General features: G+C 37.1%; 1 non-coding gene across 1 annotated transcript; it reads left to right on the top strand.

The window, feature by feature from the left end:
• Nucleotides 1-53,213: 53,213 nt before the first annotated feature.
• LOC138446354 (U6 spliceosomal RNA) lies at nucleotides 53,214-53,317 on the top strand. Its single transcript, XR_011259291.1, has one exon. It is a non-coding gene; the product is annotated as a U6 spliceosomal RNA (small nuclear RNA).
• Nucleotides 53,318-72,089: the final 18,772 nt, after the last annotated feature.

The raw sequence follows: 72,089 nt of genomic DNA, 5'->3' as shown, positions 1-72,089 counted from the left end.
TCTGTCCATGGGGTTCTCCAGGCAGGAATATGGAGTGGGTGGCCCTGTACTTCTCCAGGATATCTTTCCAACCCAGGAATTGAATAGCGATTGACCCCAGCTGGCCCACAGACATGTGAACAATATTAGACGATTGTTCCTTTAATTCACTGGATTTTGAGATATTTTGTATTTGTTATGCAACAATGTCTGTGACTAAATCCTCATGTGTAGAGAGAGAATTATATTGAGTTAGTGTTAGTTTAATGCTATTCTTGGTGAATGAAATATAGTATTGTATTGGTCAGTAAGACATTGCCAGCATGAGAGTTTGATTTCTATTATTTCTAAACATTATCTTGATAAGCAGGATAAAGTCACTGAGCTCATGATAACTAGAAAAATGCTTTAATGATCAGATTTAATCTTCTACTTCTGACGTAATAAACTTCAAGGAGTTATATCAATAAAGACTGGCTGGGCTCTTGTGGGTGTAATGTGATGGGAAGGTCTGAGGAAAGTGGTGCCCTAATGGATTACTGTGTCAGTGTGTAACATTCTTCCTTTAACGGTGATAGGTGTGTGCTAAGTTGCTTCTGTCATGTCCGCCTCTTTGTGACCCTATGGACTGTAGCCCACAGGCTCCTCTGTCCATAGGACTCTCCAGGCAGGAATACAGAGTGGGTGGCCATTCACTTCTCCAGGGAATCTTCCCAACCCAGTGATCAAATCCAAGTCTCCTGTATTGCAGGCAGATTCTTTACCATCTGAGCCATCAGGGAAGCCAACAGGATGATATACTGAGACTAAACCCAACATGTTCCTTTATAAGAAATCAATATTGTGAATTTACATGGCCCAAAAGGGACACTAACATGGCCATTGTTCTCTGTATCTTCTAGCTACATCATGAATCTAACTCAAAGAATTTCCACTAAATAACTCTCAAGAAATGGAACAGATAGGTTCCAGCACGTAAAGCTCTCACGATAGATTCCCATATGACCATAGACTACAGTCAAAATAAGACAACGGAGGTAAAAGCGCTTTGGCCCAAGAGGTGCCTCTTAAATTTGAGATGCTGTGGTAACAGATAACATCTGCCTGATGTTTGGCTTGCCTTTCAAAACAGCCCAGCTGCTGCTGCTAAGTTGCTTCAGTCATGTCCGACTCTGTGCGACCCCATAGATGGCAGCCCACCAGGCTCTCCCATCCCTGGAATTCTCCAGGCAAGAACACTGGAGTGGGTTGCCATTTCCTTCTCCAATGCAGGAAAGTGAAAAGTGAAAGTGAAGTTGCTCAGTCATCCCCAACTGGTAGCGACCCCATGGACTGCAGCCCACCAGGCTCTTCCATCCATGGGATTTTCCAAGCAAAACAGCCCAGAAATCCTGCTAAATGTCTCTGGCCAGCTTCCTCTATAATCATCCCAGCATTTATTCTAAAGCTTCATTATTATTCTGAGACTTCTTTGGTTTCCCACTCCTCTCCTACTCAAAACAATGACTATTATTTTTATTTCACATAGAAAATGGAGGCTACGTGAACTACCTCAATTTTCTCCCTTCCATTTGTATACCTATTAGCATTGGCACCGATCTCAGGAATTCTTCCTATACAAAGCTTCTCCTCTAATGCAATGCTAATTTATTCCCATGAGCTCTTGATTCCTGAGTCCTCGACCTCTCATTGCCCACTGAATCTTTTAGTACACAAGCATGCTGACATGTCGTCCACCTTCACACACATTCCAACTCACTCTCCTCTCTAGCTATCTTTATACAACTCTGTTTTTTAATCAAACTTATAGAAAGATTAGTTTTCAGTTTAAGCCTTAATAGTATTATTCATTTTGACTAATTTTCACTAGACACACCACGAAAGTCAAACAAAATACATAAACTGTTTAGAAACATTATAGTACTAATGCAAGGAGGATTTGAGGAACCATAATTTTGAAAGGAAGAGGGCACACAGAATTCAGTTTTTCACTAACATCTGCTTTTTACCAGGGGTAATTCACCACTTTTTGTTATAGAAGAATAAAATTACTCTGAAGGGAGGCAGATTCTCTGTGCTGAGGAGAAAAATGTTAGTTAGGGGCTGCCAAAGTAGCTAGTACTGGAGGAGAAAAACCCTACTGAGGAGGGAACTGCAGAAATGAAACATTATTTGGTAATAAAAAGTAATAGAGCATTCACATGATACACACCATGCATGCTGTAACTCATCCAGTACCTGCTAAGATAATATTTAATAAAATTTCAACAAGAAACTGGAAAAAGAAAAATAAAACAAAAGATACTGGAATAATCCTAAAGTAATAAATAAAGGAGAAATGATAAAGGACAAAATAACAAGAGAAGAAAAGGAAAATAAGAAAGAAAAGATTTTTAAATCACTGTTAGTACTTACATGAAATATAAATTGAATAAATATCAATAATACAGTTAAACGCTAAAGACTGTCAGACAGAATAAAAAAGCAAAATCCAAATATATGTTGTTGAGAAGAAACATATGTTAAATATAAGGGCAAATAAAGATTTAAGAAGAATATTAAGCATAAAAACCCTAACAGAAAAAAGCTAGGACAGCTATCTTAACTGTAGAAAAAAGTGTACTTTAAGGCAAAATTATTACAAGATACAATGATAAGCATTTGATTTTGAGAAAGGTAATTCAATGGAAAGAGTAATTCTAAATTTACATATATCTACCATAATCATAGAGTTCATAGAATAGAAATTTATAACAACAAAAATAGAATTAGACAAATTGACAATTCTATTTAGACAGTTAAATTCACTTGTCTCAGTAATTGAGAATGAAGAGCAGAAAATAAGATAGTAAGATTAAAGATGACTTAAGAAACACAAATAATCAATTTGAACTAATTATCATATATCAAACACTATATCCAACAGTGACAGATTGCTTATTCTTTTTAAGTATGCAAAACACATTTATATGGTTTGCTATAGTAAGCGAATGTATATCAAACTGATAAATGAAGATAATGGGATTAAAATATGTTAATAATCAAAGAAAGTAATAAAAGAGAAATTATAGAAAAAATATAAAATAAATATAAAACAAAAAGATGTAAAAGGATCTGGTAATTTCATAAAATTATATAGTAATTATATAAAATGTAAATTGGATAAAGGATTCAATGTTCACAAGTAGGAGTATTTATTGCTTTTAATATGTCAGTTCTATCTCAACTGTGTTAAAGAATCTATACACCCCCCCACAGAAATTATATGTGCAGACCAACAAATTGTTCTATTATTTATACAGAAAAGCAAAGGGCCAAGCATAGCTAATACGATATTGAAAAGCCATCAGTAAAGGAAGACTCTGCTACCTGATTTAAAGAATTACCAGTATAGTTACAGCAGTTAAGATATATTGTACTGATGCAAGAATAGACAAAAAGACAAAGAAATCAACATATACAATGTGAAACAGATATATTCACATACTGCCATCTGCAAAACAGCTGTGAAGGACTTTTCTATAAATGGTGTTGGTTCCTTGAGATTTCTACATGAGAAAAACACTTAATCCATATATGATATTATGAACAGAAATCAATCACAGATGGATTGTAGACTTCTATGTAGAAAGCAAAACAATGAAGCTTCTAGAAAAAAAATGGCAAATATCTCCATAATCTTGAACTGGGCAAAATATAGTAAATATTACACAAGAGCATTAATAATTCGAACTTTGTTAAAAGTAAAATTAAAATTTCTCCTCTTAAAAACACCATTAAGTGATAGACAAGTCATGCTATGGAAAAATATATTTGTGCTACTCATGTTGAAAAAGATACTCAGAACACATACAGAACTTGAACAAACCAACAAAAAGACAGAAAACCAAGTTAAAAAAATCATCAAAAGATATGAATGTGTATTTCACAAAAGAATGCTAAAATAATTAGGCTTCAGAAAGATGCAAATTAAAATTACAGTGAATTAGAATATATAACTGCCAGATTGGCTAAAATGGAAAAGATGGAAAACAGTAAATGCTGGCAAAGACACAGAGCAACTGTTTTGTTGACAGAATGTAAATTAGTACAACTTTAGAAAACTTTATGCTTTTTTATTAATGTCAAATGTGTGTCTACAGGACGATTTAACAATTTCTTTTTTAGAATAAGCCGTCCCTGGTGGCTCAGAGGGTAGAGTATCTGCCCAAAATGTGGGAAACCCAGGTTCAATCCCTGGGTTGGGAAGATTGCCTGGAGAAGGAAATGGCAACCCACTCCGATACTGTTGCCTGGAAAACCCCATGGATGGAGAAGCCTGGTAGGCTACAGTTCATGGGGTCACAAAGAGTTGGACTCGACTTCACTTTCATTTTTTAGATACATACCCAAGAGAAATAGGCACACGACTCCCAAAATATATGCACAAGAATGTTAATAGTAGCAAAGGTTATAATAACTGAAAACTGACCGTCACTTTAACAATGAAGAACTTTTCACCAACAGGACTAAAAAAGTGGTTATACATTTTCAAGTATATTCATACAATTGAATACAATGAAATGCAAAACAGCAAATTATAGTTACATGCAACAACAGGGGTGAATTTTGCACTCAATGCTTGAGAGAAAGAAGCTAGATACAAAATAGTATGTTTCATATGATACCATTTGTACGAGGCTGAAAAACAAGCAAATATAACCCATGACGATAGAGGTCAGTATAGTGGTTGTCTTCTTGAGGTGGGTGGTTATGACTGAATAGAGACACAATAGAACCTTCTGAGGAGCTGGAAATTTTTTATGTCTTGAACTGAGTGACTGTCACACAAGTGTATCTGAACATAAGTATTCACTGAGACTTTCCCCTGAAGCACTCTCTCTCTCTTTCTCCCTCTCTCTCTTTCTCTTTGTATTTACTGTCTCTTAATTCCTCACTATGACCACTTTACTACATGCTGCAACCAGCTTTACCCCTCACCATTCTACTAGTTACATCCATCAATCACAACCCTTTGCCAAATACAATGAATATTTTATTTTTGTGCTTTTCCATTTTTAAGTTTATCTTTAATTGGAGGATAATGCTTTACAACGTGAATCAGTCATAAGTATACATACATCCCTTCCCTCATGAATCTCCTTCCCAGTCTGCTCCCCATCCTACGTCTCTAGGTCATCACAGGGCACTGGACTGAGCTCCTTGTGTTATACAGCAACTTCCCACTTAGCTGTCTATTTTACACATGGCAATGTATGTGTTTCAATGCTATTCCGTCAATTCATCACATCCTCTCCTTCCTTCACTGTGTCCACAACTCCATTCTCTACATCTGTGTCTCTAATCCTGTCCTGAATGGATATTTTTAAATTCCAGCATTTCTTTACACCTTTGCTGCTGCATTTCATATCATTTATTGTCCTTCTGTCCCTTACTATTTCTCATTCACCAAACTACCAGTCTCTGCTGTCTCCGTACCCTTCCATGTTCTTTCAAAGAGTTGACTATGGTTTCCAGTAGCACAGAGGTTGCCTTGGTACACATGATTTCAAAATGCCTGCTCTGGGCAAATGGTTTAGAAGAAGGCATTTGCTCTGAACAAATGAATTAGCAAGAGGACCTCTGTTGGATTCAGCCAGTTGTGCTGCAGGGAAGAATGCCTTTCCAATGAATAGACAGCCACCTTTCAGCCTAATTTTCCCCCTTCCTTGGTGAGGAGCCCTTATGTAGAACTTCACCTGGATAACTCTTCCTTGTGATAGCTTGCCTTGAATAAGTTTGTTAAAATCCTCCTCATCGTGTGTCTCAGTTCAGGTGTGGACTTCTCTATGATACATTCCCAGCCTTAAGCAGCCTGGCACAGGCATCCACTGGCTCACTGCGTCCTGCCATCCTCCAGTAGAGCAGTGAACACATTATCGTTATCTGCATGTCCGATTCCAACCAGAACAGTCATATCTAAGGGCAGAAAATGTATCTTTCCAAATTTGTAAATTTAGTAACATAATGGGCTTCCCAAGGAGCGCTAGTGGAAAAGGACCTGCCTCCCAATGCAGGAAATGTCAGATGCAGGTTCGATCCCTGGGTCAGGAAGATTCCTAGGAGGAGGGTGCAGCAATCCACCCCAGTATTATTGCCTGGAGAATCCCACTGGAGAGAGGAAAGTGGCAGGCTACAGTCCACAGGGTCACAAAAGTTTGGACACGACTGAAGAGACTTAGCAAAAATGCATGCACACCCAATGTGGCCTATACAAAAAAAGAAAAAACAGTAAAAAAATATGTGCTGAATAAATGATTGAATAAACCCAGTAGCAAATGAAGTCAAAATAATAATATCAACATGAAATACATGGTAATTGAAATGACACATTCAGAGCCACATTTGGAAAACTGAAAAGTTCAGAGGTTTTGAAAGTTAATGGATTTACACAGAATGTGTGCTATGTTGTGTGTGTCTGACTCTTTTTTCCTCATGGACAGTAGCCTGCCAGGCTCCTCTGTCCACGGGATTCTCCAGGCAAGAATATTGGAGTGGGTTGCTATGCCCTCCTCCAAGGGAGCTTCCTGAGCCAGAGATCATACCCGCATCTCTTAATCTCTTGCATTGGCAGGTGAGTCTTTACCACTAGCGCCACCTAGAAAGCCCTTACATAGAATAAAAAAGTTAAGGCCTCTATAAATCATTTATATTTATTCAGTGTATATTTATATAGTCTTCTCCTAAATGGCTATATTTTATAAACTAAATAATGTTGAGTTCTACTTATCTGTACTTGTTTTAGGATGAGTCCCTTGGACTACAAGGGAATCAAATTAGTTAGTTAGTCTTAAAGGAAATCAACCCTGAATATTCATTGGAAGGACCAATGCTGAGGGTGAAGTTCCAACACTTGGGCCACCTGATGCAAAAAAACAACTCGTTGGAAAAGACCCTGATGCTGGGAAAGATTGAGGGAGGAGGAAAAAGGGGTAACAGAGGATGAGGTGGTTGGTAAGCATAACTGACTCAATGGACATAAGTTTGAGCAAACTCCAGGAGATAGTGAAGGGCAGGGAAGCCTGCCATGCTGCAGTCCATAGGATCACAGAGTTAGACATGACTTAGTGACTGAACAACAAAACTGAAAATTTAAAGAACTTGTTGGGTATATAAAAGTAAGGCAGTATAATTATCTCTCTTCAGATACCGCAGCAACAAAATGCCATATAAAATTTACTAACCCACCCCCAAGCATTCCTATCTAAAGTCTCAACACTACACACAGTGACATAGAAATATACAATGCCATATAAAGTGAGATTTTGAAGATATTTTGCAATATTTCAAGAATTTACATTTTGAATTTCATTTCTGCAGTGATTATTATAAATAAATTCATCTTTAGAATTTTGAAAACATCAAATAATTAGGTGAAATAATTTTGTATGAGCTCATTTGTTATCTAAGACAGTGTGCCAGACACTGTGGGTGACATATAAGAATAAATAAGATATTAAAGCATTTTCCATTTTCAGTGTGAGAAAGAAAAACAGCTAGACCAATGATTTGAGATGCAGACATTACTTAGTTTGCCCTCTGTGACATCCCCTACCAGCAGTGGAAGTCTGGCAGACTGTACCACCACCAGGTTTTAAGAAGTATAAAAAAATAACTTTTTAAAAGAAGATGACCATTTAACTATCATTTTGTAGGGAAAAACCTAGTCATTGGTTGCTTTTATTGGATACTTGAATTCTTGGTCAAAAGGGTTCTGAAGAATGACTTATTAGTAATAGAGTTTTTCTATTAATGACATTCTCGTATCTAGCTCTTTTCCCCCAGTATAGATCAAACAGAGAAATTTCCTTTCTGAATCATTACTGCCGTTCACACTCCTAAGTTTATATATCATGTGATATCTCGGGGGGAGTTCAGCTCTCAGTATCACTGCTGCAGCTCTTCACTTATATTGGCTCTTCCATTTGTACTTATGATGGGACATGTGCGTGACATCTTTTCAGTGAGAAATGATTATTTTGCTCTCACTGGCTCTTATTCTGCTTCTACTTTTACCTCTCAGGTTCAAAATTCTTACCCTTCTTGAGCAGATGAACTACAGCAATTTCTCCTCCTCTAAAAGTTCTACATTTTGAGGTGCTCTCAGCCTCAGAATTGCAATGGGACACAGATGTGAAAGTTGAGGATGTAGAGGGGTTTGAGACTTCTCCTCGCCCATCCTGCTGTCTCAGGAAAACAACCCACGTGTCTGCTCACAAAATTCAATCTTTCTTCTCTCACTAGAAGTGCAGCTTACTAAAAATATATGCTTTCTTTTTAACTCCAGATGAAGGGAAAGAGAAAGAAAGAAGAAGAAAGTAGGAGCTGAAAGACCTATTTTTGTCAACTTATATAAAGAAAATTAAGTTTTAGGAAGAGATTTTCCTTGGGAAAGAAACAAGAAGATGTTTATTAGGCTGCTTTGTGTTGTCTGCCATTTAAAAAATAATGTCATTATGATTGTATTTAAGTAGCTGACCTGTATTTTATATAGGAAAATAAATTAAGAGTCATAATTAGGTTGCTTTCCAGTTTCTCTGAAATAGTGAGCATGTTAATAATTTGAAGTTTAGGAATGAAGTGAGATTCCCAGTTGAAATAATGACATTTTGCTTAAATTATTTTTTTTAACTTCTATCCTGTTTTGGTCTTGTCTTGTTTTTAGCATATCATTTAAGGTTTTAGCTGAAGAATAGACATAACACTATTTGCAAGTGATAATAAGGACCTAACACATACTACTGAAAAACTGAGGGATAGATTCAAAGATAGTGTAAAAACAGAACAATGGTTTCAAGGAATTAATTGCATGAATAAAGAAAGAATGGTTGTCGTCTTGTCTGAGAATTGGAAACAGGGAAGAGGAACAGTTTTGAAGGAAAGACATGTAGAGCTTGAAAGCTCTCCAGATCTCCTATAAGAAACATTTCATAATGTTGCCAAAACACCAGTCAGAGAATTAGGAAGTGAGACACATCTAGAGATAGAGTTTTAATAATCTTTGGCACAAAAGTGAAAATTGAAATAGTGGCAACTGTTTGAATTTGCCAAACTGAAATGTGTAAGGCGAGAGAACATAGTGGAGTTAAAAATGAGAGGGTAAATTAAAGAAAAAGATCAGAGTTAGAAAGACAGTACAGATATTTCAGATTTGTAGAAGGCAAGTGAGAGGAGTAATTGTTCTAATGAGATGGATGAAACTGGAGCCGATTATACAGAGTGAAGTAAGCCAGAAAGAAAAACACCAATACAGTTTACTGGCACATATATACGGAATTTAGAAAGATGGTAATGATGACCCTGTATGCGAGACAGCAAAAGAGACACAGATGTATAGAACAGTCTTCTGGACTCTGTGGGAGAGGGAGAGGGTGGGATGATTTGGGAAAATGGTATTGAAACATGTATAGTATCATGTAAGAAACGAAGTGCCAGTCTATGTTCTATACAGGATACAGGATGCTTGGGGCTGGTGCATGGGGATGATCCAGAGAGATGATATGGGGTGGGATGTGGGAGGAGGATTCAGGATTGGGAGCTTGTATACACCCGTGGTGGATTCATGTCAATATATGGCAAAACCAATACAGTATTGTAAAGTAAAATAAAGTAAAAAAAAATAATAAATAAAAATAAAGTAGATTATATTTGAAAAAAAAAAAGAGAAAGGAAAAGTTTCAACCTTGTTAATTTATGCTGATAGAAATTCAGAAAATTAGACAATAGGGGATAGATTGAGGAGGAATCATGGTATACGAAGTGTTAGCATAAGGAAAAGCTGAAATTCTTGAAGACTGATGAGAAAAATTTGGGTAGAATAAACACATACGACAGACAAAGGACATAATTGTTGAAGAACTCTAGAGAATATCCTGGTATCATTAACACAAATATAAAGGCTTGTCTTAAAAAGAAGTGTGTTTTGTTGTTGTTTGTTTTGTTTTTACTTTGATATTGGAAGAAAAAGAGCAAAATTAATGGTGGCTATATACAAGGAGAATTTACGTAATAGGGGAAGACTTGAGATTAATTCTCATCCAGATTTTCAGTTCATTAGGAGTTGAAGGTAACTCTTCAAAGATACGTGATATAGTATGTAGTCCTTCAGTATCTCTCAATAAGGGATTGGTTCCATGACACCCTGAAGATACTGAAATTCAAAGACACTCAAGTCTCTGATATGTTGACACAGTGTGTAATATTTACATATAACCTACACAATCCTCTCACATACTTTGAATCATTTCGAGAGTACTTGTAATAAATACTTTGTGCTTGCTGTTGTGCTCGGTCATGTTTGACTCTCTGCGACCCCATGGTCTATAGCCTCTCAGGTTCCTCTTTCCATGAAATTCCAGGCAAGAATACTGGCGTGGGTTGTCAGTTCCTACCCCAGGGGATCTTCTGTCTCTTGCATTGCAAGGCAGCTCCTGTACCACTGTGCCACCTGGGAAGCCCCGTAATATCTGCTGCTGCTGCTGCTAAGTTGCTTCAGTCATGTCCAACTCTGTGCAACCCCATAGACAGCAGCCCACCAGGCTCCCCCGTTCCTGGGATTCTCCAGGCAAAAACACTGGAATGAGTTGCCATTTCCTTCTCCAATGCATGAAAGTGAAAAGTGAAAGTGAAGTCGCTCAGTCGTTTCCGACTCTTAGCGACCCCATGGACTGCAGCCCACCAGGCTCCTCCATCCATGGGATTTTCCAGGCAAGAGTGCTGGAGTAGGGTGCCATTGCCTTCTCCACCTGCAATATCTAACATAATGTAAATGCTATGTAAATATTGCATTCACAGTAAAATAAGCTTTGTTTTTTGGAACCTCTGAAAAGTTTTTGTTCTTTTTTTTTTTTTTTCTGAATATTTTTGATCCAAGGTTGGTTGAATCCATGGATGAGGAGCCCATGTATACAGGGCCCCGACTGTATATGTTGAGGCAAGATGACTAGAACAGCTGATGTGCAAAATGTGAGTAAAAGTATATAGAGTAGCTTTTAGAATCCAATTGAGACTGGTTAGCATGAATTTAGACTGTAACCATTTTAAATGCTTTGTGGTTATTTTTTTTCCCAGAAATACTTACAATTGCAAAGTCACGATTTTTTTTTTAAATTTGCATTTGAGTCCACTTAACATGAGCTGAAAACTTCAAAATCTGGCAGAAAAACAAATGGAGTATGGAATCATGTGAGGCAAGGATAAGAAATGCTAACCTGTGTTAATGAATAGAGTCAATAGCTTCAAAATTATAATAAAGCACGTTCAAAGGAATTGAATATTTAAGAAAAGTAAGTTTCAAATTAATATGCAATTTTTCAAATATTTGTGGGTAATGGAAATTACAAAAATGTATGTTTATAACACATTTCTGACAAAATTTTGTTTTTAGTAAAACCTGAGTGCTAAAAAGCTAACTTAGGAATGTATTGGAAATTCCTTGAAAAACAAGATAAAATGTAAAGGTGATGGGGGAATCCTTATACAGCTTCCAACATTGTCCCATAAGTAAAAGAAAATGGAAGGAATGCCATGAATGTAAATGAGATTTACATTAATCCTGCCAAAAATCAAAGTACTCTGAACTCTCCCCAAAGTTGCCCTCAGAAGTGCTTGAAAGAAAACCAGGAGAGAGAGCATATAAAGTAAGAGCAGATGCTAAAGCCAGACTGGAACAACAAACAACAAAAAAGAAACCACCTTCAGATGACACATTACTACTTGAGGGAGCAGAACTTGCAACTTCAACAAGAAGGACACTAAGCCATTTAGATAGAACAAGAAAAACAGGAAGCAGGCGCAGTAGCCGGAGTTCTCAGTCTTCCAAATGAAAGCCTCCCAACCCCTGTTTCTATCTGATCAAGTAGACAGGAAGTGGCTTCTCTATGAGAGAGATCAAATACAATATTTTCTAGTTTTCATCCAGAATAAGAATTTTCATTGGTATATGCAATGGAGGAAGATAGGGTGGAAAACTGAGGGTATTTGCAAGGAAATAATTATTTTTAAAAGTTCATTACTTTTTAATGAATGAGTTAAACTCATTCATTGAGTTAAAGAAAAGGAAAAAAAAAAAGAATGAAGCACATTGAGAAATGGAGAGAGCATAATGGAATCAATGGATTCTGCATAGACATAAAAGATTTCATGAAAGAAAAATTTGCAAAATAGGAGGGAAATAAGTTATGATTAAGAAGCAGAGTTTGAACATGAACAGTTGACTTCATTTTTTAAAAATTAAATGCTAACTTTTTTTTCTTAATAAATAATCTGTAAAAGCAAGAACAACTCTTTGTTATATATTTGTTGGCTTTCCCACAAGCTGGCTTTAAATGGCCTTACCTGGCACAGTGAATGGGTGAAAGTTACTGATATGCTATGCAGACATGTTCCCATATCACCAGAGAAATGGTTCACCAGTTGTGAAATAGTAAGAGGATGATGAATGCCATTGCTGTTATTTAATGAATATATAAGCAAAGGTGGTATAAGGGACACGACTGAGTGACTGAACTGAATGGAACTGAATATAAGGGAGAATCAAAGGCCTTTATTTATAGGAGTCATGGGGCGAGGAGGAACTATTTGTACAGTAATCTAACATTGAGAGTTTTTTGACATTCCACATTTCATCATGACACAGAATCAAATTTTGATTATTTGAGTTAAACTTTATGTCTTTATAGGGAACTCCCCTCTAGCACCTAGGACTCATGTATGCCATGTGGTTATTTATGCTAATTTTTCATCTGTCATTATTCCATCTTTCTTTTTTTTATTATTATTCTTTTTTTTTTACTTTACAATATTGTATTGGTTTTGCCACACATCAACATGAATCCGCCACGGTGTACACGTGTTCCCAATCCGGAACCCCCCTCCCACCTCCCCCCAACACCATCCCTCCGGTCATCCCAGTACACCAGCCCCAAGCATCCTGCACCCTGCATTGAACCTAGACTGGCAATTCGTTTCTTATATGATATTATACATGTTTCAATGCCATTCTCCCAAATTATCCCACCCTCTCCCTCTCCCACAGAGTCCAAAAGACTGTTCTATACATCTGTGTCTCTTTTGCTGTCTCACATACAGGGTTATCATTGCCTTGTGACCCAGCAATCCCACTGCTGGGCATACACACCAAGGAAACCAGAATTGAAAGAGACACGTGTACCCCAATGTTCATCGCAGCACTGTTTATAATAGCCAGGACATGGAAAAAATCTAGATGTCCATCAGCAGATGAATGGATGAGAAAGCTGTGGTACATATACAGATGGGCGCCGCGAGGCGTCCAGTGCAGTAACACGACTGATCCCGGAGAAGCCGGCGGGAGCCCCGGGGAGAATTCTCTTTTCTTTGTGAAGGGCAGGGCTTCCTGGAATGGGTTCGACCTGGGAGAGGGGCCCGTGCCTTGGAAAGCATCGCGGTTCTGGCGGCGTCCGTCCGGTGAGCTCTCGATGGCCCTTGAAAATCAGGGGGAGAGGGTGTAAGTCTCGCGCCGGGCGGTACCCATATCCGCAGCAGGTCTCCAAGGTGAACAGCCTCTGGCATGTTGGAACGTGGAGAAGGGTTCCGTGTGAACAGCAGTTGAATATGGATCAGTCGGTCCTGAGAGATGGGCGAGCGCCATTCCGAAGGGACGGGCCATGACCTCCGTTGCCCTCAGCCGACGGAAAGGGAGTCGGGTTCAGATCCCCGAATCCGGAGTGGCGGAGATGGGTGCCGCGAGGCGTCCAGTGCGGTAACATATACACAATGGAATATTATTCCATCTTTCTTACAGAAAGTTGATAAAACCAACCAGGTGGCCAGAAAACTGGGAGGGAAGTTGCAAAATTTAGGACTTTATAATGAAAGATTTTGAACCAAGATTTATTAGAGTTTTCAATAACTGACAGAGAGCAGCAATAAGGAGGGAGAGAGGGTGCTCCATTTGAGATTATGGGCCTCAAAGGAGGTTTTTTTTTTTTTTCATTTATTTATTTTTAGTTTTTTTATTTTTTAAATTTTAAAATCTTTAATTCTTACATGCATTCCCAAATCTGGAGCCTTGAAGAAGCCCTAGGGACTGGTGCATCTTCTGGAAATTAACTACTGAGTTGTAGTGAACAAGTTGCTCCCATTGAAAAAGGAGGTCAGGGGAGCAGTGACTTAAAAAAAACATCTTACTTCAGTTAAATCATGGAGGTGGCAAAGATGAAGCTGAAAATAGGGAAAAGTTAATTGAGAACAGAAGATGTTTGTAGGAAGCTGAGGAGGTTGACATTCAGACTAGATGTCAAGAAAAAAGGCAAAGAGAAGCCTTGTATTTCCAGCAGTGACCATGTAAAATTGGGATGGGAAGTATGATAGGAGATCCCAATAGTTGCTGAAAGAAAAGTGGGTGATTGCTTCTAATGCAAGGCTCTATGCTCTAGCAGTTTACAGGGCAGTGGCTCCCCAAATCACTCTAGGCATCACTTTTCTAAAGGTCTCTAAAAGGCACCTGGCATCTAAATATTCTCTTATTTATCAACACTGAAGAATTAGTTGTCTTCTGTTCCCATGGGATTTGGTGGTTTTCTATATATATTTTAATATATTTTCATATTTTATATATTTTTATTTTAATGCTTTATATAACAAATATATAATATGTATATTTTATACAAACATACAAAATATATATCTTATATATATTGATATATATTGATGAAGTTGTACTTTTTTCTTTGACTGGAAGTGTTACATCTTAGATTATAAAGGACAGAGTGCTTAATAAGGTACTTAGTCTTAGATCCAGGCAATAGTAAACTAGTAATTATAGGCATAATAATAATAGTACACCAGTGACTTCTCTACTAGTTGCTAGCATATACTTTTATTATGAATTATTTTATGTTAGACATTGTTTTGTTCCTTTATCAATCAATCAGTCAGAAAATCAGTCTTCTAACTAAGTAATTGGGTTCTTCATCCAAGAAATTTGGAACGATGACTGAGGCTAAGAGGTAGCAAGTCAGTTTGGGCTGGTCTCCTAGTGAGGGAAGGTCTTCATTGGGGCTACAAACAGTTACTTGTCAGAGGTCTTGAGTGATTGTTCTAAAGCCGAGATGAAATGAATCATTTTATTGGAGATTTAGGAGTACTGTCAATTCTTTTGATGACTGGGAACCAATTTAGCAAGGTAAATGGAAATGCAGATCATGTGTAGGTAAGCGGATAAGGCCACAAACAGTGATTGTAACAGCACTGAATCTCAAGGGCCTCCTACAGTTACCTTAATCGAGGCATCATAAAATCAGATTCAAGCGTTTACTGAAAATCTACCATGTGCTAGCCACAGTGCAAGGTGTCACCTCATCTCATCCTGGTAACAACTACCCTGTGAAGGATATATGATTTGCCACATTTCACAACTGTGATTCAGGCCCTATGACTCTAAGTTTAGTATTTTTTCTACTATATATGGCTATCATTCAAGATCATAGTTTTTTTTTTTTTTTTTCCACAGTAGAAAACAGATTCTTAGAGTTTAATAACGTATTTATTAGCACTATTTCTTTTCTTTCTTTCTCTCCCTCTTTCATTTCCTCCCTTCCTTTCTTTTCTTCTTTATTCCAAAATGATAGACCAGTACAAACAAATAGGTAAGCAGATTTAGACAAAGAGAGATTTATGGTACCAAATATTATCAGAATCATGAGTAAGATACATCAATTTGCTATTATTACAAGGGGAAGGGTTTTGAGCTCATGAGAAATCAAAGGAAGGAATGTGTGTATGTGTGTGTGATACTGGGGTGGGTTGCCATTCCCTATCCTACTCCATGGCATCTTTCCCACCCAGGGATAAATCTCTTGTGTCTCCTGTACTGGCAGGTGGATTCTTTATTATTGCACTACTCGGGAAGCCCCAAGGGGGAGAGAGAGAGTTTAATATGTGCCTTATAGTGTTTACATACTATACCATCATTTCCATTTCCTTTTTGAGTTACTAACCAGAGTATGATAAAACATTAATATATCTCTAGTACTTTCCACTGTTCTAATACTCACTGGAACCTCGGCAAACTTTTGTTGAGTAAATGAAAGAATAAGTGATTGGCTCAGAGTAACCATGAAATCGATTAATCATCTCATGAAAATACAAAAGGAATTGTAGGAATTAGCTCATGATTTTTTTTTTTTTTTGTAATGGTTCACTCCCACCACTACACTAAAGTGGATATAGCCCACAAAAATGTGGTTCATAAATCAGCACTGCTCTGTACCATTCTCTTTCTTAAATGCACCAGTCTCCCTCCGATTTTTCATTTACCCAATTAAGAGATCCTTTATAAGAATTTTAGTCCTCAAGTGTATACATAAGATTGAACAAAAAGAAATTACCAATATTAAACCATATTTATTAAAAATAATTATTTTACATACTGAATAACGTATTTTATAATTTTTACCTCTCCAGTAAGCTGCCACCACTGGCCCTTCAAATATGACTGTATTTGAATGCATGCCCAGGTCCTTAATTTTGGACGGCTTCATTTTCGCAAACACTTAGATTCTCTAGCATTCACAAATGTTATGCAACAAACACTTTCTGGATGGGTCCATGAACAATCATATCAATTTTTATCAACCGTTGCTTTTCCTTTTTAAAGCTTAATAATGCCAGCAGCAAGAAGAATTTGTTATTCTCAGTTTTCTTCCTTCCAAATTAGGTAGAATATTCTGATCCAATATTAAATCTGCCACTTATTTAGAAATATATTGAATTTAACACTTAGACAATAATTCTTTTCTTAGACAATATTCAAATATATATAGTCTTTGCAAGTTTTTGCAAAAGTTTAAAACTGCCTTAATTCAATCAACATTATATTCAACACTGAAACACAATAGGTCCTTATTTTTAAACTTAAGTTAGGAAGATCGACAATGTAGCTTCTTTTAGAGCTTATAAGGATCTTCCAAGACAAAATAGCATTTACTCAGGGAGACGAAAAGAAAATTCCCTTACAGCATTTTTGCCAAGGAAAGCAAGAACATGTGAAGCTAAAATATCTCGCCTTTTTTGGCTACTGTTCTAGTTTGCTTTTCCCATTTGTTTCCCAAATATTGATATGGAAATGATAAAATAAAGAATAAGCTGTTTCCTAATTTTGTACAGCCAAACCTTTCTTTAAATTTCACAAATTAAAAAAGTGTGTGTGTTCACTATTGTACAAGTTGTTCTGTGAAATAACTCTAAAAATCATAGTTTATATGCTACATTAGTGTGCGGTTGTGTGGTTTTTAAAGAAAGACTTCAGCAGCTCGTAATGTGGTAGTTATTAAGGAAGCAGAATTTTTCCATGAATAGTGAAGGAGCTTGTTTATAAAATCTGCACTACAGAAATTGCTCAGTGACTGAAGTAGAGGAGCATGGCTCTTCTTCGGAGTTGTTTTGTTTTCTTTGTTAACAATCAACAGAGATTATGATTAACTCATAAGAGTTTTTGGACTGGGGTGTGGATATGACTCTAAGATAAGACCAATGACAATTTCATTATTGCTGATTAGAATTCTCTAGTGAGGTTTAAACCTGTAACGATTTTCAATGAGTATGATTTAGAATAAGATAGATGTAGATTTTACAACTCAAATATTCAATGTCTCTTTTCAATAGTCTCCTAAAACATCACCAATTTATATTAATATATTTAAGGATACAGTTTCTCTGATGTTGATAATCTATTGGTAATGATGGTAATAGAGCTTCCATTAGTACCTTCTAAAATGCTTATATTAAAACTGTTAAAAGCTCTCAGTATAAAGATGATTTCTAGAAATGTAACAGTGATTTTCATTAATTTTCACAGTAAATGACTAACCACAAATTGTTTAAAAATTCCTTGCTTTCATTTAAGCTCTCTAGTCTCTAACCTCTAATTTTTGGGTAAGAAAAAAAAAATGCAGTAATACATGAGCCAAGGTATGTTCTGGCTTGGGTTGCAAAATTCTATGAAGAAGAATCCAAAGCAAACCAGAAAACTTTCACTTCATTACAACTGCATTAGGGTAAGAAGTCTAGTCTCCTCTCATAGTTGTTTTACGAGGTGATAATGAGGGGAAAATTCTCTGGCCTAGACAATAACACATATTTTAAAGTGGGTTACAACAGATCATTTCAACCTACCCAACTCAATGATAAAAGGGGTTTGAATGACATCTTCTGGTTGAGAATTTAAGTAGATCTTTTTTTAGATAAAAAGAAAGAAGCGCTGAAACATATCAGTGGATCAGCAAACTAAAAGGTATATTTAAAAAAAAAATAAAGACAAGCTTTTCCTTTTACCCACAATCATGGCTGTCTTGTAGGTTTCCGGTATATCACACTGGCTTTCTTAACAATTGGAGATGAGTAGGTCTGAATTCAGTATTGGTATTCCAACTCCTTCAAACTATGTACAATATTGTCCATAGTACTGTATAATATTCAGATATACTGTAAATCCCAGAGAAAAAAAGATACTGTTGTTGTAAAAAAAGGTTATTGAGCATGAAATATGAAGAATATAAAATAAGCTACTTAAATTGTAAAATATGAATTATACTTTTGCTTTAAAATAATGTTCATGTCACTCCATTAATGTTTTTATTGTAGAAATTAACAAAGAACAAACCATTAGTACCATGTCTTAGAGACACTGATCACTACCACAGTAAATTTTCTGTACTCTTCTGCCATTCTTTCTCTCTTCTCCTAATACATGCTAGACATTTTCTTTTTTTAAAAAATAGAAGCTTTGATTGGGTATATCATGGTGATATTAATAGTGATAACAATAGTAACTGAGAAACCTTTGATTGGGTATAACAATCTAATAATAATAGTAATGACAAAAATGATATTTTTCATGTTTAGTTTTAAAAAACTTAATAGCACTTTCATATTTATTAATCCATAAATCCTCACAGCAATTGCGTAAGAAAACCAAAGCTCAGTAGGTTAATTAACACATTCACTGACACACATCTATTAAGTAAAGGAATTGTGAAAGGATTCCCCCAACAAAGAATACAACTGAAAATATATTACGAAGTGTTATAAAAAGCTAACACTTTGATTTGACTATGTGCTGAAAGGAAGATCATTTCTTACATTGTATAGTGAATAGTAGGTGCTCTGCAATAGTTAAGGAATGAATAAATTAAGTAAATAAAGAATCAAACCATCCAATAATTACAGCTCTACATTTGTCGAGTTTCTAGGGATTTGATTTCCTTATACATACAAAAGCACAAGGAGATCTGGAAAAGAGAACCTTTCGTAGAATCTAAAGAACAAAAAGGGGACTTCCTTGGTGGCTCAGGCCATAAAGAATTCACCTGCAATGCAGGAGACTGTTCGATTCCTGGGTTCGGAAGATGCCCTGGGGAAGGGAATGGTTACCCACTCTAGTATTCTTGACTGGAGAATCCCACAGACAGAGGAGTCTGGTGGACTGCAGTCCACAGAGTCACAAAGAGTTGGACACAACTGAGCAACTAAGCACACACAGAGAATGAAATATCTTCACAAAAATAGTTAAATATTTATTCAAATAGGCATAAAAAAGGAGTTTGGAAATTTTTTAAAAAAATTAAGTACACCAGTATTTTTATTTTAACTCACACTGCTTAATTTGAAAAGATACCCCCCTTTTAGAAAATGCTAAATATACTTTTTACCATAAAGAATGCCTAAATCCATAAAATAAGACACAAATTGTTGCTGTTCAGTCACCCAGTCGTGTCTGACTCTTTGCGACCCCGTGGACTACAGCGACCAAGTAAAACAACTTAATTATATGGGCTTATTTTTAAAATACTACTTTACATTCATAATATTTAGAATGTTCATTTAGGAAGAAGAGTAGAAAATTTAACGACCATGTCTTTAATTCCATTGGTTGGTACTTTGAGATAATAATATTTTGTTTTATGAATTAAATATGATCACATACAAATGTTATGCTTAAAATAAGGAAATATCATTTTAAATAGGAAAAGTTGGTGCCACAGTAAAGTAAACACACTGACGATGTTGACAAAAGTGGAAAGCTGGTGTTTAGCTGCCAATTTTCTCAAGGATAGGAAATTTGAGCCCAACTTTTATTCCTAGTAGTACATACATAGATTTAATGTTGAATGAGCCATGATAGAAGGACTCCATGAATAAGGAAGGATAAATGCCAATTAACTTAAACTGATTTGATGTTCTTCATTAGTGCTAAATATTCCTGAATTGCCACTGCCTACAGATGCAAGACATAAAATCTCCCAATCTAGCTTTGCATATTTAGTAGCATATGGAGTCTTGTCAGGCAGCCAAGAACTTCCTCAGTTACTTCATTCTGAAGAACAGGGGTTGCCTCTAATATAATACCTTGAACTGATTCTATTTAGGCTGTAATCTGCCTTGGGTTGCTATTAAGATATTGAATTTTATGAAACAGCTGTTTAATACCATTTGTGAATTAATGGAATCATCATGTAGAATAGAAAAGGCATAAAAAAATTTTAAAGATTACTTTAAAGCCAATATCTTAATTAATGGTGTTTCAGAACTTTCTAGACTTTCCAAATTGAAATCCTCCAAGAAGATTTTCAATTACAAGGTAGACTATGGAAAGTTATTACCAAAATTCAGGAATAATATTCTGAAGAAAAATCTGTTATGTTAAGATTTTTTAGTTCTTTCCTTTTATCTGAAATGAGTACAGTTGGTACAAATATTAAGTTATTGAAAAAATTGTATTAATGAAATACACAGACTTATGCACAGACCAATGAAATACACAGACTAATTCATCTTGCAGGATGAATCATAGGACTACTTTGGGGTACTTCCATGGAACCAAATCTAACATCTTAAAATGCCCAGGAAAATAAGCCAGGAATGTGGGAAGAGATTCCTATAGAAGAGCTGTTCATTGTGTTGAAGTAATGAACTATTATCAAATGGCTAAGACTTTTTCTACACCAGAACCCATATAGATGTATTCAGATATTACTATTCTGGTTTAGATTGCAAAAAGTTCTTTAATGTCCCAGGAACAAATTCAATGATGTGTGTGTGTGTGTGTATTAGTTGTCAGTTGTGTCTAACTCTTTGCAACCCCATAGCCTATAGCCTGCCAGGCTCCTCTGTCCATGGAATTCTCCAGGCAAGAATACTGGAGTTGGTAGCCATTCCCTTCTCCAGGAGATCTTCCCCACACAGAGATCAAACTGAGTCTCCTGTATTACAGGCAGATTTTCTACTGTCTGAGCCTCAGTGATACAAGCATTTTATCCACAGCTGGACACTTTGAGAGAATACGGTATGTGAAAATCTCTAAGAATTAAACCTATACAGGTGTTTCTTACACCTTGGATTTAGGTTAGACTAATACAGTCCAGGGGCTTCCCAGGTGGCACTAGTGGTAAAGAACCCGCCTGCCAATGCAGGAGACATAGGAGATGTGGATTCTATCCCTGGGTCAGGAAGATCCCCTGGAAGTGGGCATGGCAACCCTCTCTAGTATTCTTGCCTGGAGAATCCCATGGACAGAGGAGATGGGCAGGCTACGTTCCACGGTGTCGCAGAGTTGGACACGACTGAAGCGACTTAGCATGCATAGCATGCAGTACAGTCTAGATTATATAGTTGGCCAGGGAAAGACAAAGTGATACAGGATTAATGGAGTGAACAGGGCAAGATGTACCTTGATCTTGGGGTGTTTGGAAATCAATCATAGTTGATAAGAACACATTCCCACAGAAAAATTTCAAAACACTTGTCTGGATTTTAGAGACTATCAAATTATCATCCAGATTGACTTTATGGAATATTGTCATGAATATGCATTTTGCTACCACATGGAGAAATTCACAATCATTTTCCATTTCATCTAGGCCAAACATGATCTTCTTTGGTAGAAATCAATTCTGATCTAAAGAGTATCCAATGACATGATCTTTAACAGAGTCCATAAGACTATTTGGAAGAAATCAAGTGTATCACTTACTGTGGGTCAGTCTTAGGCAGTTTGTTTGAGAGGTTGGAGCTGTCTGTTGGGATCTGTTTGTGTGTGTGTGTGTGTGTGTGTGATAAAAAATAGAACGGCAACAGATATAAAGTATACAATTTCAAAATATCAATTATTTATATTAAAGTAGTGCCTAAATAACATATATCTTCGAAGTTAGCCATCTTTTTGTTTGAAGTGATAGTCTCTTTATTTTAATTGACATTTTATACTGGTTATTCAGAAAGCAAATATTAATACCTAAAAATGGCAGTAGACTTTCTAAGAATGAACAAAAATGCCAAAATTATAATGGAAAAATAGGAGGATTTTAATAAAGGTAGCATACACCCAAAATCGGAGAAGGCAATGGCACCCCACTCCAGTACTCTTGCCTGGAAAATCCCATGGACAGAGGAGCCTGGTAGGCTGCAGTCCATGAGGTCGCTAAGAGTCGGACATGACTGAGAGACTTCACTTTGACTTTTCACTTTCATGTATTGGAGAAGGAAATGGCAACCCACTCCAGTGTTCTTGCCTAGAGAATCCCAGGGATGGGGGAGCCCAGTGGGCTGCCATCTATGGGGTCACACAGAGTTGGACATGACTGAAGTGACTTAGCAGCAGCAGCAGCACACCCAAAATAAAACATGTCTATTTATTCTTCAGTTCAATATTTTAAAATTATTCTACTACATTGATAAATGTAGTTTAGGATTTGTTAGGGAAAAAAAGAAATCCCTCTATAATTTACTTGTGTGTAAGATATGGATCTGACTATTGTGTTTTTTTCTTATTGGTAGCTAGAATATTACATGTAAACAAAAATGTACATAAAGATGTACATGTCACATTTTCGAAGACTTGTTTATGCCAATTTTAATTGTTCTCTTAATCCTATAGTAAATACACAAGTATTTTGGCCCTCACTCCAGTATTCTTGCCTGGAGAAATCTATGGACAGAAGAATCTGGTGGGTTACAGTCCATAGGGTCTCAAAGAGTTAGACATGACTGAAGCAACTTGGCATGCACACATGCCTCTTTTAGCAAAAAGTTAATCCAGAGTCTACCACTCACCTCATCTACCAGGCTCTTGAACTTTGGACCATTATTTTCCTACGTTAATCATCCCAAGGACAGACCCCAGACAACTAGAGAAAACTCCTGCCCTCTGCAGCCTACAGGCATTATTCAAACCAGCCTGCTTACCCTCTTCTTTCCTATGAAACTACAATAATGGCTCTTGATAGAATTTTTCTCCTCTCCTTCTTCTCCTCCCTGGCCTTGGTCCTGCCCCACACTGTCGTGCAAGGCGTGGCCTGCTCCTTTCTTTTGAGAACTGTGAGGCACACACTATCTTTTCAGTGTCAATTATCTGCTGATCTGTTGGCCTTACCATACCGGAATAATAATAAAACTATTACTTCAAAACAATTTGATTGGTCTGTCAGTCACTCTAACCTTTTTCCTTACAGATACTCTTTTGTGTATTATTTTGTAATACTCTCAGATATTTTGTAACACAAAAGCCCTCTCACTATTTTTTGAATCCCATAGTAATATGGTTAGCTGAATAAAGATCTGAATAAGTTAATATGAGCATGCTCCAAGAAAGCTTCTTCAAATATATCCTGCATAAGAAAATGTAGGAAAATGTTACATTTAACTTTTAGAAATATCCAAAATAATAGAACAAAAATGGTGAAGAAAAGAAGTATAAAACTAGATGTGAAGAGATTGGAAATTTGGTCCCAAATTTACTATGTAACTTGTTATCTTAGAAACATCACTAAGCTGTCTCAGCCTCTTATCTTTCAGAGATGATGGGATCCTTTGCATTTTAAAATTCCTGCATCTATAATTCTAATGCTAAAATTCTACCACCCATAAAATTCACATGTTTTACGTGGGGCAGGGTCTGGCAAAGAGAAGCTGTTAGTTTATAGACACAAATTGCTGTCTACCTCATCACACTCTCATGATTACAGCTCTTTCTGTGCACCTTTATTTTCAATGTGTGCTTTTTCAGAATCATTTTATCCTCATTAAGATGTTTCCTTCTGCTCCCTCATACTGAAGTTAAATCATCTCCTCCCATCCTAAAATGTTCTTTATTATTAAACTTTGACATTCCAGACAAGTTCATCTTCATTACAGTAATTGATTTGATCACTATGATGTAGACTTGATTTAAATGTCATAGCTGAGAAAAGTTTTGTTTTATTCTGCCTCCGGCAAAAAATTTAGTTTAGTCAACATACAGTAATGCACACTTCATGCAAAGCAACTGAAAATACTAACTGAGGTATATATAATATTTGAACAATTTTAATTATCTAAAAAATGATCAACATTTTATGCATTATGTAATACTTAAATACCTATTTTTCAAGTGGAGCTATAAAGGAGCAGGAGAATCTTATAATAGTCAACAATTTATTCTACATAATAAATCTTGTGACAAACATAACTATAAATAATATACTATCATATATATATATGAAAGTGAAAGTGAGGTCGCTCAGTCGTGTCTGACTCTTTGCGACCCCGTGGACTTTAGCCCACCAGGCTCCGCTGTCCAAGAGGCTCCACTGTCCATGGGATTCTCCAGGCAAGAATACTAGAGTGGGTTGCCATTTCCTTCTCCAGGGGATCTTCCCGACACAGGGATCGAGCCCAGGTCTCCTGAATTGCAGGCAGATGCTTTAACCTCTGAGCCACCAGGGAAGCCCTATCAGTGGTAATTTTACTTTTCACTGAAATTAAACTAAAATTAATCATTGTGACTAAAATGCAATGTGCAAGATCTCACTCTTCACTGAACAATCGATATTTGTTTCAAATTCATTAAAATTATAAGAAATATATATATTAGACAAATGTCTAGTCTTTTGCTCCAAATCTGCAAAAACACAATCCTTCTCGTGACATATTTCTGTTTTTTGAGTTTATATTTTTAACTAACTCATAATCACTCAAATTCTGAAGTGAGACTTAAAGATTTCAGACTCCCACAAATTTATCACACTGTGCTGTTGACATATTAGGGAAACACATAAGCTTTGTTTATTAAGATAGGGATCAAGACCATCCCCAATAAAAAGAAATGCAAAAAAGCAAAATGGCTGCCTGAGAAGGCCTTACAAACAGCTGTGAAAAGAAGAGAAGAGAAAAGCAAAGGAGAAAAGGAAAGATAAACTCAGTGGAATGCAGAGTTCCAGAGACTAGCAAGGCAAGATAAGAAAGCCTTCCACAGTGATCAGTGCAAAGAAATAGAGGGCAACAATAAAATTGGAAAGACTAGAGATCTCTTCAAGAAAATTAGAGGTACTAAGGGAAATTTTCAAAAATTTTCTTTGCAAAAATTGTGCAAAAAAGGGGCACAATAAAGGACAGAATGGTATGGACCTAACAGAAGCAGAAGATATTAAGAAGACGTGGCAAGAATACACAGAAGAACTATACAAAAAAGATCTTTACAGCCCAGATAATCATCATGGTATGATCACTCAGCTAAAGCCAGACATCCTGGAATGTAAAGTCAAGTGGGCTTTAGGAAGCATCACTATGAACAGAGCTAGTGGAGGTGATGAAATCCCAGTTGAGCTATTTCAAATCCTAAAAGATGGTGCTGTAAAGATGGTATTGTGCTACACTCAATATGCCAGCAAACTTGGAAAACTTAGCAGTGGCCACAGGACTGGAAAAAGTCAGTCTTCATCCCGATCCCTAAGAAAGGCAATGCCAAAGAATGTTCAAACTACCAAACAACAGCACTCTTCTCACACACTGGAAAGTAATGCTCAAAATTCTCCAAGCCAGGGTTCAACAATACGTGAACCCTGAACTTCCAGATGTTCAAGCTGAATTTAGAAAAGGCAAAGGAATGACAGATCAAATTGCCAACATCCTCTGAATCATCGAAAAAGCAAGAGAGTTCCAGAAAAACACCTACTTCTACTTTATTGCCTATGCCAAAGCCTTTGACTATGTGGATCACAGTGAACTGTGTGAAATTCTGAAAGAGATGCTAATACCAGACCACCTGACCTGCCCCTTGAGATATCTGTATGTAGGTCAGGAAGCAACAGTTAGAACTGGACATGGAACAGTAGACTGGTTCCAAATAGGAAAAGGAGTATGTCAAGGTTGTATATTGTCACCTTGCTTATTTAACTTACATGTAGAGTATGAAACGCTGGGCTGGAGGAAGCACAAGCTGCAATCAAGATTGCTGGGACAAATATCAATAACCTCAGATATGCAGATGACACCACCCTTATGGCAGAAAGTGGAGAGGAGCTAAAAAGCCTCTTGATGAAAGTCAAAGGGGAGAGTGAAAAAGTTGGCTTAAAGCTCAACATTCAGAAAACGAAGATCATGGCATCCAGTCCTATCATTTGATGGCAAATAGATGGTGAAACAGTGGAAACAGTGGCTGACTTATTTTGGGGGGCTCCAAAATTACTGCAGATGGTGATTGCAGCCAGAAATTAAAAGACACTCCTTGGAAGGAAAGTTATGCCCAACCTAGACAACATATTAAAAATAGAGACATTACTTTGTCAACAAAGATCCATTTAGTCAAGGCTACGGTTTTTCCAGTAGTCATGTATGCATGTGAGATTTGGACTATAAAGAAAGCTGAGCGCTGAGGAATTGATGCTTTTGAATTGCGGTGTTGGAGAAGACTCTTGAGAGTCCCTTGAACTGCAAGGAGATCCAATCAGTCCATCCTAAAGGAGATCAGTCCTGGGTGTTCATTGGAAGGACTGATGTTGAAGCTGAAACTCCAATAATTTGGCCACCTGATGTGAAGAGCTGACTCATTTGAAAAGACCCTGATGCTGGTAAATGTTGAGTGCAGGAAGAGAAGGGGAAGACAGAGGATGAGATGGTTGGATGGCTTCACCGACTCAAATGACATGGGTTTGGGTGGACTCTGGGAGTTGGTGATAGACAGGGAGGCCTGGCATGCTGCAGTTCATGGGGTCGCAAAGAGTCGGACATGACTGAGCGACTGAACTGAAGTGAACTGATGCTGTAATATTTAACAGCATTAAAAAAAGCTACTTTAAACGTATTAAGTGGATACATGTATATGTATAGCTGTTCCACCTGAAACTATTACAACAATGTTAATTGGCTACATCCCAATACAAAACAAAAAGTTCAAAAGAAAACAAAAAGGTGTCAAACAATGTTACTACAATGTTAGCATTCATATAGGAACTGCTGAGAGCTGGGAATTAGCTGCATTTTTCCTTTTAATAGTAAAGTGAAACTAACCCCTTTAACTATGCTGAGATGCTGCTCACTGCCTTGTTCTTTTTGTAATATTTATAAATAATAGATTAGTAGTGCCCACTTAGTAGGCACATGTGTTATACTTTCAACATATGTTTTAGCAACTAAAATTTTACTTTAATTATATTTTATGTAATCAATTGTAGGATAATTTTCTAGCCTACTGTTTAAAAATCATGTCCATTTTGAAATGTATAGTAATTGCAATCCTTTTGTTGTTGTTCAGTCGCCAAGTCGTGTCCAAATCTGTGATCCCATTGATTGCAGCACACCAGGCTTCCCTGTCCTTCACCATCTCCTAGAGTTTGCCCTGGTTCATGTGCACTGATGGCATCATGTCAGTGATGCCATCCAACCTTCTCATCCTCTGTCTTCCCCTTTGCCTCCTGTCCTCAATCTTTCCCAGAATCAAGGTCTTTTCCAATGAGCTGGCTCTTTGCATCAGATGGCCAAAGTATTGTAGCTTCAGCTTCAGCATCAGTCCTTTCAATGAATATTCAGGGTTGATTTCCTTTAGGATGATGGTCTTGATCTCCTTGCTGTGCAAGGGACTCTCCAGAGTTTTCTCCAGCACCACAGTTTGAAAGCATTGATTCTTATATACCATCCAATAGGAAAAAACAGATGTGAAAATATCAAGACCTGACCATCCCTGAAGAACACTTTGAGCTCCAGAGCTCAATGTGTTTATCAATCAGACAGGAATCTCTTCTGTACACTGGCTTTCTTCCCCTCTTCTCCACAAGTGTTGGTTCCAAGGCACTCCTTCATAAATATCCTGAATGTGAGACTCTCTCACAGTTGACTTTCTCAATAATCCATCCTGCATCTGGTTGCTTATTGTGCAAGAGTATTTAAGATAGTAGGTACATAGGAGAGGATTCAAACTCAAGTTTATACAGCTCCAGATCAGCTCTTCTACACTATACTCACAGCCTTCTCATCCCACAAACCAGAATTCTGTTTCATTCGGTCTTTAATAATTTCAGTTCACTCCCTCAGTTGTGTCGACTCTTTGTGACCCCATTGACTGCAGCACAACAGTCTTCCTTGCCCATCACCAACTCTTGGAGCATGCTCAAACTCATGTCCATAGAGTCAGTGATACCATCCAACCATTTCACCATCTGTTGTCCACTTCTCCTCCTGCCTTCAGTCTTTCCCAGCATCAGGGTCTCTTCAAATGAGTCAGTTCTTTGCATCAGGTAGCCAAAGTATTAGAGCTTCAGCTTCAGCATCAGTCCTTCCAATGAATATTCAGGACCAGTTTCCTTCAAGAATGGCTGGTTTGATTACCTTGCAGTCCAAGGGACTCTCAAGAGTCTTCTCCAACATCACAGTTCAAAAGCATCAACTCTTCAGCACTCAGCTTTCTTTATACTCCAATTTTCACATTCATACATGAGTACTGGAAAAACCATATCTTTGACTAGATGGACCTTTGTTGGCAAAGTAATGTCTCTGCTTTTGAATATGCTGTCTAGGTTGGTCATAGCTTTTCTTTCAAGGAGCAAGCATCTGTTCATTTCATGGCTAAAGTCACCATCTGCAGTGATTTTGGAGCCCAAAGAAACAAAGCCAGCCACTGTTTATACTGTTTCCCCATCTATTCGCCATGAATTAAGGGGACTAGATACCATGATCTTACTTTTCTGAATGTTGACTTTTAAGCCAATTTTTTCACTTTCCTCTTTCACTTTCATCAAGAGGCTCTTTAGTTCTTCATTTTTTGCCATAAGCCTGGTGTCATCTGCATATCTGAGGTAATTGATATTTTTCCTGGCAATTTTGATTCCAGCTTGTGCTTCATCTAGCCCAGCGTTTCTCATGATGCACTCTGCATATAAGTCAAATAAGCAGGGTGACAATATATAGCCTTGACATACTCCTTTCCCTATTTGGAACCAGTCTGTTTTTCCATGTCCAGTTCTAACTGTTGCTTCCAGACCTGCATACAGATTTCTCAAGAGGCAGGTCAGGTGGTCTAGTATTCCCATCTCTTTCAGAATTTTACACAGTTTATTGTGGTTCACACAATGGTTTTGACATAGTCAATAAAGCAGATGTTTTTCTGGAATCCTCTTGCTTTTTTGATAATCCAACAGATGTTGGCAATTTGATCTCTGGTTCCTCTGCCTTTCCTAAGTCCAGCTTGAACATCTGGGAGTTCATGGTTCACATACTGTTGAAGCCTGGCTTAGAGAATTTTGAGCATTTCTTTGCTAGTATGTGAGATGAGTGCAATTGTGCAGTAGTTTGAACATTCTTTGACATTGTTTTTCATTGGGATTGGGATGAAAACTGACATTTTCCAGTCCTGTGGCTACTGCTGAGTTTTCCAAATTTGCTGGCATATTGAGTGCGGCACTTTCACAGCATCATCTTTTAGGATTTGAAATAGCTCAACTGGAATTCCATCACCTCCACTAGCTTTGTTCGTAGTGATGCTTCCTAAGGCCCACTTGACTTCACATTCCAGGTTGTCTGGCTCTAGGTGAGTGATCACACCATCGTTGTAATCTGTTTTTTTTTTTTTTTTTTATAATTCTTTTGTGTATTCTTGCCACCTCTTCTTAATATCGTCTTTTCTTGAAGAGATCTCTAGTCTTTACTATTCTATTGTTTTCCTCTGTTTCTTTGCACTGATCTCTGAGGAAGGCTTTCTTATCTCTCCTTGCTGTTCTTTACATTGTGCATTCAAATGGGTATATCTTTCCTTTTCTCCTTTCCTTTAGCTTCTCTTCTTTTCTCAGCTATTTGTAAATCCTCCTCAGACAACCATTTTGCCTTTTTATGTTTCTTTTTCTTGAAGATGGTCTCGATCACTTAAACCTCCGTTCACACTACTTCAGGCACTCATCACATCTAATCCCTTGAATCTATTTGTCATTTCCATTGTATAGTCATAAGGGATTTGATTTAGGTCATACCTGAATGATCTTGTGGTTTTCCCTACTTTCTTCAACTTAAGTCTGAATTGGCAATAAGGAGTTCATGATCTGAGCCACAGTCAGTTCCCAGTTTTGTTTTTGCTGACTGTATAGAGCTTTTCCATCTTTGGTTGCAAAGAATATAATTTGATCTTCAAGATGTTGTCAAATTCTATCCATTATAAAGCATTTCAGTGGATGACTAAGTTTTCATGGACTTCGCCACACTCAAATTCTCACATAACTGCCTAATTACAGCGATGTGGCAATTTCATTTCTAATTCAATTACTGTCTTCCTATAGCCCCATTTCTAATTAGCCTTCTCATTTCTTTGAAGCTTTATTTTAACTTACAAGTGGCTAAACTGTATAATAGTTGTAATTGTGCACACAAATTTAGTGCGGTCTAAAGAGATGATCAAGAAACGTGCTTTTTAAATACATCAAACACATATTATAGATATTATATTTTGTCATTTGTACTTTATCATTTCAAGACTTACTAGAAAAATCTCTGGCACTCTTTAATAACTGGATTTGTATTTTCTGTAGACTGACAGCTCTCAAAATAAGGTTTTAAATATAAAAGCAATTTCTAAGCTTTCAGCAAGATCATAACAATAGATCCATTTGCCTGTGGAATTAACATCGTACCTCAAGGCTATCAGTATGTCTGCATAGGTTAGCAAAAACATATCTTGATTGCAATGAATGTTCCACATTTCAAAATGACTGTTACTTTGCATGGATCATGACTAATGAATACATGCCTCTTAGCAAAGAGCATTGTTTCTGGAGGAAATAAACTGTCGCTAGTAATGTGTGTTGATTGTTTAGATCCCCTATTCAATGAAAAACATCAATGGTTTTTATTTGTTATTTGTGTCTGATAGAAAATAATCCCAGAAGCCACAGTTCCTCAGATTTCTTTCCCAGAAAGTCTCTGCGAATACAGCAGCATCTACATGGCTAAGTGCCCCGTGATCTGGGAAGTATTTTACCAGAGCTGCTGCTGCTGCTTTTACAGGGAATGGGCGGGGAAATTCTTTTAAATTAATTCTTTGGGCTGTTCTGAACCCAGACCTCAGCCCACCTTCAGATGTGTGCCTCTGTCCTGGACACTAGAAGGGCTGTTTGAATTTGGACTCAGCTGTCAGCTTCTCCCCCTGGTGTCATCTCTTTCTCTTTTTCTCTTTCTTTTCTTTTTTTTTTTCCTTTTTTTTTTTTCCTTTTTCCCTTTCAAAGCTCCATTGTTGCAGAAGCTCAGCAATGGGCAGGGACCGAGGCACTCTCTGAAAGGAGACCTAGCTCTACTTTGCCACGGGGCTAAGTTGCACTAAGCACAACCCACCCCACATCTGTCTAAATCACACTGGAGCGAATGAACTTTTAAACAAATGAGTTGCGTGTTTTTCTCTAATGCTTATTACTAGCTGTGCAGTGAGGCTGCACCGATTTCAAAGGCTTTTCAGTTCCTGCACAGAACTGAGAGACTGTAGCAATGGTTCTTTGAAGAGAAAACACCACTGTTGGGACAGGCGTGCAGCTTGGGCTTGGCTCAAAGACCTCCAAAAGTGACAGAGAACAGCAGAGGGGATGGTTCTGGCGACAAGCAGCTCAAGAAATTAATATAAAAAAGACTTTTCTCTGTCCCCTACTGCAAATATTTTCTCTTGCAAGAAGAATCCTTGGAACCTGTCATATATATGAAGTCTCTTTCAACTCCAAGGGGCTAGCTTTCATACCTGTCTTTTGGCATCTCTCTGGATTTTAGACATTTTAATCACTACCTTTGATTTAAAAAAAAAAAACAAAAAACAACTTTTGCTGCAGCTAAGCCTCTCTCTTTTTGCTTTTCCTGATTTGACATTTGTTAAGCATTTCTAGGAGAGGATGATTTATTTTTTATTTTATTCTTTTTATTCTCCAAAAATGGATTCCTGAATCAGGTATAATATATGTATATTTAATTTAATTTAGGGATAAAAAACTAAATAAAACATTTGGTGTGTTTCACATGAAAAGAATTCACAATACAAGGTTCAATCAACAGGATTTTGGAGAGTGCTTTGGTATGTTAATTAGAAATCATTCTAATCTGTTCAACTATAGGACTTCTATTAGGTGGCCTTGATTAGGACAGTTCAAGTTACAGTCTCTGCCTAGAAGTGATGAAGCTATATTTCTTCAAGAATATCTTATAATTTGGACTTTTCACTCATTTATCCCAACTATTATCTCTTTGATCCAAATTAGTAAGGTTTAATGTTGAAATTTTGGACAATTCAGAAATTCTGATCTAATTAGGGTGGGGGAAGTCTAAAGAAAAATATTTCAAAAAAACTTGTTAAATATTTTTAAAATTGACATCTGCCCAAATGGCTCATAGAAATCCTGGGAACCCAGCACATTACTTCATATTATAGAGAATATTCATAAAAAATTCCAAGTTAAAATGAATCAATTTGTGGAATTAAATAGACTTAGCTTTATTGCTAACTCTGTCACTTTACAAAATGGAGAGAGATCTTGGTCAATTTTCTTAACATCTCTGAGTCTTGAATGTTTCCTTTGTAAACTAGGGAAAAGATTTGTGAGGGAAAATGTGAAAACAATTCACTAGATAGTACATAGTCGGTAAATATCATTGCTTCACTTTTCCCTTTTAATTGAACTTTTTAAAATTAGTATTCAAGGATTTCCCTGGTGGTCCAGTGGTTAAGACTGGACTGCCAGCCGGTGGTTTGCTTTCCAGTGTAAAGGACAGGGGTTCAGTCCCTGGTGCAGGAAGATTCCACATGCTGTAGGGCAATTAAACTTAAGTGCCACTACCGAGGCCACACTCTACAGCCCGTGAGTCACAACTACTGAAGCCTGTGAGCCTGAAGTTGTGGGCCACAACAAGGGACACCAACTTCAGTGAGAAGTCCACACATTGCAACTAGAGAAAGCCCACACATAGCAATAAAGACCCAGTGCAGCCAAACATAGTAATAATAATAATAAAACAAAATAATAAAATACAATTATTTAAAAAGAGTTCAAATGTATTTCACTTAAATTCTCAGAAAGTAAGTTTGTCTGACATTTTATAGCCTCTGTTCAACTTCTTCAGAATTGTCCCTGATGTTCTCAGATTGTTGTAATTATTGTTCCTATATCACAGAATTTTTTCAATTTTGAAAATCAATTCTATTGATACCTAATTTTCCATAAAATAAGTGTGCAGTTTGAAGAGTTTGACAGATATATATATATGTACATATATATATATATATATACATATTAACCACTCAGATAAAGATACAAAGCATTTCTAATACTCCTCAAATTTCCTCATCCCCCTTCCCCATCAACTCCCTACCTCACGATCAACTGAATGTATACCTCCAAAATTCTTATGTTGAAATCTAATCCTTAATGAAGTGATGGTAAGGAGTAGGGTTTTTGGAGGTGATTAGCTTATGAAAATGGAGCCCTCATAAAGAGGATTGAAAGTGAAAGAAAGAACACAAAAGTGGCTCAGTTGTGTCCGACTCTTTGTGACTTAATGGACTATACAATCCGTGGAATTCTCTAGGCCAGAATACTGGAGTGGATAGCCTTTCCCTTCTTCAAGGGATCTTCCCAACCCAGGGATCAAACCCAGGTCTCCTATATTGCAGGCAAATTTTTTACCAGCTGAGCCACCAGGGAAACCCAAAAATACTGGAGTGGGTAGTCGATTCCTTCTCCAGCAGATCTTCCCAACCAGGGATCAAGCCCAGGTCTCCTGCATTGCAGACAGATTCTTTACCAGCTGACCCACATGGGAAGCCCAAGGATACTAGAGTGGGTAGCCTATTCCTTCTCCAGTGGATCTTCCTGACCCAGGAATTGAACTGGGGTCTCCTGCATGCAGGCGGGTTCTTTACCAGCTGAGCTTAGTGCCCTCAGAAAAGAAATCCCAAAGGACCTCACTCACCTCTTCCACTATGTGAGGACACAGTGAAAACATGGCTGTTTTTGAACCAGAAAGTGGGCTCTCACCAGAGACCACTGGTGCCTTGATGTAGGACTTCTCAGCATCCAGATCTGTGAGAGTGAAACTTCTGTTATTCATAGCTGCCAGTCTACGGTATGTTTTATTATAGTAGCCTGAATGGAATAAGATCCCCCAAACCTAGGAATGATCTGTTTTCTTTCACAGAAGATTAGTTTTGCCTATTCTAGAATTTCATGTAGAAGTAACACTACAGATACTCCTCTGTTTCTGACTTCATTCATTTGGCATAATTTGAAATGTTCAAAGTTGTTATGTTTATTAGGTTTCCCTGGTGGCTCAGACAGTAAAGAATCTGCCCACAATGAGGGAGAACTGGGTTCAACCCCTGGGTCAGGAAGATCTGCTGGAGAAGGAAATGGCAACCCACTCCAGTATTCTTATCTAGAGAATTCCATGGACAGAGGAGCCCAACAGGTTAAGTTTATTGCTTTTTAATTTATGTTTAATACATTATATCTATTATGGAAAAGATCTTGAAGCTGGGAAAGATTGAAAGCAGGAGGGCAAGAGGGCAACAGAGAATAAGATGGTTGGATGGCATCATTGACTCAATGGACATGAACAAACCCTGGGAGATACTGAAGGACAAGGAAGTCTGGAACGCTGCAGTCCACAGGGTTGCAAAGAGTCGGACATGACTGAGTGACTGAACAACAACAGCAACAAGTTGTTATGTGCATCAAAGGACTTGATTACTGACTAGTATCCCATTATTGTATATAAATACACATATTTATCTATTCACATGTTGAATATTTGTAATGCTTTTAGGGATTTTATGAAATAAAAATACTCTGAAAATTTTTGTACACTCTTTTTGTAGACATATGTTTTTGCTCTCGTGGCTAAGTATATAGGAGTGGAATTGCTAGTGTGCATGGTAAACGTATGTTTGACTTTTTGAGAAACTGCCAAATAGTCCTTCAGTGAATATAACAGATTATGCTCCCACCACCATTGTGTAATTGTTCCATTTGTGCTATCCTCAGATGTGGAGGATTCATTCATTCATTTCTCAAATCATGGCATAATATCAATATTGTTCCATTTTATTCATTATTTACTAGTCTGTTTATTATTGCTGATGTTTATTTATTCTATTTTATCACCATACCTCAATCCCCTTCTCCTCCTCTTATGAAGAAAACCACTTTATTATATTTAATGTGTATGTTTTGCGTTTGTATTCTAACAAGATTTCCTGTTGCTTTCTTTGCATATATTTTTAATTTGTCTAAATCATTTCATCTGATGTGACTTTTCTTACTTTTTTCAAACCACAATGTACTTTTTAAGATCTCTCTATGTGGCAGGTAGCTTGAGTTGCCTTACTCAACAGCGTGTATTCATGACATTTAGCTTACTCTCTTCCTGAGAGACACAGAGAGTCTTTCTAATTTCTGCCACGACAAATGACATTTTCATTAATATCCTGCACATGGTCTGGGTTTGCATCACTTTTCTCTGGAATATGAATATTCTGGGTAGAGTTGCTCTCCTCTCCCTAAGAATGGTAATGATTAATTCAATGTGCTCCCGAGGCTAACTGTACTGGTCTGTGCTCTCGTCAGCAACACCTGAGTGTTTCTTACTCCCCACACCTCCACCAACACTTTGCATTACCCATCTTTCCGGTATTTTTCATTCAATTAATGTAAAAACATATCTTCTTTCAATTTGCATAATAATAGAAATTTATAGTGATTTCAAGCATATCTTCATGAGATGTTTTTAAGTTTTTTTTTAACCACAATTCATCAAAAGATAAACTTAGAATAAAAATGACATTTGATAACTTCTTAAATGAAGATAACCAAGCCCATCCTCCAAGTTCACCATAGACTTTAAGTCAGTACTACTGTTTCATTTTTTAAGCTTCACTTCATGTACTTATTTAATCAGAGAATATTTAAGCTAAAACTGATCTCAATCACTTAGACCAAGCTTTGGGTTTTAAGCATGGGGACAGTATCAGATTTGGGGGAAAATTTTGGAATTATAATAAAAATCTAGAGGAATTTTGTCTTGGAGAATAATATCACTACTGATATAACTATGTTCCAGTATTTCTCAATTCTTTGCACTTCTGTCTAATCTACTAGTTACCTGCTCTTTAGCAATTAGTCTATATAATCGATTCTAGCTGCCCTCTTATTTTTTCAAGTTTTTGGACAGACTCACTTTTTAAAAACCTACTTGTAAACCGCAATTTTAAAACAAACATCATCAATATTTCATTTCTATCACAATCATTTTGAAAGGTATGTGCGATGGAAGTGATTTTTTTGAAAGAGTTCTGATATCAGATGGTGGGCCCTTTGTCATATACCTAAAGGTGTTATGGATAAAAATGCAAAGGTAGATACATACTTGCGGTTTTCTGTTTATGGGGTAGATTGAATTTTGGTTTGGAGTGTAATTTACACCTTTCTAATTTATTGAAGCAAAACACCCCAAGCAACAAGGAAATCTGGTTTCCTTGATTTCTTGCTACTCTTCTGTCCAATTAGCTTTTTATTTATTTCTTCCCCATAGCCTAAACACCACACAATTACTTAATTTTATTTTCTAACTCTATTTTCCTTTAGTGGATTCCAAAAAGGAAAATTTCTCACTCTGAATGTAGGATCTTCATAAGTTTCTGATGGATTTTTGTTTGCCCAATATGGTCTATAATAGATTATATGTTTTTAATATGTATTTAATTCTTCACCAGTTTAACTAGCAAGATGTTCTCTCTATAAATGTCAGTGATTCATTGGACATAACAGCTGCATCATTAGGCTTGTGGATTTTGTTTGGTTTTACTTTTTCTCTAAACAATAGAATAAAAAATTATGTCAAGAATTTATTCCCTCTAGTTTCCCTCCCTATCATCTTTTGGACGGGTCCAACTCAATTTCCTACAGATATTAAAATTTATTTTATTCTGTTGACTGTGTCAATATATGTGTTGATTGTGTATAATTGTACTATTGCTTTATATATTTTGTGTTTCCTGTCAACCATTACTTAAATTCCAAGTAGAATTACAGATGCCTAAAATCTTGTCATGACACAAATAGAGGTGTCTCTCAAAGAAATAACTCCCAAACAATTGAAGTATTTCATCAGTAATAGAAGTAGAGCACTAAATCTGTTTTAACTTTTTGCTACCACTTGGGGGTAAAAGAGAATAGTGAAGACCAATTTCTCAACAAATAACATGAATCTCTATTTTTTCTACAATTTTACATATACTGTCAAATCATAAAATCCAAAAGATAGAAAATTTATTTTAAATGTATTTACTCAACAGATTAGAACAGAAGTAAGTAATATAAATTCTATTTTACAATGTTCAAAACTTTCTGCCAGCCCAAAGAGTGTTGATTGAAAGACTGTTTCTATAGACCTTTGTGAAACTGGACAGTTGATGTAGGCTTGGATCTGAGTTCTGATGCAGTTTAGTTCAGTCACTCAGTCATGTCTGATTTTTTGCAACCCCATGGACTCCAGCATGCCAGGCCTCCCTATAATCACCAATTCCCGGAGTTCACTCAGACTTATGTCCATCGATTTGGTGATGCCATCCAACCATCTCATCCTCTGCCATCCCCTTCTCTTCCCACCTTCAATCTTTCCCAACATAAGGATCTTTTCAAATGAGTCAGTTCTTCGCATCAGGTGGCCAAAGTATTGGAGTTTCAGCTTCAGCATCAGTCCTTCCAATGAACATTCAGGACTGATTTCCTTTACGGTGGATGGGTTGAATCTCCTAACAGTCCAAGGGACTCTCAAGAGTATTCTGCAACACCACAGTTCAAAAGCATCAGTTCTTCAGCACTCGGCTTTCTTTATAGTCCGACTCTCACATCCATACATGACTACTGGTAAAAAACCACAGTTTTGATGCAGTTTAGAGCCTCAGTAAACAGGTAGAAGAGGAACAGCTTCCAGTTCACAGCATCATCATAACTGAAACCTCTACATTTTGCACAGCACACTCCATTCAATATTATCATGAAGAGACATGTGAGTCACTAAGAGGATCCAAGGAAAGAGAAATAGTATGCTTTGTGTTCTAAACTATCTATCCCACACTCATTTATTAATATATTGCAAATAAATTACTTATTGTGTTTCTGTTTTCTGCAGTGTTCTAGTAGACATAAAATCACCAAGTCTCTTCTCTTCTGTTATCAGGACTCTCAAAGAATCAGGTTTTATTTTTGCTTTAGTATTTAAATGCATGTCTTTGATATGTGTACAAGCTATAAGGAAGAACATTTAGTGTCAACCGGTCTATGATAATCCAGATTTTACACATAAACATTGTCATACTTTATTTCAGTGAAAAGAATGCTTATGTCCTTCTATATCAATCTGGTTACAATGAAAACAATGATGTTTTTTTCTTTATGACTTCCTATTGCCTTTCCTTGGGCTTCCCTAGTGGCTCAGATGGTAAGGAATCTGCCTGCAGTGCAAGGGGACCAGTTTAAAACTTTGAGTCAGGAAGATTCCCTGGAGAAGGGAATGGCAAACCCACTCCAGTATTCTTGCCTGGAGAATTCCATGGACAGAGGAACCTGGTGAGCTATAGTCCATGGGGTTGAAAAGAGTCAAACTTACTGAGCGACTCACACACACTCACATACATAGCCTTTGTCTTAACTGGTTCTTGAAGATTTAAAAAAAAAAAATTCTGAAACAAACAAACAAATAAAATAATTTCTGTCTTCTAACAGAAAATAGCTCTTTGACAATGAAATTAAGCTTATTTGATGTCAAATATTCTGCTACTATGATGTGTTCCTTTTTGTATCCCTTAACTAACTGAGAATCTATGCTACTGTTGATTTGCACAAAATGTTCTTAAAATATTGCTGTCAATATAGAAATCCAGAGTCTGACCAGTACTCAGAACATTTAATGATGCTAGGGAACTCTCTGGGTAAATATCTGTATCTGTACTTCATAATTCAGGCAATGTTGACAAGTTCATTGAAGCAGACATTTTTACTGTACTTAATATGTTTGCTTCTTTCCATCTCTATGTTCATCCATATATTTTTTGATAATAAGAGCTGAGGAAAACCTATGGTTCCAGCTTGGGTAAGGCTATTCTGAGTGACCCATTTCACTATAATCTACATGTCCTTCTAGTTACTTTCATTGTGTCATTAGACTTCCCGGGAGAATACTGAAGGGGATACATTTCCTGTCTTCTGAGTTACAGTAGATATGGAACTAACCCTCATACCATCATCTTGTTTCCAGTGAGGATGAACTTGAGTGGCATAGTTATAGAGTGGCTCTTGTGGGTTAATTAAAATCTAGATGAAAGATGAAAAGTTGTATCCTTCTCATCTGTGAACAGGGAGAAAAATGAGTACTCTTTAAATTTGATTATTAAGGCTTTCAAACCTTGTCAGATAATAAATTTTTATACTTTTAATACATTCTATGTGCATTGGTCAATACTTTTTTTGGTGAATTTAGGAAGACATTCACAAACTTGATAATATACTCAATCTTGGTATTTAAGTTTTAAGTAAATACTTAGCACTGTTAATACAGCTGGTTTCCCTTTGTAATTAGTGTGAGCATCATTTTATTAGATGCTTAAAAGCTGCTTCTGCTTCCTCAGAATATAAATAAATTTATTTTTCAAGTTGATTGGCATAATTAATTATCTTTTCATATTTGAAACAGCACCAGCTGCTGTTTTAAGCTTTTAGTTCTCTGTAATATATCCTGGCAAAACTCTTGACAATATGTTATAGTTATAACACTTTTCACTTTGGTTTTAAAATGGAATTAATCCCCAATATGCTAGGATTTTTATTGTGTGTAATGAATGAATTTCTATGTACCCATTTTAGGAAGTGAAAATGTTAGTCACTCAGTCATGTTTTACTTTTTGCAACCTCATGGACTGTAACCTGCCAGGCTCCTCAGTCCATGGAATTCTCCAGGGAAGGATATTGGAATGGGTAGCCCTTCTTTTCTCCAGGGGATCTTCCTAACCCAGGAATCAAACCTGGGTCTCCTGTATTGCAAGCAGATACTTTCCCCTCTCAGCTGCCAGGAAAGCTCATCTACTTTAAAATGTTACTAGTTATTTCTCATTCTGGAGATAGCTGAGAAAATAATCATTCAAATATCCAGTAGAGCTTAATACTTTGTAAAAATCCATTTGAAAAAAGTTGGATTTAAGTATTTCTAAACTTTTTTTAGACATCTGAATAATTTTTCTTCAAATAATATGCTATGTTAAAGCCAGAACAGAAAACAGATAAGGGCTGGGTAGTTTTAGCTGTACTACAAGAGGGGTGCCTGGAGATTCTGTGGGTACGTTTGAGCAATGTCCATAGGTGTATGGTATATCATTACAAATCTGTGATATTTTGAGTAGTATAATTCCCTTAAATAATGATAACCAGGAATATTATGCAATGTATAACTAAGAGACTTCTATCATGTCCTTTTGAAATAATGAGTTAAATTTTCTCAGAAAAAGAAACATAATATATATTCACAGCTACAGAAAAATAAATCAAGTGGTAGCTAGTTCTGGAATTATGGAATAAATGTACTTTTTTCCTCTTTGTTCTATTAAGTACAATTCAAAGCCCTAGATATTACATATTTAGAAAAGGAACATAGAAAGACTGGAAGCTGGAAAGATGAAGGCATCGGGACCCAAAAAAATGACACAGTGGTGAGTTTACTAGATATTCTTTTTGTTTTATATAGCCAAACTTGGAGCTAAAGAAGGTGGTGACCTGGAAATACCAACAAATACAAACCATAAAGGGTCCACTGAAAGGCTATTCTTGCTGCCAAATATCAGCAAAGTGGTAGCCCAGTAAGGGTCTTCCCAAGTAGCTCAGTGGAAAAGAGTCTGCCTGCCAATACAGGAGATGTTGGCTTGATCCTTGGGTCAAGAAGAGCCCCTGGAGGAGGAAATGTCAACCCACTCCAGTATTCTTGCTGAAAAAGCTCACAGACAGAGGAGCCTGGCAGCTACAGTTCATGGGATCACAAAGAGCTGGACACGACTAAGCAACTGAGCACACACCCCAGTAAAACAAAAAATGTTTAGGCGGTAACCATTCTATGCCAACCAAAAGATCACCGAACAAATGACCCACCCCCAGTCACACCAGCCAAGGCTGGTTGACGATCCTAGACTTCCACACTTACCAGAATAAAATGAGATGCCTCAATCCACCTGCTGCTGTGATGTCATACAAGACCAGGTAGAGGGCTGTGGATCACCCCTGACAGTTGGTAATGAGCCTTCTAACACTTTGGTGTAAATACTGCACTGTGGGAATCGTGGAATTCCAGGGTTATATAGCAGTAACAAGGTTCTTCCCCCTCCATAGTGGAGAATAGCAAAGGAGGACTAGTGTAGAGTCAGAAATTTTGCATTGTTTAGTGTTAATGAAGCCACATCACCATTTCTGTGGGGCTAGTGGAATGATGTTAATGAAGATCAAGTGAGGAATACCAACGAGGTGCTCCTACTTCTTCCATTCAAAGAGGGGCCAGTGGAGGCCTAGTGAGGAACATGAGCTCCCACCCCTGCTCTGCAATAATGCTGACCCATTTCCTTGAGTCTCAAAGGAGGCAACAGGGGAAGCTGTACTGCATTTCCTGCCACCTAGAAGGCGGGAGCTTTTGTCCTCTTCTCTTGTTAGAGAAGTGTCAAAGGAAGCCATACAAAACTGATTTAAATAAGATCCAGAATCCCATTACATAATGCCTAAGTGCTCAGGCTTCAATATGAAACTGTCAGACAAGAACTAAGAAGATCTCAGACTAACTAGGAAAAAGAAAAAAAGGCACTCAACAGATGCCAACACCTAAATGACAGAGATGTTAGAACTGTATGTTAAAAGCAGTCATCATAAAATTTCTTCAGTAGACAATTACAAAGGTGTTTAAAACAAACCTGAAAAATAGGAAATGTCTACAAATGGATTTTTTTTTTAAACTGATAAACACAATAATTGAAATAAACACTCAAACAGATGTGCTCAAAAGCAGAAGGGGACAGAGGAAGAATCTGATAAGTCGAAGAACAATAGATTTACCCAATGTGAGAAACAAAGAAAATACACTTAAAAACTGAACACAGTTTCAGAGATCTCTGAGACTTTGATAATAGAGTTAACATTTGCATCATTATAGTCCAGATAGAAAAGGGGGAAGCGGGGAAATGAAATAGTAATTGGAAAATAATGGCTGAAATAAGTTTCCAAAATTGGCAAAAGACATACTAAAACATTTAAAGATTCAAGAAGTTGAGCTAAATGGGATAAATCCCCCAAATCCAAAATAAGACACTATATTCAAACTTCTGAAAACAAAACCCAAAGACAACGTTTGAAAACATCAGGGGAGAAATGATACCTTATCTAAAGAAGCAAAACAGTTTGACAGCAGTTTTTTTGTTAGAAACTATGAAAGTTTAAAGAAAATGGCACAACATTTTTCAAGTGTTGTGAGAAAACTGTCAGCTAGTTATCTTAAGTCCAGTGACAGTATCCTTCAGAAATGCAGGGGCTATCCAGACAAAGGAAAACCAGAAGAATTTTTGCCAGCAGACCTACACCAAGAGAAGAGCTAGAGGAAGTTCTATAAACAGGAAAGAATGATAAGGAAAGAAATTTGGGAACATCATAATGGAAGAAGGACTAGAGTAGGCAAAAATATGGAATTATATAATAAACTTTCTCTCTCTGCTTTAGTTTTCCAAATAATGCTTGATGGATGGAACAAAAGTTATAATACCACTTGACATGGCTCTAAATATATGTAGAGGAAATATTTGACAATTATATTATAAATGAAGGAGGATAAAGAGATGTAAAGTGAAGTAAGGATTCCACACTTCACAGGAACTGCTAAAATGATACCACCAGTAAACTGTAAGTTATGTATATATAATATTTTGAGAAACCATTGAAAAAACTACAAAAAGATATACTCAAAAATCCCATACATAATTCAAATTGAAATTCTAAAAATGATTTGAAATATCCCATAAAAAGAACATTCAAAAAAAGGAGAAAAATTAAAAAATAGAAAAAAAATTATAGACTTAAGCATAAATATATTAATAATTAAATCAAACAATGATCTAAATGCATCAGTTTAAAAAAACAGAGACTGGCAGAATTCTTTTTAAAACATGAGGCAACTATATACTGTCTATAAGAAACTAAGTTAAATATAACAATGCAGGCAGGTTAAAGTGGAAGGATGGCAAACGTTATATCATTAAATATTAACTTAAAAAACCAGAATTGACTAATTTAAAATTACTAGAGATCAGGAGGGATATAATATAATGAAAAAGGGCCAAGCTATCATGAAGAACAGTAATCAAAAATGTGTATGCACCAGGAACAGAGCTGCAAAATACATGAAGTAAAAACTAATAGAACTAAAAAGAGATGTAGATAAATTCACAACTATAGCTAAAGATTTCAGAGACCTTCTCTCAACAGTTGATAGAATAACTAGATAGAAAATCAGCAAGAGAAAATTCAGTGGTGCCCATGGAGCATATACCAAAATAGTCTATACACTGCCATAAAACAAGGGTCAGAAATTTAATTTGAGGTTTAATAATTGATTTCATTTGGAATGTGTTCAAAATCCAGCATTCAAAAAACAAAGATCATGGCATTTGGTCCCATCACTTAATGGCAAATAGATGGGGAAACAATGGAAACAGTGACAGACATTATTTTCTCAGGCTATAGAATCACTGCAGATGGTGACTCCAATTATGAACTTAAAAGACCCTTGCTGCTTGGAAGAAAAGTTATGACCAACCTGGACAGCATATTAAAAAGCAGAGACATTACTTTGCCAACAAAGGTCCATGTAGTCAAAGATATGGTTTTTCCAGTAGGCATGTACGGATGTGACAGATGGACCATAAAGAAAGCTGAGCACTGAAGAATTGATGCTTTTGAGCTATGGTGTTGGAAAAGACTCTTGAGAGTCCCTTGGACTGCAGGGAGATCACACAAATCAATCTTAAAGGAAATCAGTCCTGAATATTCATTGGAAGGACTGATGCTGAAGCTGAAGCTCCAATACTTTGGCCACCTGATGCAAAGAACTGACATTGGAAAAGACCCTGACACTGGGAAAGATTGAAGGCAGGAGGAAAAGGGGATGACAGAGGATGAGATGGTTGGATGGTATCACCAACTCAATGGACCTGAGTTTGAGCAAGCTCCGGGAGTTGATGATGGACAGGGTAGCCTGGTGTGCTGTGGTCTCAAAGAGTCAGACCCGACTGAGCGACTGAACTGAACTGACTGATAATGTGTTCTCTGACCACAAATGAACCAAACTAGAAATCAGTGGAAATACAGGAATTATATTTATGTATTATATTTATATAATTCCTATATAATAGGAAAATATCCAATCACTGAAAAACTAACCAATACACTGCATCAAAAAATGAACAAAATTTTTAAAAATACATTGAAGCAAATGAAAATGCAATATACCAACACTTGTTTGGCACAGCTAGAGCAGTACAGAGAATAACATTTATATCACCAAATTCATATATTAGAAAAGCTTATAATCTAAACTATCTCAAGAACCTAGAACAACAAAAGCAAAATAAACCCAAAGCAAGTCACCAATCATGCCTAGTGTCATTTAATATGGACGTGTGCCAAAATTAAATACTATCTTACTATAATGTATAATTTTGTTCCCTGCTGAAGAGTGAGTCTCACCAAACATATCTAGTGATAGAAGACAAATATTACTAATTGCATCATCAACTTACAATTAACTCACATATATTTTCTCTTGCCTTTTCAGATAAAATGTTTAGTGTATATACACACTTCCCTGATGGCCCACTGGTAGAAAATCCACCTATCAAGTAGGAGACTCACATTCAGTTCTTGGGTGGGGAAGATCTTCTGGAGAAAGAAATGGCAACTCACTCCAGTATTCTTGCCTAGGAAATCACATGGATAGAGAAGCCTGGTGGGCTATAGTCCATGGGTCACCAAAGAGTCGGACATGGCTGAGGAACTAAATAGCAACACACATTTTCACTACATATGTACTTGTCTATTCAATTAGTAAAATGCCTTGAACATGCAGTACACACTTGTGTAGGCAGAAAAACAACCACTGTATTTAGGCTTCTTTAGTTTACAGATAATAAAAAAGTCAATGATTCTAGAAATACACCATTTTAACCAAATTAAGGCAAATTAAACAATAAAGTTCTGTACTACATAATGAATTAATTTTATTTTAGCAAATCTTGAAGAAAGTATGTGCTATGATCTCTAGACTAAAATGTACTCTAAAAATAAAGACATTGTCTCACATTGTGAAAATTGATGTCAAATTAAGTGACTAAATTAGAGTTTCTATGATTACATACTTTTCTACTTCACATATTCAAGAGTAATGTTATGGCATAAAGGAAACTTTTCTTTGAATACTTGAAACACAATATGGCATTTAATGCCTTCAAAGTTATCCCTTTATCTCTGACCAGGGTATGTGCCAAAGAAAATTAAAAGAAGAAAGTAAGAGAATACCACCATGCGCAACATGATTTGGTAAAGATCACAATTTGAATTAGATCATTTATGCCCTATTGAAAACCATAAGACAATGGTAAAGCTATTTACATTTGAGCATTGCTGAAACATTCTTCTTCGCTTTTCATTGGATCCTAGGGAAAATTATGTAATTATTAAGTATAATGGTGCTTTTTTAATAAGAGGTCGTTTCATAGGATCAAAAGACAGGCTGCTGAATTTCTTATTCTTTCCTTTTTTTTTTTTTTTGGTCCATAAAGCAAAAGTAATTGCTTTCTGTATATTCTTTGCCTATTCTATGAAACTTATTTTGAAGGTAGTCATACAAAATGCTGGCATGGGCAGTAAGAGGTACTTTGTAGGGTAGGTGTTATTTAATTAAATATAAAAAGCAAATTTAAAATAATGCTATGCTCACAGTAATGAGACAGCTCTAATTGAAGGCCACTGGAGTGCTTTTAGCACACTCCTCAGCATCGAGCAGCCATGGCAAAGTAGTTGTTCCTTTACAAATCATCTTTCATCAGTTCTGTCTTATCCTCTTAGCCTGAGAGACATATTCAATATAATTATATCTTCCATTTCCCCATTTGTCTTTAATTGGTTAGAATACTATCAATTGTCTGAAATGGGGGTCCTTTAAATATATATATATATGTTTAATTTATATATTAACATATATACATATATTTGTGATGTAGAAGAGCCAGAGAGAATATTACAATCTCAAATTGCATCTTTCCTTTATTAAGACAATAAAATACAACTCAGAATATTTTTGAGTCACCATCATTAAATTATTAGCTCAATATTACAGGAACAATAGAGCAGAGCACTGAGGTTATTAAACAGTATAGATCTAGATTATCAACTTAATAACAAAATCAAATTTTTGTTCAAAATTAAAGAACTCTATAAATCCGTTTTCTTTGCCAGATTCTACTACATCATCTTCCATGTTTCAAGTTATATTTGTCAGTGTAGAAAAATATTTAACACCAAATTTAGACATCTTTGAGTTATGCTGTCTTGAATACTAATATCTCTCAGCTAATTTGCATTTAGATACTACTATTAGCCAAAGAGTTATTGATCTATGTTAGGTATTAATTCAACGATCAACATAAATACTCTAAGTAGAGCTATAATTACACTGCTAAGTGGATGCTTTCTCTTGGAAAGATTTTAAAACTATTTTAGTGGTATAACAGGATTAGCACAATACCTCCAAACTAGCACCCTGGGACATTTATAAATGTAAAGTTTTAAAAGATTCCATGGGCAAATAAGTTAAGCAAATACAAAATTAAATACACTCTTGTTTTAGCATAATATGTCTCAGAATTTTTATTATGTTGATGAGTATATTAAGCGGGGCAAACATTTAGAAATGCTAATCTTTCAATAGGATTAGTGAAAAGATTTCTGTAAGTAAATATATATAAGAAATATTCTCTTTTCCAACAGACGTAAACAGAATTGCCTGACAAAGTCGTCTGGCCCAGGACATAAGAATAATGCATTTAAAAGAATCATTTGCTGCACATTTCTCATTTGTTGTGATATTTGATCCAAACTATTTCATGTCTCCCATTTAACTTTTGAATAAAAAATTAAAGCTAAAAGCAGGTTTAGTACAGGAGAAGAGCTGCAGAGGGCCAGAGCTAAGCCAGTGGGCTCTATTTTTGAAGCAGCCTTTTATTTCTGCATCTCTGATATCCAAGGCATAGCTTTCAAAAACACTTCTCTTGTGACTAGGTTGCTTTCATCTTTCCCATTTTATTAAAGGAGTTAAATGGAAGGTATTCTGAAACTCCAATTTAGCTTTTATTTTTCAATAAAAATGACAGTCGAAAAACAGTATAACCACAGGAGAGGCAGGGCAACCTGGCACAGAGGGGGTGGATGCCCGCTGAGCTGGGACTACAAAGTGTTTGGATAACACACTCACCAGGCTTTCTAAATACCTTGGTGAGACACTGTCAGAGGAGGGCAAATAATGGTCTTTATCTTTGAATTCACCCCAGCTCTTTTTACTGTCATGAAATTTTTATTTAAAGAAATCTAAAAAGAAGACCATTTGAATATGGTTCTTAAATACTCTAATGCACTTATTTGGGCTTGATGTGCCTTTATGCCATAACTTAGAAAGTATAAATTTCTCATCTTCATTATAAGTAGAATAGGCTATCCTCAGGCCTCTCCCATTAATCATGCTGCTCATTCGACAGTATATCCTTAAGTAATATTTACTGAATTTATAGTGAAGTCCTAAGTTGTGAGCATGTACTGCCTCCATAAATAACCTTCTAAAACATCATGTATTTAGAAAAGGTTTGAGATTGTCAAAAGTGCCATAAAACTTGAATAGTTTTAAAATAAAATCTTAAAACAGGCAGTAATTTCTAAAATATACCATAGATATATTAATATAACTGATAGAAAAGAATGTGCTGCATTGGTTTATTTTTTGCCAGCTTTATGCAGGGTTAAGCTGCTCCTGTTCACTTATTTATTTTAAGGATGGTGTGTGTTCATTGATGATATGATGATACTAATACCTGTTAGATTATGGCGTGAAGGTTTATATTGAATCCAATATAACAATATAACTTGGAATTACCCAGAACAAATTATGTTAATATTGTTAGTCTTATTTTTCAAAATCCTAAATGAGAAAGGAATTTACATTAGTATTGACCAATAGAAACCTGGAGGTAAATGATAGAGGTTGAGGTGAAAGAAGGGGGAGATCTTTCTATAGTATATTTTGGGAGAGGCACAGAGTCAACAGCTCAGATTTGTGGGTCTACTATCCTAAGCTGTAAATTCCATGATCTGAGGAGCAGGTCTTAATGTTCTGCCTGGCTTTGCCTTGCTCCTGGATGGAGATATTCTGAACTAATTTAAAGCTGAATAACACTGGGTTTTGCAGTGAGTGGTCCCCTCCAAGTTTTTTCACTTAGATGAGGCAAGTGAAAATATTAGTGAAAATGACTTTCTATAAGAAACATGAAATGAGATACTTAAGAAGCTTCAGAAATGTAATAAGTGTGCCCTAATTGTTAGTTGTTATTAAAATGTGATATGGAAGGTCTTCTCCATATTCACATGGTTATCAGATTAATGCATTAGCTCATTGTCCTCTCAATCTGAAATTAGTAGTAGCTGCTTTAGAGGCATAAATGCTAATTTAGCCTTCTTTTTACCAGTAGTTACAAGTTCATCAAAATACAAAAATAACCAGAAGGTTATAATAGATAGATTTGGGCTGAAGGCATGGGAAGTTCCATGATAACAATATCTGAATCTTTAGGGTGTCTTCCACATCACTTTAGAGGTATATTTTCCTGGTTTTCCATTGGTTTCCCTTTTATCATGAACCAGACTAACCAACAGATTTCACTTGATAAACTTCTGTTGAATTTGTGACCATATAAGTTGTTTTAACAAGTATGCTTTATGGAAAGTATTTAAAAAGTGGCTTTATATTTACAACAAAAGAACCTGTCCCCATATTTAAAATATAGTTATAAATCTCAATATTTTAAATTTACAATTAGTTGCATCAAATTACTGAAACTCCTAATGCACCAGGAAAAAAAATTTTAATATGTTGTTACATTTTTGGTAACTGTTTAAAGTTAAAGAAAACAGACATGCCAAGTAGATAATACCTAACTTCCATTAAAGAAATAAGATTAACTGTTACACGCCTTTTTTCATAATGAAGAAAGCCATCTGCTTTATCCAAAAAGATTCCTGGAATTGTAACTCTTATTTGGCTCCTTTATTATAGTTTCCATTTGGTAACATTGACTAATTAATAGATTGATTGCATTTTGTCTATTTTGACTTTACAGAAAGAAAGCTTCTTGAGAGATGTGATAACACCAGAAATGGTATTCCAAAGGCCCTGTGATTGCATGACCTGGAGATAACTCATTACTGAGGAAGAAAGAGTTGCCATTACGGATGGAATATAAGATGCAGAACATTTATGACTATGTTAAAAACGTTTATACTTCAACATGTTCTGCTGCCCACTGTCCCAGGAAGTGGAAAAATAGATTTATCTTCTAGATAATTCAGAGTAACCTTTCCCTTTGCCAGAATTATTTGAAAAATTATATCAATTTTCTTTGCTCAAATTAGAAAGCTTTTTTTTTTCCTGAAATTTGACCAGTTGAAGACATTCAGAAACTCCTCTGCCTTCTTTAAATTCAACATCATTATTAGAAAGTGTGCTTTCTGTTATATCTATAGCACTTATGCTGAGCTTAATGTCTAAACAGGTTCAAGTTTTATTTTATTATGAAAATAATATACGGTCATTGGAAAAATTCAACCAATGCAGGCATGGATAAAGTAAAAATGCATGCATGCCTTGTCATTCAGTTGTGTCTGACTCTTTGTGACCCTATGGACTGTGGCCCACCAGGTTCCTCTGTCCATGGGATAATCGAGGCAAGAATACTGAAGTGGGTTGCCATGCCCTTCTCCAGGAGAACTTCTTTACTTAGGGATTTAACTCATATCTCTTATGTCTCCTGAATTAGAGGCAGATTCTTTACCCTCTTAGCCATTTGGGGAGCCAGATTTCCCTGGTGGCTTAGATGGTAAAGAGTCTGCCTACAATGCAGAAGACCGGGGTTGAATCCTTGGGTCGGGAAGATCTCCCAGAGAAGGAAATGGCAACCCACTCCAGTATTCTTGCCTGGAAAATCCCATGGACAGAGGAGCATAGTAGGCTACAGTCCATGGGGTCACAAAGAGTCAGACACAACTGAGTGACTTCCCTTTTTTTTTTTTTTTTCACTTAGGATAAAAGTAAAGGCATCCATACTCAAACACCCCTACCCTGATACTGTTCCCAAGTGGCACAATGGTAGAGAATCCACCTGCCAATGTAGGAGATGCAAGAGACAAGGGTTCAATCCCTGGGTCAGGAAGATCCCCTGGAGTAGGAAATGGCAACCCATTCTAGCATTGCTGCCCAGAAAATCCCATAGAGAGAGGAGACTGGTGGGCTACAGTCCAGGGTGTCACAAAGAGTCAAACATGACTGAGCACAAAAAAAAGAAGAAAAAAAGACCCTACTACTCTCCCTAGAACTAGCCACAGTCATTATTGTTAAGATCATTTCTCTAGACATTCAACAGTTCAATATATCTTCATGGGTGTATACTATACAGTTTATACATATAAATCAGTACAGATATTTTTCTACTTCTGGCTTTTTTTAGATAACACTACATTTTGGAGATCTCTTCATGTCAGCACAATGAAAACTGCATAAAGTGCCAAAGTACCAAAATTTATTCTTCAACAACTCTGTATTAAGTTGAATCTTCTTGAAGATTCTGCTAATCACAAGAAACAGTGGTCACCATGAAGGATTTGGTGTTTTTCTAGGTACGAGGAGAGACAAGAATTGGGCTCATAAAATCAGTTCCTGAGAATATCTATCTAAAGACCTCAGTTCAGTTCAGTTCAGTCACTCAGTCGTGTCCGACTCTTTGTGACCCCATGAATCGCAGCACGCCAGGCCTCCCTGTTCATCACCAATTCCCGGAGTTCACTCAGACTCATGTCCATCGAGTCAGTGATGCCATCCAGCCATCTCATCCTCTGTCGTCCCCTTCTCCTCCTGCCCCCAGTCCCTCCCAGCATCAGAGTCTTTTCCAATGAGACAACTCTTCGCATGAGGTGACCAAATTACTGGAGTTTCAGCTTTAGCATCATTCCTTCCAAAGAACTCCCAGGGCGGATCTCCTTCAGAATGGACTGGTTGGATCTCCTTACAGTCCAAGGGACTCTCAAGAGTCTTCTCCAACACCACAGTTCAAAACCATCAGTTCTTCGGCGCTCAGCTTTCTTCACAGTCCAACTCTCACATCCATACATGACCACAGGAGAAACCATAGCCTTGACTAACGGACCTTAGTCAGCAAAGCAATGTCTCTGCTTTTGAATATACTATCTAGGGTGGTCATAACTTTTTTTCTGAGGAGTAAGCGTCTTTAAATTTCATGGCTGCAGTCACCATCTGCAGTGATTTTGGAGCCCCCACCCCCCCCCCCAAAAAAATCTGACACTGTTTCCACTGTTTTCCCATCTATTTCCCCTGAAGTGATGGGAAAGACCTGCCCTATCTAAAGACCTGCCCTATCAATTTTCCAGGACCACAAAGTGCATCATTTCTGCTCTCCATCCTGAACTCCTTCAGGGGGTGATGGAGATAGCAGCTGCAGCAGGACATGATTTAATCCTTGAAGAGGTAGATTGCAAGCACCCATGGCAAGGGCCAGTGTGTAGCTGACAATGCTCAAGAAGCAAGAACTTATTCTGTATTTCTGACATTTTATCTGTTTTTAGAAATCTCTCTTTCAACAGAATAAATATTCATCATACTTCTTTTTATATTTGTTGTGTCCTTGAGTATTTATATTTATTAATTTCTCTACTATATGGTGAGGTGTTATCATTATTATCACATAATAAATAAGCTGCTTTAAAATTTTTATATTGTTTTATTTTACTATTTCTCAAAACTATTTTTGAATATCTGATTTTTACTTAGACTACAGTATAATACATCTGAGAAAAGCTAATTATTTTAATGAGAGGCAAAAATATATATATACTAAATTTCTTGGAAATATTTGAATTGTGTATAGGAGTGCATTTCCCTAACTTCCTATTTCTTCTCGCTGTCCTTTTTTTTGACCAATGTTCAATTATCTCTTTAATCTAAGGACCTACAGTTTAATGATAATTGAGTTATCTTAGATAAGATAATGGAGAAGGAAATGGCAACCCACTCCAGTGTTCTTGCCTGGAGAATCCTAGGGACTGGGGAGCCTGGTGGGCTGCCGTCTATGGGGTCGCACAGAGTCGGACACGACTGAAGCGACTTAGCAGTAGCAGATAAGATAAAGCACTCCCTAGGATTCAATATATTATCTGTTCTTGGCATCCTAATTTAAGCCCACAGCAGAAGAGGCAATAGTTTTCCTTGGTTATGCAAAGTTTTAGCCTAGAGGAAAAAGTAAAGAAAGTACGAATAATACCTGAATGTTGAAAGGTAGTTTCTGTTTCTTCAGGATTCTGGTTAATCCATACCAGTTTTCAAGTGCTTATTACTGAATTTAAATACAGTTGGGAGAGATATCCCTTTGAGATGAGATGTAGCCATTGGTTCCTATACCAGAAGGATTCTATTCCTTCAAGAGGAATCAACTACAGTGCAATTGATTTCTTTCCTCTATTCTAATCTTCTCCTGTCAATAAATTAAACATGGTTGCTTTGGCAGCATTATACTAAAATTGGAATAATGCAGAGAAGATTAGCATGGCCCCTGTGCAACGATGACATGGAAACTTCTGAAGTGTTCCAAATTTTTATTTGCGTCATTGAAGGAAAGTTATGAGCAACCTAGATAGCATATTCAAAAGCAGAGACATTACTTTGCCGACTAAGGTCCGTCTAGTCAAGGCTATGGTTTTTCCATAGCCTTGGAATGTGAAGAAGGCTGAGCACTGAAGAATTGATGCGTTTGAACTGTGGTGTTGGAGAAGACTCTTGAGAGTCCCTTGGACTGTAAGGAGATCCAACCAGTCCATTCTGAAGGAGATCAGCCCTCGGATTTCTTTGGAAGGAATGATGCTAAAGCTGAAACTCCAATACTTTGGCCACCTCATGTGAAGAGTTGACTCACTGGAAAAGACTCTGATGCTGGGAGGGATTGGGGGCAGGAGGAGAAGGGGACGACAGAGGATGAGATGGCTGGATGGCATCACAGACTCGATGGACGTGAGTCTGAGTGAACTCCTGGAGTTGATGATGAACAGGGAGGCCTGGCGTGCTGCAATTCATGGGATCGCAAAGAGTCAGACACGACTGAGCAACTGAACTGAACTGGAGGCAGAAACTAACACAACACTGTAAAGCAATTATCCTCCAATTAAGAATTTTTTTTAAAATAAAAATCATTGTCAAAAACAAAACAAAATTACTGAGAACATTACAAATTGTCTCTCTTTGTCTTATTTTAATTTCTTTTGATTTCCATTCATAATGTGTTAGGAGTCTATTCATGTGTCTCTATACCTTTTTATGCACTCACTGCCATGTTCATTGCAGCACTATTTGCAATAGCCAAGACATAGAAACAACCCAAGGGTCCATTAATAGATGAATGGATAAGAAAGGACCTGGTATATATACACAATGGAGTATTACTCAGCCATCAGAAAAGCTGGAAAGTCAGGAAAGAAACTCTGCCATTTTCAACAAATGGATGGACCTTGAGCACATTCTGCTGAGATAAGTCAGACTAAGTAAAACAAGTACTGTATGATGTCACTTGCTTCCCAGGTAGCTCAGGTGGTAAAGAATCTGCCTGTAATGCAGGAGACCCAGGTTCAATCCTTGGGTTGAGGAGATCCCCCAGATAAGGAAATGGCAAGCCCCTCCAGTATTCTTACCTAGAGAATTCCATGGAGGAAGCCTGTTGGGCTAAAGTCCATGGGGTTGCAGAGTTGGACATAACTGAGTGACTCACACACACATGCATACACTCACACACACAAACACAAGATGTCACTTACATGAGACGTAAGAAAGTCAAACTTATAAAAACATAGAGTGAAACAATGTTTAGCAGAGGATGGAGGAGGGGGAATATAAAACTGATGTACTTTAAGGGTACAAACTTGGCAACAAGTAGTAAATAAGCTGTAGAGGTCTTCCTAAACTCTTGTATTCCTACTTGCTAAAGTCCTGAATTAAGTGTAGTATCTAACTCCAGTGAGAACAGCTCCAATCACTATTGTTGAAAAAATAAAATTTATGACTTTGGAAATTCCACCCTTCTGTTTCTGTCTGATGCACTTCTCTAATTTCATCAGGATCTTAAAGTCATCTAAGTTTTGTGTTCAGTTCAGTTCAGTCGCTCAGTCGTGTCCAACTCTTTGTGACCCCATGAATCGCAGCACGCCAGGCCTCCCTGTCCATCACCATCTCCAGGAGTTCACTCAGACTCATGTCCATTGAGTCCGTGATGCCATCTAGCCATCTCATCCTCTGTCGTCCCCTTCTCCTCCTGCCCCCAATCTCTCCCAGCATCAGAGTCTTTTCCAATGAGTCAACTCTTCTCATGAGGTGTCCAAGTACTGCAGCTTCAGCTTTAGCATCATTCCTTCCAAAGAAATCCCAGGGCTGATCTCCTTCAGAATGGACTGGTTGGATGTCCTTGCAGTCCAAGGGACTCTCAAGAGTCTTCTCCAACACCACAGTTCAAAAGCATCCATTCTTCGGCGCTCAGCCTTCTTCACAGTCCAACTCTCACATCCATATATGACTACTGGAAAAACCATAGCCTTGACTAGACGGACCTTAGTCGGCAAAGTAATGTCTCTGCTTTTGAATATACTATCTAGGGTGGTCATAACTTTTTTTCCGAGGAGTAAGCGTCTTTAAATTTCATGGCTGCAGTCACCATCTGCAGTGATTTTGGAGCCCCCAAAAATAAAGTCTGACACTGTTTCTAGTGTTTCCCCATCTATTTCCCATGAAGTGATGGGACCGGATGCCATGATCTTCGTCTTCTGAATGTTGAGCTTTAAGCCAACTTTTTCACTCTCCTCTTTCACTTTCATCAAGAGGCTTTTTAGCTCCTCTTCTCTTTCTGTCATAAGGGTGGTGTCATCTGCATATCTGAGGTTATTGATATTTCTCCAGGCAATCTTGATTCCAGCTTGTGTTTCTTCCAGTCCAGCGTTTCTCAGGATGTACTCTGCATGTAAGTTAAATAAGCAGGGTGACAATATACAGCCTTGACGTACTCCTTTTCCTATTTGGAACCAGTCTGTTGTTCCATGTTCAGTTCCAACTGTTGCTTCCTGACCTGCATACAGATTTCACAAGAGGCAGGTTAGGTGGTCTGGTATTCCCATCTCTTTCAGAATTTTCCACAGTTTATTGCGATCCACACAGTTTTGCGTTATTCTTTGTATTAATTTTCTCCTGTTCCTCCTCTTTAAATGTCTGTAATTGTTTTAGGAAAAGGGATGTGTCCCTATTCTCACTTTCATCATATTTACTATCTGCAAAATTCCACTCTAAAGTTTCTTCACTTATCTCTTGAGATATTTACCAGTCTAAGACCTTAACGTTTCCAAAAGTAACAAAAACTTCTCTTTTAAAAATTAGTACTTCCTTTTTAGAGTAGGAGATTTCTACAATATTACTTTTATTTGATATTTGCATTTTGCTAATATGGAGTGATAGTGACAATGAAAGGGGCACTTCTACTATGATCTCTGTTTCCTGATGCAATGCTTGTTGCTTCTTTCTCTTTCTCTTTTTATTTATTTTTATTTTTTTTAATTTTTGATATGAACCATCTTCCTACTTCCTTTCAGTGCACTTCAGCTGAGCTTGTCAATTAACCTTTCTTGCTACTGGTGCTAAATAATTGGACTCAACTAATTCAAATGTTTTGTTTCCCTTTTCCCCCTTTCCCAAATCTCCTGTTTGAAATGCAGTAATAAAGCATAATATTTAAAGTTGGCTCCATTCCTCACTGACTTGTTTTTCATCAGAATCCAGGACAATCTTATGAATAATTGTTTTAATATTGTATGAATACTAAAAGCTCTGGAAACTCCTTAGAGAATCAACTCTACTCAAAACTTTGGGAGAAAATTACTTAGTATTTAAAAAAAAATAACATTGACATATTATGGGGAACATCATAAAATTATTTTAAAGGGTAAAGATGAGGCTTTAAAGGAATTTTATGACTACATTTTAGCAGTTTTGATCTAAGCTCAACAAATGAATGAAAGTTTACATCCATTCTTCTCTGTCTTTATTGACAGATGCTGCTAAGAAGTACTGACCCAAATGTTTTGAAATAGTTATATCAAATAAGTATTTTCATTGCCCCTGAGCAAGCAAAGATGCTTCAGAATGAGACACTAACTTAATTAGGTTAAAATATATACAAACGCACATAGACATTAAAAATTCAAGTTTTCAGAAAACATTTAACTACATTAGAAAAGTTCATGGACTTTTTTCTTAAGTGAAAAATAAAGCTGGCTATGAAGCTTATTGATGATGGGAATTCAACTTTTGGTTACAAAATACATATATTTTATCATGTGTGTATTAGCTGCTCAGTCATGTCCAAACTTTGTGATCCAATGGACTTTCACTGACCAGGCTCCTCTGTTCTGGAATTCTCCAGGCAAGAGTGCTGGAGTAAGTTGCTATTTCCTTCTCCAGGGGAACTTCCCATCCTAGGGATCGAATCCAGGTCTTCTGCATTGCAGGCAAATTCTCTACCATCTGAGCTGCCACCATACATATAAACTAAATGCAAATGAACACAACACATAAACATGTTGAATGTCAAATGCTCTGTTATGTTGGTGGGATTTGGTGATTTTCATTTTCTTGTTTACATTTTTCTCTATTTTTATCAATAATTAAACATTCTATAATCAGAACAAATCTGTTTTAGTATTCAATAAAAAACTTTCATATTCTATGTTCTTTTAGAATAGTGATTATATCCTATTTAACTTTGAGTCACTTGAATGGAAGCTGAAAGCACCTACAGCACACAGCTTATTCTCTACATTAACATAACTCTACTCCACCATTAGGCTGTCTTCACCAATATCACTTTATTATTCCATTGTCTTCATCAACCAACATACGTTTACTATTCCGGGAAACTCTTGACCGGGAAGATAAGTTGAAAATAACTTTATTGTTCATTTAGAAGCTTCCAGGAAAAATCATTTAAATGAACATCAAGCCATCAAGACTTTTCAATACATAGCATTATACGACTATTTAGTCTTCTAGTCTCTTCTCTTTGTATAACCTCACCTCAAGACCCTCCCTTTGCAGTGTCCACCAATACACACTATTACATCATAATTATTTTTCAGTGCTAGTCACCCCTTCTCCCATCACCCCCACATTGAAAGAGCTTCCATAAACTGACTCCAAAATCTCATAAATATCCTAACTTTTCCTTCTTTCTTCTCTGAGGCAAGGAAATCTCTGTAAGAGTAGTGTCCTCACTTATAAAGTAAGAATAAACTTACTTTTGTTTTTCAACAGGTTTGTCTGGTGAAGTTCCTTTTAGGGAAGTGAAGTTTCTTTTAGATGACAAAAGTGTGAGAGCCTTATACTGTAACAGGTGTTCAGTAAGTATATATTGAAAAATATTCAAATGTAATTCACTAAATTAAGGTCAGAGTCTTTGTATCCTTAGAGATACAATTAGAGATACTCAATCCACTTTGTTATTGTGGACTCCTGTGATTCAATCCACTTTGAAGACAAACATAAATTGCACCATACTTACCTTTTGGTGTCAATGGGCACATTTCATTAGAGAAATTTAATTTATACGTTGATATTTGCTCTCATTTCAAAAGCATACTTCAGTAATATTGTTCAGTATGAGAAAATATTTTCCATACTGTTTTTTTTCTTTACTTCCCATTGAAAATGTAATATTTAGTTATGATTTGTTGTGTTCAGTTGCTCAGTTGTGTCCGACTCTTTACAACCCCATGGACTGCAGCTTCCTGCAGGCTTCCCTGTCCTTCACTGTCTCCCAGAGTTTGCTCAAGCAATGTCCATTGAATTGGTAATGCCATCCATCCATCTCATCCTCTGTTGTCCCCTTCTCCTCTTGTTTTCAATATTTCCCAGTATCAGCGTCTTTTCCAATGAGTCTGCTCTTCCCATCAGGGGGCCAAACTATTGGAGCTTTAGCTTCAGCATCAGTCCTACCAATGAATATTCAGGACTGATTTCCTTTAGGATTGAATGGTTTGATCTCCTTGCAGTCCAAGGGACTCTCAAGAGTCTTCTCCAGTGCAACATTTGAAAGCATCAATTCTTCGGTGCTCAGCCTTCTTTACTGTCTAACTCTCAGATCCATGCATGAGTACTAGAAAAACTATAGCTTTGGCTATACGGACCTTTGTCGGCCAAGTGATGTCTTTGCTTTTTAATACCCTGTCTAGTTCTGTCATAGCTTTTCTTCCAAGGAGTATATTTTAATTTTAGCTATGATGGATTAATGTAATTAATTAATTTTATTATCTGAGTTTTCTTGTAGACCTAAGTTTTGAAATATTAGCCTAATAACAGAATTCATTAGCACTATTAAGAAATGCAGTGGGTGCTGGATTTCTGGAGGTATGTTTATAATCGCTATTCCTTGGCTTTCAGAAGGTAAGTCTTCTCCTTTCTTTGCCAGTTTAGAGCTGAAGAACTTAAGAATATAATAATCAGCACAGACTTGTGCCAAGTCACTTCAAAGGGAAAGTGCATAACAGCATTCCCTTTAGAAAGTATTGACATATGTAAAGACAGAATGCTTTAATAGATAATGGTTGTGGTGAATTCCTATTATGAAAGCAGAGACAGAGGGCACTACTAGAGACAAGTGGGCTTACCTGGGCAAAGCACTTTTAGGCTCTGAGGCACTATCATAGTGTGATCAAACTTTAATGTACATACACATCATTTGAAAATCATAGAAAAATTCAGACTCTTGTTTGAAGGTCTAGAATGAGACTTGAAATTCTATATATTAAAAAACTGCCAGGTTATGCTAGCACATTTTGAATAGTAAAGATTTAACTGAAAGAAACTATGGCAAGTGGGCTTGTCTTGTTTATCTCTGCTTTTTCGATTTTACATCTATCCAATCACCTTCTGATTGTAACATGGCTTCTTTTTTGGTTTATCTAAATAAGAATATCATTAATCTCAAGGTTGTACTTCTAATTGTAAATTAATATGTGAGTGTTTTAAATTTATGCACTTATTTCTGTGATTCATTAACATGTGTTTGCATCTATCACATGAAATTAACACAAATGATAATAGTTGATATTTATTGAGTACTTACTCCGTGACAGTTGTTATGGTGCTCTATATACACAGTACAACCTAATCTTATCCTCACAATAGTCCTACAAGTTCCTATTTTGAGCATCACTTCACACATAAGAAGATTTAGGCTTGGGAAGTTTAAGTAATTTGCCTTAAGAAAACACAGCTAATAAACAACAGAACCATGATTGAAACTGAGGCAGTGTGCCCTGTGGTAAACAGAGTAATGGTCTCCAGAGATATCCACTTCCTGATCCCCTGAACCAGCGAAGATGATACTTTACATGCTAAAAAGGACTTTGAGGGGATGACTACATTAAAGACCCTGACATGGGGAAATCATCTTGGATTATCTAGGTGGACTCAATGTAATCACAAAGTATTTATAGAAAAAAGAGACAGATAGTAATACTGGAATCAGGAAAGTGAGATATGATGATAGAAATAGTTGGGATGATGTGAGTTGAAGATGAAGGAAGGGGCTATGATCCAAGGAATGCAGGTGGTTTCTAGAAATTGGGAAAGGTATGTAAACAGACTATCTTCCGATGTCTCTGGAAGGAATATAGCTCTATGAAAACGTTGATTTTAGGGTTATATCCTGATTTTGAACAGAAAATAAATTTGTGTTCATATAAGCCACCAAGTTTGTGCTGATTTTTTTTAACAGCGATAGGTAGTTAGGAAAGGCCCTGAAGCTCAGGCTCTTCAATCAGGTATTATGGCTTCAGAATAAGAAAAAGGCAGAGAAAATAGAAAGGAGGAACTGAAGGCAGATTTTAGAAAAAAGAAGCAATAAAACTAGTGACCAATGAGGAATAACTATTTATTTAGCAACTGCTTTGTATACAGCACAGTGCTTGACTTTTATAGATGATATCTTATCTGGCTTTACGACAATCTTCTGCCATCTTTTGTTTTATTTTTAATTGGAGGATAATTCTATTTAGATCAATTCATTCTGCCTTCAGCTGAGTGACAAGGATTACACTAAATGATGAGAGCACAAGGGAGAGAGGAAAAATCAGGGAGCTGAGCATGGGAACCTGGAGCCACCACTGACTAATGCATGGCTGTGGCCAGTTTACTGATCTTCTAAACACTTCAGGGTCCCTCTTTGGTAAAGAGAAACACTATTAATTATATCTCTATTATAACATTATGAGAATTAAATAAGAAAATTTCCTAAAACATATAGAATGCTTAGAGTATAACAAAACACTATTTAAATACTTGTAAATAAATTGAACTTTTTCAACTCTGAGCAACATAGAAACAGTCCAATGTTCTGAGCTAGAAGCATATGCCTGGAGTTTAGAGAAAAACAAGGGAGTTCAAAACAATAAGTTGTTTTAACTTTAAAGTTCATTGTAGTGTTTCCTAGCTGATCTTCTAAAGATGTGTTTAAAATGTTAAGTGGGAAGGGAAAATTTGGAATCCTAAATCACTGAATGTTTGTAAATTATTCTCTCATCTGTGCATCCTTAGATATGACATCCTGTCTTTGTACAAAATTTAATTACATTTACTATTTGTTTATTGTAATATTCTGACCTTTCTGATGGGTAATATCTTTTAATACAAAGAAAGAAATTTATTGTCTTGCCTAGGTTTTTGGTTGTCTTATCCCCTTTCCATACAACAGCAATTAATAATCTAAAGCTAGCACTGTTCTCGAAATATTTCAAGTTCAGATTGTCCCCTCATCCTTCATTTCACCACTAACCATTTTCATTAGCCTCCAATTTGGAGTAAATTTGTCCAAAAATTTCTGTTTTTAACTTTCCAATCATTTTGCTAATAATAATCCATGATTGTTTCCAGCTTAATTTTTTACTTCAGTCTCAATTATGAATTACTCTGTTCCATTTAGTTGGAGATCACTTGAGACTTCTTAGTTAATGATTGGGCTCTCTTTGCATTCAGTAGTACTTTAGATTTTTACCTTTTATTTGACAATATTGATTAAATCCAATCCCTGCAACATTTATTGAAGACCTATTCAGAACTAGATGTAGTGCTAGGTTCAGAGGTGGATGTAAAAGGATGATCAAAACATCTTTTGTCTAAAGGAGTGTACCGTCTGATTAGGGAGAATGATAGGTACATAAATAGCTTTTTGAAGAGATTAGTTTGGAATCTATACAACTGACAAAAGATGGCATATAGCTTCCTTGAATCCCATGCCCTGATTTACTGCAATCACTACTCTTGGCTTCTCCTGTCTCTTGGTGACAATTAGATCTAATGGCCTCATTTTTATGTGGAGGATCAGAAGCTGAGCAAAGGATAAAATATTTTAGACCTTTCGATAAAATGTTGTTTTTCTTCATATGCTACTGAATTTCCTGTAATTGTTCATTTCCCTTTACTTTCTAAGAGAGCTTATAATATGTATCATGTAAAGATCTTTGTAATAATGCACTTTTGAATTAGTTACCCATACTTCTAGAATATTAGAAATATATGAATTTTTTAAAGAAAAAACTCTGAGTCTGTGCTCCCACAGAATTACTCCTAGTCAGTTGAGGAATGTGGGTTTTATTTTAGGTTAATGCATGTTTTGTATTTTCATAAAGTTTATAATAATTGAATTTGCTTTCTCAGTGTTATTCTTAGATTCCAAAAATTTGAGATCTGTTTTTTTTTTTTTTTTTGAAATCTGGTTTTAAATAAGAAACTTGGTGAATGCACTTAAGAATTTCTAGATTTAATTGATTCATTTTTACTTACTTGCTTAGTGTAGAATTCCAAGTAGCAGCATGTGAATGAGAGCTGCTCTCATTTCAGGGTTCCTTAAACCCTTAAAACTCACTGTACAGTTTTGTTAGGAAAAAAATTCCATGCTGAACAATAGAGCTAATACTGAATTTCCCTTCTACCACTGAAGAACAATATGTGCTTAATATTCATGTCTGCTAAGTGACTTTATAGATATATTTAAATTATACAAATCATTAAGGTAATAAAAACCCTATTTACTTCAGAAAATTTGCTTTAGCCCCAACTATAAATACAAAAGTTTCTTTTTCCTTTTCTATTCTTAAAAATGTAGTTTCCTTGCTACCATCTCTTATATCACCAGACTAAAGAAAATTGTACCACCAGCTAATGACCCGAGTATTCCCATTAATTAGGAGAATTTTGAAGAAGAGCAAAAAGAAATAGTGAAGTACAAAAAGATATTAAAATGATTAGATGTTTTGTTGACAGTTCTTCAAATGCCATAATTAATTCCCAGGAGGCTTAGTGATAGAGAATCTGCCTGCCAGTGCAGGAGATGCAGGAGACTCAGGTTCAATCCCTGGGTTGGGAAGATCCCTTGGAGAGGAAATGACAACCCACTCCTGTATTCTTGCCTGAAAAATCCCATGGACAGTAGAGCCTGGCTGGCTACAGTCAATGGTGTCATGAAGAGTCAGAAATGACTGAGCAACAGAACACACACACATTTTAGCTCTTGGTGCTATCCTCAAAATGTTTTGAAATCACCCTGAAAAGAGATTGCTGCCTTTTTCATATTCTTTGCAACTTCCTGTGGTCCCAACAAAAAAGACAGGCAGCTAGTTGCAGAGGTTTAACCTCCACCCACTGACCCCTTCACCCCATTCCAGCTTTGATAATGGAATGTCACTAACAGCACATCATTCTTCTTCTTCTATCCCTCCCTGATTCTCCTGAAGGAAAAGATTAGTTCCACTCATAAAAGTGTAAGGATTTGTGCTGTTTTTGGTTTCATGTGATTACATCATCAGTTAGTCAACAGCCAAAAGTCAATAAATATTTACTGAACACATATTACATGGTAGGCACATTGCCACTTAATATCAATGCAGATTAGATTCCAACAGTTATGAGTTTCTTGGCTATACAAATCAGGCACAAAGAAATAAATGCAGCATTTCTATAGAAATATTCATTTATATCCTCTTATTTAATGGGATTTAATGGTATCTGAGGCTATCCTGAGAACAAGAATTTAAACCTAGTTTATTATTAAAGATGAGTAAAAACAGGCCTGATGGATTGTGGGAGCTGGCACACTGAGCACAGGCGGCTGCGAGCCGGCACACTGAATCCCGCGTCCAAGGTCAGGGGCGGCGGGCAGGAGACACACGGCATCCAAGGTCAGAGGTGGCCTGGAGAAGCCACCTCGTGCCCGAGGCCAGAGGCGGTGACTGTGAGGAGCCACCCCGAGCCCAAGGCCAGGGGAGGCAGCTGAGGAGCCACCCATGCTTGAGGCCAGGGCCAGCAGCTGGGAGGAGCAACCCAAGGAGCCTTGGCTGCAGGCACAGGAGGGCCTAGAGGAGCTATCCCACCTTGAAGGTCAGGGACAGCAGCAGTAAGGAGATGCCCCTCGTCCAACGTAAGGAGCAATGGATGCGCTTTGCTGGAGCAGCCCTGAAGAGATATCCCACACCCAAAGTAAGAGAAACCCAAGTAAGATGGTAGGTATTGCAAGAGGGCATCAGAGGGCAGACACACTGAAACCATACTCACAGAAAACTAATCAATCTAATCACACTAGGACCACAGCCTTGTCTAACTCAATGAAACCAAGCCATGCCTATGGGGCAACCCAAGACGGGCAGGTCATGGTGGAGAGGTCTGACAGAACGTGGTCCACTGGAGAAGGGAATGGCAAGCCACTTCAGTATTCTTGCCTTGAGAACCCCATGAACAGTATGAAAAGGCAGAATGATGGGATACCAAAAGAGGAACTCCCTAGGTCATTAGGTGCCCAATATGCTACTGGAGATCAGTGGATAAATAACTCCAGAAAGAATGAAGGGATGGAGCCAAAGCAAAAACAACACCAAGTTGTGGATGTGACTGGTGATAGAAGCAAGATCCGATGCAGTAAAGAGTAATATTGCATAGGAACCTGGAATGTCAGGTCCATGAATCAAGGCAAATTGGAAGTGGTCAAACAAGAGATGAACGTTGGCGAGGGTGAACATCAACATTCTAGGTATCAGTGAACTAAAATGGACTGGAATGGCTGAATTTAACTCAGATGACCATAATATCTACTACTGTGGGCAGGAATCCCTCAGAAGAAATGGAGTTGCCATCATGGCCAACAAAAGAGTCCAAAACGCAGTACTTGGATGCAATCTCAAAGACGACAGAATGATCTCTGTTCATCTCCAAGGCAAACCATCCAATATCACAGTTATCCAAGTCTATGCCCCAACCAGTAATGCTGAAGAAGCTGAAGTTGAACGGTTTTATGAAGACCTACAAGACCTTTTAGAACTAACACCCAAAAAAGATGTCCCTTTATTATAGGGGACTGGAATGCTAAAGTAGGAAATCAAGAAACACCAAGAGTAACAGGCAAATTTGGCCTTGGAATGAGGAATGAAGCAGGGCAAAGATTAATAGAGTTTTGCCAAGAAAATGCACTGGTCATAGCAAACACCCTCTTCCAAAAACACAAGAGAAGACTCTACACATGGACATCACCAGATGGTCAAAACCGAAATCAGATTGATTATATTCTATGCAGCCAAAGATGGAGAAGCTCTATACAGTCAACAAAAACAAGACCAGGTGCTGACTGTGGCTCAGATCATGAACTCCTTATTACCAAATTCAGACTGAAATTGAAGAAAGTAGGGAAAACTGCTAGACCATTCAGGTATGACCTAAATCAAATCCCTTATGATTATACAGTGGAAGTGAGAAATAGATTTAAGGGCCTAGATCTGATAGACAGAGTGCCTGATGAACTACGGAATGAGGTTCATGACAAGGTACAGGAGACAGGGATCAAGACCATCCCCATGGAAAAGAAATGCAAAAAAGCAAAATGGCTGTCTGGGGAGGCCTTACAAATAGCTGTGAAAAGAAGAGAGGCAAAAAGCAAAGGAGAAAAGGAAAGATATAAGCATCTGAATGCAGAGTTCCAAAGGATAACAAGAAGAGATAAGAAAGCCTTCTTCAGCAATCAATGCACAGAAACAGAGGAAAACAACAGAATGGGAAAGACTAGAGATCTCTTCAACAAAATTAGAGATAGCAAGGGAACATTTCATGCAAAGATGGGCTCAATAAAGCACAGAAATGGTATGGGTCTAACAGAAGCAGAAGATATTAAGAAGAGGTGGCAAGAATACAAGGAAGAACTGTACAAAAAAGATCTTGATCACTCACCTAGAGCCAGACATCCTGGAATGTGCAGTCGAGTGGGCCTTAGGAAGCATCACTATGAAAAAAGCCAGTGGAGGTGTGGAATTCCAGTTGAGATATTTCAAATCCTGAAAGATGATGCTGTGAAAGTGCTGCACTCAATATGCCAGCAAATCTGGAAAACTCAGCAGTGGCCACAGGACTGGAAAAGGTCAGTTTTCATTCCAATCCCAAAGAAAGGCAATGCAAAAGAATGCTCAAACTACTGCACAATTGCACTCATCTCACACGCTAGTAAAGTAATGCTCAAAATTCTGGAAGCCAGGCTTCAGCAATACATGAACCGTGAACTTGCAGATATTCAAGCTGGTTTTAGAAAAGGCAGTGGGACCAGAGATCTAATTGCCAATATCCACTGGATCATGGAAAAAGCAAGAGAGTTCCAGAAAAATATCTATTTCTGTTTCATTGACTATGTTAAAGCCTTTGACTGTGTGAATCACAATAAACTGTGGAAAATTCTAAGAAAACTAAGATCATGGCATCTGGTCCCATCACTTCATGGCAAATAGATGGGGAAACTTGAAACAATGTCAGACTTTAATTATGGGGGCTCCAAAATCACTGCAGATGGTGATTGCAGCCATGTGGGTTCATTTCTCAATACTGAGAAAGAGGAAAGCTAGACATACCACATTTCCTGACTTCAAAAGATACTACATCGCTGCATAAATAAAAATATATGATGCTGGTGCAAAAAGAAACATGTAGACCAACTGAACAGAATAGAAAACTCAGAAATGAACCCACACTTACACTGGCAATTACTCTCTGGAAAAGGAGTAAGAATATACAGAGGGGTAGATAGCCCCTTCATTTAATTGTTTTGGGAAAACTGAACAGCTATATGCAAAAGAATCAAACTGCACTACTCTCTCATATGCACAAAAATAAGTTAGAAATGGATTAAAGACAAATATAAGGCTGGAAACCATAAAACTTTTAGAAGAAAACATAGGCAGTGGGTTCTTTAACATCTGTCTGAGTAATATTATTTTTTTGGATTTGTCTCCTCAGGCAAAGAAAACAAAAGAAAAGTAAACCAATGGGACTATATCACACTGATAACCTAATTAGGAAATAGTTATGCACCTCTATGTTCATCGCACCATATTTACAGTAGCTAAGATATGGAAGCAGCCTGCTGTCCATCAGCAGGTGAATAGATAAAGAAGATACGGTACATATACACAGTGGAATATTACTCAGCCTTAAAAAATAATGAAATCTTTCCACTGTGGCAACATTGGTGGATCTAGAGGATATTATACTAAGTAAAATATGTCAGATAAAGGCAAATTCCATATGATTTTACTTATATTTCCTAAAAAGCAAAGCAAATGGACAGATATAACAGCAAAAAGTCTTACAGACACAGAGAACAATTGGATGGATGTCAGAAAGGAAGGAGGGTGAGGGGGGGAAAGAAATAGGTAACAGAGATTAAGAGGTACAAACATTAAGTTGCAAAATGAATGAGTCATGGGTTTGAAATGCACAGTGTAGGGAAAATAGTCAATAACTATACAACATCTTTTATGGTGACATATTGTAATTATACTTATTCTGATGATCATTTTGAAATGTTTAGAAATATAAAATAACTATATTGCAAAACATGAGCTAACCTAGAGTTATAGGTTAATCATATATCAAAACAACTCATACAAAGAGATCAGATTTGTGGTTATCATAGGCAGTGAGTGAGCTGGATGGAAAAATATAACTTCCAGTTATATGATAAGTACTTAAGTTGTAATGTGCAATATGGTAAATATAATTAATGCTGTTATATGCTACATATGGAAGTTGTTAAGAGAGTAAATCCCAAGAGTCTTCATCACAAGGAAAAATATTTGTTTCTATTTCTTTAATCTTGTATCTATGAGATGATGGCTGGGGAAGGGAATGGTAACCCACTCCAGGATTCTTGCTTGGAGCATTCCATGGACAGAGGAGCCTGGTGGGCTATTATCCATGGAATCACAAAGAGTCAAACACAACTAAGTGACTAACACACACACACACACACACACACACAAAACGATGGATGTTCACTAATCTTGTGATAATCATTTCATGCTTTATGTAAGTCAAATCATTGTGGTGTACAACTTAAACAGTGCTGTATGTTAATTATATCTCAATAAAACTGGAAAAAAATCACCAATGGTTTCTGTCTAGTAATCTTTATATGTAATTTTTAGGTTCCCCAAAGCCTGATACTTAATAAGTTTACAATAAATATTTAATGAATGGCTGAATTAACATAATCACAATCTTCAAAGAATACATGCAATACTTTATTATCATAAATTCCAATTCTTTTGAAATAGATTTATTGATATCAACTAAGGGGTTCAGTGATATTCTTGGCATTTCTTTTTTCCAATCACTATTTTTCATCTCTGTTCTGTCAATCACTTTTTTCTACCCCTTAATGGTTTGGAACCTTTTTTTTTTTTTAATCACACTCTTTGATTAAAATTCAGTCTGACTTGGATAAAACTCCTGTATTCTGACTGAATCAGAGTTAACAACCATTCTCTTCCCCACTAGGTAAATTCATGGCTGGAATGGAGGTCCTTCTGCTTCCTAGTTCTCACATTCCTTGAAAGTGAAAGTCATTCAGTTCTGTCTGACTATTTGCAACTGCATAGACTGTCCATGGAATTCTCCAGGCCAGAATACTGGAGTGGGTAGTCTTTCCCTTCTCCAGGGGATCTTCACAACCCTGGGATCAAACCCAGGTCTCCTGTATTGCAGGCAGATTCCTTACCAGCTGAGCCACAAGAGAAGCCCAAGAACACTGGAGTGGGTAGCCTATCCCTGCTCCATGGGATCTTCCTGACCCAGGAATAGAACTGGGATCTCCCACATTGCAGGCGGATTCTTTACCAACTGAGCTATCAGGGAAGGCCCCACACATTCCTTGACTCATTAGCATTTTCCTTGGTGGACCATGCCTTCCTTCTTAAAACAATTTCTTCACTTGACTTGGATGCTGCATTCTCATGGGTTTGCCTTTCTCCACTGACTGTACCTACTCAATTGCCATTACTTAATCCAGTTCTTTTGCTGCTCTCGCTGTGGTCCATGGGGTCGCTAAGAACTGAGGACACGACTGAGTGACTTCCCTTTCACTTTTCACTTTCATGCACTGGAGAAGGAAATGGCAACCCACTCCAGTGTTCTTGCCTGGAGAATCCCAGGGAGGGGGGATCCTGGTGGGCTGCCGCCTTTGGGGTCGCACAGAGTCGGACATGACTGAAGTGACTTAGCAGCAGCAGCGACAATGGAGTACTACAGGGCTTTGCCTTCAGTTTTCTTCTCTTTTCTCACATTTCCTTTCAAGATAACTTCACCCTAGCATAACATTAAGTGCCATCCATATGCATATGTTAATCATTCACATGCATATGTCTGTCACTTAGTCTTGTTTGACTCTTTGAGACCCCATGGACTGTAGCCCAACAGGCTCCTCTGTCCATGAGATTTCTCCAGGCAAGACTACTGGAGTGAGTTGCCATTTCTTTCTCCAGGGACTCTTCCAGACACAGAGATTGAACTTGGGTCTCCTGTATTGCAGGCAGATTCTTGACCCTCTAAAACAGAAGGGAACAGCAAAGTATGTTTCTTCCTATCGTCCTTATTTCCAGAGTTATTTAACTATCTCATATCTAATCACTCATGTTTCAAATTTCAGTGACAATGACAGAACTCTTAAATTTCCTTCTTCTTTTCTTCATCCTCACCTCAGGAAATGACCTCTGTTCATCTACATGATGAGGCCAAAACTTGGGAGTCAACCCTGACTTCACTCTTTTCTTTACATCCCAAACTAGTAAAATATTCTGTCTTAAACTAGTGTAACATTGAAGGCTTGCTCCATCTTTCAGTTCAGTTCAGTTCAGTTTAATAGCTCAGTCGTGTCCAACTTTTGGCAACTCCATGATCCATCTTTAGCCTACTCATATTCCAGAGTACTTTCCTGTCCCCAAAGGACTGAGACTGACGTTACGCTTTGCAATGAAAATGGACCCCTTTGAAGCTAAATTTCTCAAATGTGAATTTGTTTTTAAAATTATATATACTTGCTCAAAATTGGAAAGGCAGAAGTAAGGTAGAGACTATCTTCTTGAATCTTAGATTTTATTTTTCCTTCAGTTCAGTTCAGTTCAGTCGCTCAGTCGTGTCCAACTCTTTGAGACCCCATGACCTGCAGCATGCCAGGCCTCCCCGTCAATCACCAACTCCTTGAGTTTAGCCAAACTCACGTCCATCTAGTCTGTGATGCCATCCAGCCATCTCATCCTCTGTCATCCCCTTCTCCTCTTGCCCCCAGTCTCTCCCAGCATCAGAGTCTTTTCCAATGAGTCAACTCTTCGCATGAGGTGACCAAAGTACTGGAGTTTCAGCTTCAGCATAAGTCCGTCCAATGAAAACCCAGGACGGATCTCCTTTAGGATGGACTGGTTGGATCTCCTTGCAGTCCAAGGGACTCTCAAGAGTCTTCTCCAACACCACAGTTCAAAAGAATCAATTCTTCGGCGCTCAGCTTTCTTCACAGTCCAACTCTCACATCCATACATGACCACTGGAAAAACCATAGCCTTGACTAGACAGACCTTTGCTGGCAAAGTAATGTCTCTGCTTTTGAATATGCTGTCTAGGTTGGTCATAACTTTTCTTCCAAGGAGTAAGCATCTTTTAATTTCATGGCTGCAGTCACCATCTGCAGTGATTTTGGAGCCCAGAAAACTAAAGGCAGCCACTGTTTCCCTATCTATTTGCCATGAAGTGATGGGACTGGATGCCATGATCTTAGTTTTCTGAATGTTGAGCTTTAAGCCAACTTTTTCACTCTCCTCTTTCACTTTTCATCAAGAGGCTTTTTCATTCCTCTTCACTTTCTGTCATAAGCGTCATGTCATCTGCATATCTGAGGTTATTGATATTTCTCCCAGCAATCTTGATTCCAGCTTGTGCTTCATCCAGCCTAGCATTTTTCATGATGTACTCTGCATATAAGTTAATTAAGCGGGGTGACAATATACAGCCTTGACATACTCTTTTTCCTGTTTGGAACCAGTCAGTTGTTCCATATCCCATTCTAACTGTTTCTTCCTGACTTGTATACAGGTTTCTCAAGAGGTGGGTCAGATAGTCTGGTATTTTATTCCCATCTCTTCCAGAATTTTCCGCAGTTTATTCTGATCCACACAGTCAAAGGCTTTGGCATAGTCAATAAAGCTTGCTTACTAGGTATTCAGTATGTACTTACACTGCCTACACACATTTGAATGTTAGGTTTATGGGTCAAAATAGTCTTAAAATGCAACTTTAAAAAATGTTAAATACTAGTTTTTTTTCTTTTCTTTTTTATGGCCGATTCATGTTGATGTATGACAGAAACCATCACAATATTGTAAAGTAATTATCCTCCAAATAAAAATAAAATAAACACATCTTTTGATGTGGAGAGGACCTACTCTCAGACTGTTGGCTTCACACACACACCTCATTCAGCTTCATAACTAACATCTTCTTGAGATCAGCACAATGATGCAAACACACTTTGTGGAGCCTGATTCCATCACTCTTATTAAAGTCATTAAGGGCTTTGGAGGGGGTGGACGAATGGCAGGGGGGAGTATGGAGGAGCCTTTTAGAGTAAAGGCTGCAAGATCAAGCCCAAGACAACTACTTTACTTGGAAAATGAGAAATACTCTAAGGTGTAAACACATAATGTACACTTTCAAATATCCAGAGATAGTTATTGCTACTGTGTGAGAAGGAAATAATATATTATGAAAAACATTGTGATCTTAACTAGAGAAAGAGAAGGGCTATCTATGTCCTTGGCTTTAGTTGAACTTTATTTTGTTTTATACTTTTTTTTACATGATTACTGCAGAAACTTTTCTACCAAAAAGACTATTGCCATTCAGGCGACATTCCTTTTGTTATTTTTATTGATGTTGTTTCATCGAACAACAAAACTTCAAGACTTTGTTTATTTACTCAGTATGTAAATGTAGTT

Source organism: Ovis canadensis, chromosome 9 (genome assembly GCF_042477335.2).
Source record: "Ovis canadensis isolate MfBH-ARS-UI-01 breed Bighorn chromosome 9, ARS-UI_OviCan_v2, whole genome shotgun sequence".
NCBI classification, from domain to species: Eukaryota; Metazoa; Chordata; class Mammalia; order Artiodactyla; family Bovidae; genus Ovis; species Ovis canadensis.
This window is presented reverse-complemented; position numbering and strand designations above follow the sequence as displayed.